Here is a 72,089-nt window from a genome sequence, read left to right on the forward strand (position 1 = left end):
ATTTTGTGCATGTTTTTTTCTGTTTACTTTTGCCTTCCTCACCCAGTTTTATATATTGATAGTGAAAGCTCATCTTGCCAATATAATTTTCAGTTTCTTGTACATCTGATTGAGTAATAGTAATTGAAAAAGAATTCAAATAACATCTTCAAATATCCATTTCATTTTTTCTCTCTCTTAACCAAGAGAATTGATATTTTTAATATTCACAGTATATGAACCTTTGAAAAATGTACAGCTAACACAATAACCAAAATTAAGAGTATTTTATTCTATGGGCAGGTTCAGGGAAAAGATGGCCACAAATCTAAGCAAGGGAAATAATGGATAGGACTGCCTGAAGAACTCGTCATGGAAATGGGAGGTTCTGACTCTACTTCCTACTGTCCCATCCTTTCCTGCACAGAGGAAAGAGTTGGCAGCTAGCTGATCTGCTGTTGAGCACCATCTGCATTACTGTGTGCTAAACAATGTTCATAGAATTTACCAATGGAGTTACCCTGGGATGTCCTTACCATTAATATAACTACATCCAATCTCTAGTATTTTATCAGTGTATTCGAACCACTAAAATGAGATTTTCTTTGTGTAAGAATGGCTTTTACATTAAATTCAATTTTGGGATAAATAGAGTCATTCAAATGTTTGGAATTATGGAGTCTTGCAATCATATGTATAAACATATTACACAATATGCCTCCTATGATGTCACTCTTCAAAATTTTAAAAAGGAATGTGATTACCAGTCAGTAATAAATATTTCACTTTAAATATTTGCTTTTACCTCAGACAGGGGACCTGAATTTCACCCATTTATAAAACTGGCCTGGTTTGTCATAGTTTTTAGCTAGGGTCACCACATACAAATTTCAGTATTTTTTTTTCAAGATCACTGTAGTCTCTAATAAAAAGTTTCAGGTACATGCTGAGGTCAGACCATAGATGAGAAGGTTTAAGACCTTGAAAAATAAGGAGGGAAAACAGGGAAGGAAAATGGAATTAAAATAAGAATTAACTGTTGTTGAAGCTTCCCACCTGAAGAGAATAGGTTGTTTAAGCCTTTGCCTTGCAGGAAAGCTGGCACTAAAGATGTAGGAGCTCACAGAAAACTGAGAAATAAATTAGTTACAAACGTAAACACAAACTTTTTCTTCCCTGATGAGGCTTGCTGAAGCTAAGAATCTCCTCAATTTACCTATTTTTCCTTATTTTAGTTTCTCTCGCTTGTAGCTACTTCACAGGTGCTTTGCTCTGGGGCATGGGGAGGAGGGTGAGTGATGCAGGATTCTTTCCAGATCTCAATTAAGAATAGCATGACTGTAAATAGCATAACAAAGCAGCTCTTTCAATAATGAGATAGAAAAAGGAAGCAGGATGGGAAATCCTACATTGCTTCAGGTGTAAATGCTCTACAGAACATAGATGTTTTCATCTATTAGGACAGTTACAGATGGGGATTACATTCAAGAATATGTCATATATTTGAAGCAGTTTTGGCTGTTTCACCACCCACTTTGACAAATCCTAAGCTGTTTGGAAATTGTGTTCTTGGAAGGAGCTTTAGGGGATTCTCAGCACTCACACCTACTGGGCCAGGAAAAAAATGGGCTAGTGATTTATAGGCACAATAGAGTCTTAGAAAAAAAGTAGTTTCTTAGAAGTGCAAAAATAGTTCTTCTAAGCAGGTCACATTATCTTACCTGATACATGAAACATCTCTCATGCTAACCACATTGCAGTAGATGGTGAAACTGTATCAGTTCACACACAGTCTGATCAGGATTTTTAAAGGGTATGCTGGAGCCTGGGGAAGAAAATTGAATGATGCAGCCTGGGATGCAGCCCCATGGGTCAGACTTAAAGGGCTGAGGGAAGAGGGAATCTGTGGGGAGTTACTAGAGGAGAATGGAGCATCATCTGCTGCAGTACACCCCTGTGAATGCCTGTGGAAACGAGCTGGGACAGAAACTGGAGAAGGAGCTGAAAGCTCAACTGACACAGGGAGTGGATCCAGTGCTTAGCAATGGTAGAAGCATTTCCTTAGTGAATTAGAACAGGCCACAGACTTCATAGCAACTCAGGAAGTCAGTGAAAATTTCTGCACTAAATAGCAAAACCAAAGAAAAGGAAAAATACCTGGAGAACAGGTACATTCATGGTGTCAGGGCACTGCATTTCCAATCAGTTTAGCACTTCTTTCTTATAAATAGTACTTTGTAGACATAGCATGCCAAAGTTTCCCACATATTTGATAGTGGTATTTTGCTTTTAAGACTGTGACATATAAATCATTGATGCTTGTCTTTTCAACTGTCACGGTACCATGGAGGCAGGTGGCTCCCTGGGGCCAGGCAGTGATAGTGGGGCCTGACAGCCAGGGTCCTTCCTACCCTCCCAGCCTCCCACCTATGAGAAAGGTGACTGAGAGACACCAGAGTAGCTCAGACCTGTGCATGGAGCACCAGCCTGGGAACAGGATTAGGTAAGGGTGACCTGTGGCAAGGCAGGGCAGGGTGGTGGGGAGCTGAAGACCAGCCCTACTCTACTGTTGCTGGGGCAGGAACCGATAGCTCTTGGGGCTGATGTGGTGTCCTGGGCTGAGAAGGGGAGGGGAGAGGGGGAGCCGCAGGCACTGAGCAGGAACAGTCAAAGCTACTGATGCCTTCAGTGCCCTGGACATTATTTTTTTTTTATTATTATTCCTGATGAGGTTTAACTGTTCTCTTGCCAAAGAATTACCTTGTTAGAGATAATTATTTTTTGTGTTGCATTAAATTATATTTAAAAAAAACCCACCCACCCCAAAACCAAACTTTTAAGTTGTGTGGTGTTCTGAATTGAGCAAAAGCTAAAATTTTTTTCATTTCAAAGCTCTGCCTAACACAAAGTCTCAGTGCTATTTCTAACAGCTAACCTTGTTATTTGTACAGCTAAAAATGTAAGTTTAGAAGTTATACAAACTGAACAGTAATGCCCAATGGTATGAATCCATGCGTAAACACCTCAGATCTCTGTGAAAGAGTTCCAGGGAGAACAGCTTCACATCTCCAATGCAAACTAAGCATCACAGAGCCTGCTGGCTCTCCCTTGCTTTCCACTTGTGCTTTCTCTTTGAAAGCTTTGCACATTGAGAGCTTTGAAAGCTTCTAGTCATTGGGTGGAACATTTAGATCCAGTTTCATTGCTGTATTGCACTTCACACATTTCTCTAGCTCAAGAAGTTCATACTTCTGGTAAAGTGGGATTTCCTGTTTTCATCCCTTCTAAAAGTCCTAATTGTCAATTGTGTATTCATCTGTGGTTTGAAGTGTTTTGTCAGCCTTAATTTGGATTAGTGGTTTCATACTGTATATACTAATGGAGAATTACTTAGATATATGTAACTAGAGAAAACGTTACTGTAGTAAAACAAAACAGCAGGAGAAACTTGAAGAGACAACCAAGAATCTTTGAAGCTTGTCATTGCAAAGGGGTTTAAATATTTGGGGCTCCTTAGAAATCTGTAAAGGTGGGAAGAGATGTGCATTAAGGGAATACAGGATTGTATGGTGTTGCTTCAGCAAGAAAACAAAAACACAAAAACCACCCTAATAATCTCTATGGTTGTTGAGTTTCAGATTCAGTAGGAAATGTACATCCAGGAAATCAGAATCAATCTATATAGAATGAATTAGAATAATTATATCATAGTTAAAAATATATTCTATTAAAAGTTGCAGTAGGAAATACATTTTATTCAGTAGGTACAATCCATATAATACGATTACTCACCCTGTGTGTACCTCAGCTCTTACAATGGAAGAATCACCTCAAATTACCAAAGGCATTTTGGTCTTCAGATCCATTCTTCTCAGTCTTTCTTTTAAATCAATGAGGAAAGGAGACCACTTAGTGCTAGTGATTGGTACAAAGCTAGATATAAATATAGAAGTAGTATTAATTATCTTTTTTTTTTTTTTTTGTAGGACCTGAAGGTATTTTCCTTGACTCTCTCAACAACTTAAAAGTACAGAAGCAGTAAAATAAAATATAACTGGAAATAAAAGGTTACCCAAAATGCTAAAGATCTCCAAGTTTGTTTGAATAATACTTGACACTGCCTAGGGAGAGGCTGAGGGGAAATATGTATTTGACAATTAATACGGTGCAAAGGATGAAGAATTAGTTGAGCTTTTCAGACTCTCAGGAAACAAACTGAATTTACTTTAAATTTTAATTGGAGTTTAGTTTGGCTTATTAGGGTTTGGAAATTTCTGTCTTTCTGGGCTCATCAGATGCTAACTCACTTGATCTGACAGACTGCATGTACCTTGGATAGCAAATGACATCATGATGTGGCATATCCAAGGTGAATGTCACCACTAGATAGCAATAATTTGTGCTAATGTAATACCTCATGCAAAGCACCAGTTACTCTTCCAGCTATAAATAGTGATGCCAGACTATGGTAAGCAATTTGACTGACAAGCAAGGCCTAGCAACTGGAGCAGGAGAGCAATAGCTCAGCAAGGGCACTGAAGAAGAGTTCAGGAAAATAGTACTGTTACTACAAATCTGGTAAATTACACTGGCAAGAAACTTCTAAACTTTACCAACAAGGGTAAGGATTGCAACTCAACAACTTATTTTTCCCTGCATTCTTGCAACTCATGTGAAATACTAACTTAACCCAGGGCTAAACAGCTACCTTTGAATAGCTTAGACCTCTGCAAGATACATTTTGTCTGCTCCTCTTAGTAGCATACACAGATGGAATTTGATGCTAAAACCTTAATACAAGCCAAGGGAAGAGTGAGGTTCTTCATGTCACACTGCTGAAAGTGAAACCGTGTAAGTAGTATATGATACAAAATGTAGTGTCTCAAATTCTTCTCAGAGGTTAGGTCATCTTACTGTGGTACAAGGAGAAACTCCATCTTCTGTTAAAGTTTTCAGCAGTGTGAATGCTGACAAATATAGTTGATTATAGAGTTCTCCCACCTTTCCATCTTTCTTTCAAAATATATTCACTGTTCTATGTACCTCTGGAAAACTAATCCTTTTCTTTTTGTTCCACTTATGGAATTATAATAGCTATTGATTCTCTTTTCAAAATGTGGCAAAAAAGAATCAGTGAAGTGCTTGGAAACACAATGAATTTCATGTACTAATCAGTTTAAAGAGTCAGTTTTCTCCAGTATTCTGTATCAAAATAAACATTTTCATACACATCTTTTCCTTTATTCATACAAGTGAAGTCTTACAAACAAAATGCCTACATAACCCAAAAGCTTAAAACTGCATAGTATCATCAAAGAATTCTAACATACAGCAGTTCTGAAAACTTCATACAGAAACTGAAAATTCAGTCCATCAAATCTCTGTAAACAAGTAGAACTTTCTGTATTCTTACCAGATATCCTACATTTTCTCTACAATTTTAAATATTAAAATACATTTTAAAGATTAAAAAAAACTAGGCTATACCTGGAAGATCCATGTAATCAAATATCTGTGGTTTCAATTCAAGACTATCATGATGATAGCAATCCAGGAGGTTTCTCAATTGTGTGGAAGACAGCTTCCTCTTGCAAGTGATAGAGGAGCCGAGAAGGAGAGGCGCCATGCTTGACCTTGTGCTTACCAACACAGAGGGGCTGGTGGGGAAAGAGACGCTCCAGGGTGGCTTTGGCTGTAGTGATTATGAGATGGTGAAGTTTGAGATTCTCAGGGCAGTGAGAAGAGCGTGCAGCAAGCTCACTGTCCTGGACTTCAAGAGAGTAGACTTTGATCTCTTCAGGAACCTGGTCAGTAAGGTCCCATGGGATAAAGCCCTAGAGGCAGGGGGGCCCAAGACTGTTGGTTGATATTCAAGGATCACCTGCTTCAAGCTTAGGAGTGTTGCGATCTGTCAAGAAGGAAATGGGGTAAGAAGGCCAGGAGGCCTCCATGGATAGATAAGGATCTGCTGAGAAAACTTAGGAGGAAGTAAGAACATTACAGATGGTAAAAGCAAGGACAGGCTGCCTGTCTTTACTGTGAGGCTGGTTATGCACTGGAACAGGTTGCCCAAAGAAGTGGTAAATGCTCCATCTTTGGCAGTGTTCAAGGTCTGGTTGGACAGAGCCTTGGGCAACACGGTCTAGGGTGAGGTGTCCTTACCTATGGCAGGGGGTTTGGAACTAGATGATCTTAAGGTCCTTTCTAACCATAACCCTTCTATGATGAAATTGTAAGAGCAGTATCAGAAATGCCTGTATAAATAATGTAAACTTAATCAGGCTAGCCTGCCTGGTCTGTGCATTTCAGAATAATCAGAAGAGTCACAAGAATGAAAGTGTATCTTTTTTGTATTTAAACTAGCAATCTTACCATTGCATTCCTGTACATTTTTCTTTTCACTATTACAAAAATAAGAAAACTTGTAATGTGTGTAAATGTGAAAGCAATACTAGTTTGTTGTGACAGGTCCCTGAGTCAGCCAGAACTTTGAGGTGCATATGGCTTCATCTGTGCCTTAAAGTGAGCTCCTCAAGGGACATAAAGATGTGCCCTTAGACATATATATATATATATATATAAAGTTACTGCTATAAAATACTTTTTGGTTATTCAGATAAACTTATGCCACTGCTGTTTAATTTTCATCTCCATTTGGCTAGCAGAACCTTCAGAAAAGAAACCCAAAATGACACCACCACCACTCCATCAACTCAGTTCTGCTGAAACAGTCCCTTTAATGAAAGCTTCAGTTGATATTACAATTCTGGCCTCTTATCCTGAGCACTGCCAGTCATGCTGCGTTATGCTACAGATGCAATGCTACATTACATGTCAAATCTAATGCATGCTTCTGTTACATTTCAGAGATAAACAGCTGAATGCAGTAGTTTGGGCTCTTTTTGTTTCTTTAGTGGGCAGACTTACAGTAAGTTTGGGACTTTGTGACTTACTGAGACTTCCTGTTCAGAAAAAATGTTCGTCTTTTTCAAGCTTTTCATTGCTGTGTGATGCTGATTTTTTTTTTCTTCTAAATACATGGACAGTCTGATATAAAGAACACAGACGTAAAAGAAAAGGACATTTTTGCCTTCAACAAAGCTAATCCAGTCTTGGAACAAGTTAGTGAAAATTCTGTTATTTAAGAAAAGCTGTATCCCTTTCATTCAGCTCAGCAGCCAAAAGGCTGAGGGTAAAGTAAATCCACACCCTCATATATTGTGCACTTAACCCTAAATATATAAATAAGGGTGATTACTGAGGTCCACTTACAATGGAATTGATTCCATGCAAGTATGGCTGCTCATGGAGAAACTTTCTCAGTTACACAAATTATTGGAAGATTCATTCAGAATATTCATTATAACTGAACAAATCAACAAAAATGTAGAAAGTTAGAAAACTTTAAAATAAAAAAATGTTCCATGAATAGTTTGAACATTTAAAGATGCTTTTAATTAAGAGTCCAAATATGCAGTTGGCTCCTGTTGGCTGATTTAACATAGAAATTTAGTTTCTGTATTCCTTTTGCTGGTCTAGTTTACATTTATAGCTGGCCTCAAGCTCCCAAAGGTTTTCTGCCTTGTGGCTGTCTACCAGGTACCTTGGAGACCTGTCAAATTCCAGAGCTATATCATTTACTCCAAACCCTCATCTTCTTGCCTCTCTTGCTTTCCTTTTCCCAATCCATTGATAAACAATCCATTTTCAGTTTCATACCATAGTTTCTCTCCCACTCCATGTCTCCATTTGCCACAATATTTGCCACAACATGTCTATACAGTTAGCCAGGCAGCTAATGACTGTAAATGAATGCTGTACAGTGACAGAAAGATAGCACCTTTGAGGCGCATTTCACCAATAAGGATCTGTGCCAATAGTATCTTTAATACATTATAACTGATAGAGAGAAAAATAGAAAATGTTATAGCAGCATAATGTCTTTGTGTGTGTACACATATAATCAATAGAAGATGAAGAGAACAATGTTCCAACAGAAAAAAAAAATAAATAAAATATTGGTGGTTAATGATTAAGGTAATAATCATAAGATAATATTTATTTGTTGTATGTTGAAAAACATAGAAAAAGTCCCTTGTTATCTATTGTTACCTTCTAAATGCTCAGCTCAATTTGCTACATGTCCATTTGGAGGTGGAGTATAGACAGTAAAATCCTCATGAAGTACCACAATAAAGACCCATGAAAGCCTCTAGGCATCTGTAATATCTCTAAGAGTTAAGTGGGGAAAAAATAGGCACCCTAAAAATGAACCTTTGTAAACCTTTTTCATGTCAGGGTATTGTTCTCCTAAAGCTTTTTTACTACCATCATTCATCAGTTTTAATACAAAGTAACAAACATACCTTATGCAAGGTTTGTAAAATGTTGGTTAGAATGGACTCTCGCCATACACACAGTCCCTGGTGCATCCAAGGAGCTGCATCCAAGCTAAGAAATGCCCTGCTGGTTACATGCTCCAAAACCGTGGTCTAATGTTGCAGCCCTCAACTCTCCCAAGGCTACAGGGAGTACTGAGCCCAGTTCAGGGCTCCCTCATCCAGGATAGGTGCTAATAAACTGTAGTGAGTCCAGTGTGGGTCCACCAGGTTAGTTGGGGTCTGGAGCACCTGGCATAGAAGAAAGGGCTGAAGCAAATGGGTTTGCTTATTCTGGAGAAAAGAGGGCTGGGAGGGATCAAATGTTTGCCTTCAGCTACCTATATGGGTACATTGAGAAGACAGAGTATTGTACACTGGTAACCGTTGCAGGCTGCAGCAAAGGATATTGTGACTAAACAGAAGGAATATATTTTGGAATGAGGGTTAAGCACTGGAACAGCTTGCCCAGAGATGTGTTTGAATCTCCATCCCTGGCTATGTCTAAAAGTTGGTCAAGGGCCCAAGCAACCCGGTTTAAATTTGAGGTTAGACCTGCTGAGCAGGTGACTTCCAGTGCTCCTTTCCAACTTCCCCTCTGCTACGACTGTGTCCTCCTCCCATTCTGAGAGTGGGGGCAGCCTGAAAGATTTGACCTAAGCACATTTAACCAAGTAACTATTAGAGAAATGTACCTCCGTGCAGGTAAAAGTCACCAGCTACTGAACACCTCAGCTTCTACTAGGGAGGTATCTAAAGCTCATTACTTGGTGGGAGGCTATGGAAAATGAGCTGAAGTATGGCAAACTAAACTGAATGGCTTACTGAGAAGCTATAATGACAATTTAGGGAGCCTATCCTGCTAATGCATTCATTTCAGAGAGATGCTTGAACTTGGTATGTGTTTTCTTTGCATCAGCTGAAGCTTATAAGTCATCTCACATTTAACCCTGCAGGAAGTATATTGTAGTAATACTTTTGAAAATGACAGGCACATAAATAACTGTTATATCAGCAAGGATGTTGATCTTGAAGTTTTTTTAATAAGACTGTAAAGCAGCAAAAACAGAGCTAGAAAAATTACTTCTTCTAAATGCAAGGAGGATCACAGAATCCCATTACTATGTTTTAGTTGAAAATTGATGTAGCTGCAGATTATTTATTTGCAAAAAAAAAAAAAAACAAAACAACCTACCAGACCAAAAGAACCAACTCTGAAGAGAAAATGAAAATTACATTTCGTACTAAGTGACAGTTGAAGCACTGGCATGTATACAGTTTTACTTGGATCACATACTGTATCATTGGCAAGAGTGGTCATTGAGATATTTTTCTTTTCATTTCTCCTGTTAATAAGCATGAATCAGCTCTACAATCAAAGCAGTTAGTAGCAAACAAATAAAAACCAAAAATCTCCACAAACATATAAGCAAAATCAAGTAAAATCTCTCTTTATCATGCTTCTGTCTTCATGTTAGGATTGTAAGATGTCAGACTAAAAAATGGAAATTAATCAACGGGTTGCAAGAATGTATCTGCAAATGCCATACCCTGAGTAGCAGAGAATACACTTCTCATGTGTATAAAGTCAATAAAGCTGTATTAAAGAAAAATAAAATATTTTAAAAAGGGAGGGCTATTGTAATGGATGACTAAAAATGTGCACTTTAAAGAAAGGGAATATGAGTAAGGATATGATATGTTCTGACAATGGAACATCATTGATAGAGGCTAACCTGTGTGCCCGCCTATGTGTGTGTTTCAAGTAATTTCCATTAATATACTCTGTAAGAACAGGAGTCACTCCCAAGTTATTTCAGCTAAGAAATGTTTCCATTCACTGTGACTAATGTCATTCCCAACACACTGCTAGAGAATAAGTCAGCCACTACTCGCCTACCAGACCCTTGCCTCGGGTTAGAATAAGTATCAAATTATCTGTCTCTCTGTACTGCAGAATGAAAGATAACTTGGGCTGGAAACAAATGAGTGCAACTGAGCATACACTTGCAAAATTTTTAAACTAGTGTTTATGCATTTCCAATTCAGCAAAACCAGGGAATTATGTACTTAGCCTCTGGCTCTCTTCGGTCTTGTGACTCTTCATTGTTATGACTTTCTTTTTTAGGTTAGTAGCCACACTGTATTTTTAGAGTAGTTTTACCTTATGATCCTAAGGCAATGTTCTGGCCTGAATTGGGGCCCCCAAGAACAGGGCCTCCCTGCAACACAAATAAATGCACTACTAGTATTAGCAGTCTTCTGTAATTCCATTCTGCTTGATGAACCATAAGAACCTGTGGAACTAATTTTCACAATTTTTCTTATTCCATTAGGTTTGACTGAACCTTGTTACTTACAGTCTGTTAGCTTATAGCAGCTGAGTATATAAGACCACACCAATCTTTTTAGTCCCACAGAATTTGTAACTATATAAACATGAACATTATAATAATACACTAAGTTACAAGTTTCAGATTCATTATTCTGGTATTTAAAATTAAATCAGTGTTTTTGTTCCTACATTCTGTAACATAGTGTGTTACTGTCAGAATCAGTAGTAGTGCCAGTGTTGAATTTTTATCATCCAGGCACCACTGAATTTCAGGAATGAAGACAATAATTTATACATGTGAATGCATACACATACAAAGTAAAAGTCTGTCTCTGATGAAGTCAGTGTCAAAAGGAAATTATGCCAGGATTTTAATAAATAGCTATCAGCCCTTTCAAAGACAAAAGCATTTAAAGTTGTCAATGTTATACTTGAACTGAAGTAATATAGAGTAATTGTTGGCACAGTAGAGTGTAAATAGTGCTGGAAAATCTCTGCCACTGATACCTGCCATTTTGTACATGATACACAGTTATAGCAGCCTTTGATCATGTCGGATCTTCATATTTTTATCCTGTCATGGAAAAACAGCGATCTCAAAACAGGGTTAAATTTCTTAGAGCTGATGGTCTTAAAAACCACTGGTAGAAGGAAAAGAAGCCTCTTGGGTTTTATAGTGTAGACTTTGGACTGTGGAGTTTGAAAACGAGGCTCCATTATACTGATCACTGCACAAACAGGCAATAGTGATTGCTTTGAATAATTTGCAAACTAAGGATAAAATACAGTGATACAGAGGGAAAGGAGAATAAAACCACAGTATTCTAAAACAGTAGCGTTGAAACAAAAATGATCAGTCCATGAATTTACTTATTTACAGATGGAATATACCTACTGCTCATTTTTCCAATGTGTGCTTTCAGTTTGAAATATTAAAGTGATTTTCAGAAAATCAGAACTGTTGCTTTGTCTCTATTTCCTTTGCCATGATCACCACCAAAATCTTAACCACCGTTTGGTTTGTTGTTTTTTCCAGCATTTAAGACCAGAACTGAAACTAATGACTGTGCACAGCTTTCCATCAAATGAGAGGAAATCTTAGCATAACTAGCTAATTTTCCAAGTACTGAAATGGAGACAAGACCTTTAAAAAAAAAATTCTGACAAAGAGGGGAAAAAAAAACACAAAACAAAACAAAACAAAACAAAACTATTTTGAGTGAAAATATTCCAAAGTAATAAATAATAATTTTCAAAAATACCACTATTTTTTTATTAATTAGAACATCTGTGACTATTGCAAATTACTTTTCACTGACAGAAAAATTTTCACTGATTATGCGCTTTTTTGAGACTGAGGTATGACTTTTTTTGTATAAGCATATTTTACATAGATCTTGCTGTTATTTGAATCTGAATCCAATGTTTTGTAGTTAGATACCTATTCATTTCAGGCAAACTTTGCAGAAGTTGTATTTACACAAGCAGTGTTGACTGCTTTGAAGTAAAATGTACTTAATATCTTTCAAATTTGAATATGTTTCTCACTAAATGGCTTAGTTCTGCACCCTCTCAGTTAATACCAAAAGATTAATTTGTCTTTCATCTTGAAATACTAATGGCATTACTGACACAGAAACAAGACTGAATTCTTCCAGTAAGGTGGATGAGAGTCATTGGTATCTTCTGTCAAAGGCAAGGGACTGGTGCTTCTAAATCCATGAAAATAAATAGCTTCTCACCATGGTACTATTAATCTACTCAGGAGAGCTATCTGAGGTCCTGGGAAGTGCATCTAAAGAGCAGAATAGAAATCTGTCAAGCGTTTTGGGAACACTGTCATGTCAAAATTATCACTAAAGACTGGCTTGTGTTCTGGGTGGAACTCTTGTCACTTTGTTTACAAATGAGGGATGTTACAGTTACCTTGTATCCATCTTTTTCCATTATAATTTCAAACTTTTGTAGTCAGTTTTAGCTAATTATGTAGACAGTTGATACTGACTGAAACAATCACATGCAGGCATTTGCTTTCTAATACGGAAAGGCATGGCACTGACTTCATTCTCTCAGTTAAAAAGTTATTAAATGCTACCTGCTGTAGGATCCAAAGACTGAAGGATCCAGATTTTTTTTCTGTTGCTGAACCCCCAAATTACCATTATGAAATAAATCTCTGAAGTCTTAAAAGCTTTTATACAAAACAGAATGGCTGTATGATGCTATTGTGAGATGTGTGATGGACACATTTACTGGTAGAGGGCCTACAAAGGTGACCAGCATGGTGGTTGCAGATTAGAAAAATTAAAATATTCTGAGCATCAGCACTGAGGTTAAGTGAGGCTACATGTCTTAAAAATGCCATTTATCATTAGGCTTCTTGCTTAGATATTTACAGTTAAAGCACATGGGCTATGAAGCAGTACAGGAGATAAAGCAGGGCAGGAATCATAGAATCATAGAATAGTTAGGGTTGGAAAGGACCTAAAGATCATCTAGTTCCAATCTCCTGCTGTGGGCAGGGAAGCCTCACTAGATCATGTCACCTAAGACTGTCCAACTTGGCCTTGAACACCTGAACTTCAATGAAGTTGTTGGAAGATTCTTACTGTTCAGAAAACGTAAGCCTTTTTCTAGTGTACATTTGTCAATTTACAGAACTTCAGGTAACTGCAAAACAGAAGAACCAATATGTGCACGAATAAATACATTAACATAGTTTGTACAGAAATCGTGATTCAAAATATCCTTCATAGAGGTTTACTTGAATATCTGATTTCAGATAGACCGCAAAAAGAAAGATGCAGTGTGGTAGAGAAAAATCAAATAAAGCAAATTGAACCAAAATAGCCCTCTTGTATTTGTCAGACAAACCATTCTGAAGGTTTGGAGCTCATTTCCAAGCTGACATGCCTGCTTACAGCTGCATACACTTCTACAGGCAATTTTTTATTCTTTTTTTCAGTATTAAAGTAACATAGGAAACAAACTCTGACTACAGATGTTACAGTGAATAGCTTTTCAATTCATAGGAATATGCAGCTAATGAAAAGCCAGAAGCTGAGAATGGGATTTGTGACACAATATTCGAGGAAAAAAAAAAAAATTCATCTTGGGACTGTCCTTGCTTTTTATTACTGTAGATATCTGAATGAGCTATATTCTTCTTATGTAAACCTAAGAGTTACCACAGGATGTGCTTTTCCAGATGCTCAGAACTGATCATGTGGAAGTCAATTGCACTGTAAATGAAAAGCCTGTTTCATTTTTAATATATGGTAACTCTTTTATCTAAAGGTTTAGAACATACATTTTTTTCTAGGACTGTTCTGTTTGCATATGCAGTCTAATTGGCAGTGATAATGTGTGGATAACAACACATCATGCTTATATACTGGTTCAGGAGTTACATCTGAGGATTTAATCTGCTAATCAAGATCTATCTGCTTGCCTGAACACTATTTTCAAGTGGTTTTCTCTTTTCTGAATATTTTTTAACTATTCATGTTCTTAATTTAACACCCAACCATATATGTATAAAAAAATGTCATCATAATAGAGTAAGTTCTGCCATACCCAATTCAAGGAGTCCTTCATACTTGAACTATTTCTAACCCTAACTAATATAATTAGTGCTCATCTGACATTATTTCATAATAACTTTAATACATGCTTGCTTAACACAAATCCTGTTTGCCTCCCTACCTGTCATTCCTTCATTACAAAAAGGGACCTTCAGGAAACAGTTCCAGGCTATCTACTCTGATCCATTTTCAGTGCTTCCCTGATGCCAGGATATGATGTATCAAACAAGAAACAGCATGTGCCATTTGTGGGTTATCTCAAGTGTAGTCTATGCTAACTAGGGCTCACGTAGCTTTATGTCCAGATCATTCACTTTTGTGATTTCCATCACAAAATCACTTGCCATCAGAATCACTTTTGTGATTACCATCACAATATAGATACTTATCTTCATGCACTGTGTAGTTAAGGCAGTTATAATTCACAACTATAAATTATAATTTTAGATTCTACATATGTAAAATACCTACATACATAGAATCATAGAATCATAGAATAGGTAGGGTTCGAAAGGACCTGAAGATCATCTACTTCCAACCCCAATGCCATGGGCAGGAACACCTCACACAAAACCATATCACCCAAGGCTTCGTCCAGCATGGACTTGAACACTGACAGGGATGGAGCATTCACAGCTTCCTTGGGCAACTTATTCCAGTGCCTCACCACCCTTACAGTAAAGAACTTCCTTATCTAATCTAAACTTCCCCTGTGTATGTTTGAACCTGTTACACATTGTCTAAAAACACTATGGTCCCTAATGAAGAGTCTTTCTCCAGCATCCTTATAGGCCCCCTTCAGATACTGGAAGGCTGCTATGAGGTCTCCATGCAGCCTTCTCTTCTCCAGGCTGAACAGACCCAACTTCCTCAGCCTGTGTTCCAGTCCCTTGATCACCCTCGTGGCCCTCCTCTGGACTTGTTCCAATAGATCCATGTCCTTTTTATGTTGAGGACACCAGAACTGCACACAATACTCCAGGTGAGATCTCATGAGAGCAGAGAAGAAGGGCAGGATCACCTCCTTCAACCTGCTGGTCACGCTCCTTTTGATGCAGCCCAGGATGCGGTTGGCCTTCCGGGCTGCGAGTGCTCACTGTAGCTCATGTTCATTTTCTCATTGTCCAACACCTCCAAGTCCTTCTCTGCAGGGCTGCTCTGAATCTCTTCTCTGCCCAGCCTGTAGCTGTGCCTGGAATTGCTCTGACCCAGGTGTGGGACATTACACTTGGCATGGTTAAACTTCATGAGGTTGGCATCAGCCCACCTCAAAAGTGTGTCAAGGTGCCCCTGGATGGCATTCCTTCCCTCCAGCATATCAACCGAACCACACAGCTTGGTGTCATCGACAAACTTGCTGAGGGCACACTCAATCCAACTCTCCATGTCAGCGACGAAGATGTTAAAGAAGACTGGTCCCAACATCGCTCCCTGAGGGACACCACTTGTTCCTGGCCTCCAGCTGGACATTGAGCCATTGACCACAACTCTTTGGGTGTGGCCATCCAGCCAGTTCTTTGTCCACCTAGTGGTCCATCCATCAAATTCATGTCTCTTCAATTTGGAGACAAGGATGTCATGTGGGACAGCATCAAATGCTTTGCACAAGTCCAGGTAGATGATGTCAACTGCTCTACCCCTGTCCATCAGTTCCGTAACTCCATCATAGAAGGCCACCAAATTGGTCAGGCAAGATTTCCCCTTAGTGAAGCCATGCTGGCTGTCACCAAGCACCTTGTTGATTTTCACGTGCCTTAGCATGCCTTCCAGGAGAATTTGTTCCAAGATATTGCCAGGCACAGAGATGAGACTGATTAGTCTGTAATTCCCTGGGTCACCCATTTTCCCCTTCTTGAAAATGGGGGTTAAATTTCCCTTTTTCCAGTTGTTGGGAACTTCACCTGTCTGCCATGGATTTTCAAATATGATGGCCATTGGCTTAGCAACCTCATTTGCCAGCTCCTTCAGGACCCCCCGATGGATTTGTTCGGGTCCCATGCACTTGTGTACGTTCAGGTTCTTAGGATGTTTTCAAACCAGATGCTCTCCTACAGTGCGCCTGGGGTCTTCATTCTCACAGTCCCTGTGTTTGCCTTCCAAGACTTGGGTGGTGCGGTCAGAGCATCTGCCTGTGAAGACCAAGGTAAACAAGTCATTAAGAACCTCAGCCTTCTCTAAATCCAGGGTAGCCAGTTCTCTTGATAGCTTCTGGAGGGGGCCTATGTTGTCCCTATTCTGTCTTTTATTTACAATGTATAGTTTATGTATGGCAAGATGCCTAACTGCTGGGTGATGAAAACATGCATCTATGGATCAGTCCTTTGCATTGCACAGGATCCTGACATACAACTGAATAAAAACCCCAAGAAGATACAACTGTTTCCAGAACTCACATAGTAAGTTTAAATGTGTTGACCATACCTCTGTGCTTAAAATCAGCAAGAATAATGCTTTGTTTACTTAAAAAAATATTCAAATATTTGCTAGCAGAAAAACAGTTGATAAGTAAAATGGGCTCCACCCCTGTGAGAAAATCCTACAAACCATTTAAACACAGTCTGTGCATGTGAAAGGGCCTACAGCAATACAGCAGTACTTAAAATTGGGATGTAAAAAAATCTGAGCTAGTACAACACAAATAAGCTCAGGTATGGAAATACGGTTTACGCGTATGCCATCTGTTTCTTGATTTTGACCTATCTAGTTTAACTGCTATTTCTGTAGTGTAACAAAAATCCTACTATACAAAAATAATAAAATGTCATTTATACTCTATGTTCGATATAAAAATTTTGAGATTAAATAAAAGGCAGTATATAAATGCAACTATAATGACTTTTACGTTGTCTACAGTATTGAAGGTCTAACTAGATATGGCTAGCAATAAAATCATACACTCTCATGGTGGCTGGAACGGCATCTGGTGCCTCAAATAGTGTCAAGATGTAAGATTATATTCCTGTTTTCTCCTTCAAGTTCCTTTAAGCTCTGTCATTTTCCAGATCTGATCTGTGCTTATGGACAGTCTTCTCAGGAACTTTCCAGGACAAGATATGAGTTTCTTTATCACAGAATCATAGAATAGTTAGGGTTGGAAAAGACCTTAAGATCATCAAGTTCCAACCCCCATGCCATGGGCAGGGACACCTCGCTCTAAACCATATCACCAAAGGCCTCGTCCAGCATTGCCTTGAACACTGCCAAGGATGGAGCATTCACAATCACCCTGGGCAACTTATTCCAGTGCCTCACCACCCTAACAGGAAAGAATTTCTTCCTTATATCCAATCTAAACTTCCCCTGTGTGAGTTTGAACCCATTACCCCTTGTCCTAACACTACAGTCCCTAATGAAGGTTCCCTCCCCAGCATCCCTATAGGCCCCCTTCAGATAGTGGAAGGCTGCTATGAGGTCTCCACGCAGCCTTCTCTTCTCCAGGCTGAATCAAATCATCTTAAATTTATTTCTGGGGCAGTGCTTACGAAGGATATCAAATAAGATGGGGTGGCCTGACAAAGAGTTTTAGCTTGCCTAAGGTTAGTGAGCCCATGACAGAAAGTACAGGCTGAAGTTTTTCATCTCTGGACACTTGCAAGTTTGCCTAGACAGAACCTAGAAAATACAGTAATGAAGTAATTTAGGTGAGAAACTCATTTAGTCAGTGCTGAAAACATTTTACATTTATATAAGTCTGTACTGCTGCTATTTACATGAATCAAAAATGTGGTGACTGCCTTCAGTTCATTAAATGTCTCTCTCCAGCACTGGTATTGCTAAGAAAATACTGGTCTCTTCTACAATGAAAATCACACTATAGTAATCTTAATCTGATCATATTCTTCCCTTCCTCAGAACTAAATATTTACACTCTTCATTAAAGAGTTGTCAAAGAAGAGTAGTCTGAACAGATTTTATCCTTAGGGAATATAGCTTCTTTTGATCTTTAATGTGGTCTAAACTTGCAGCATGGCCTGCATGTAATAACGCCTGAAAACTTAGGTCTTTGCACATTAAACAACGAGACAAGGTGACTATAGAATGTTTTTTAATTTAATCCCTCATTATGTAGGGATTAAATGTTAATCCAATTTTCATTTCCAGCTCCTCATTATCAATAAAATATTTAGTTTGTATAATAATACAAAGATTAGTAGAAGCAAAGAGAGAAAATACATGTTAAAATAGTCAACCTATCTGTCAGTCTCTGTGAACTACATCATTCCAGTCCACTGACTGCAAGGTGTCCCAAGTTATTATGTGCAGCAGTGATTAGAGAAGGTTATTATGGTTAAGAGCATTGACAAAACCAGTAAAACCTGAGATAAGTTAACTCAAACTTAAAAAACGAAATAAAAAATTTTATCCTGAAAATTGCTGGAGAACTGAGACTACAAACCCTGTCAGTGATATTTATGTAGAATAAAATATAAGCTGCTCAATTCAGAATAAACTGCCTATCCTTGTACTCCTACTGCACATGCTAAGGATTTGTAGAATTCCTTCTAATTGCATTCATTTGAATTAAATATTCCAGATGTCCCTTCTTTTTCCTCGGCTTCCCTCTTATCATTTAGAAGTCATTGAGAAATGTCCCTGCAAAAAAAACCACTGTGTTAAAATAATTTGATATAAAAAAATGCAAATGTAGCCAGGAAAATAAAAGAACATTTATTAAAAATGAAGAAAGAAAAGTAAAATTCCTGCATCATTAGCAGTCTGAAAATCTGTGGCAGTTTGCCTAGATAAATGGAATCCATACCATTAGATAAAATAAGCAGTCTGTGGCATATCTGTCAACCCAGGCCTTCCACCCCTATCCTAAATTTCTTCTGCCCCTTTCTCCTCTGACTTTTTTGCTCTTCTGATTGTCTTAACTGTGAAAGCAATAACTGCATCCCATTTTCCCTCTTGTGTTCATGCCAGAATATTTCAGTCATCCCCACTGTGACCCTTTTGATCTAAAATACATTTAATTCTAACTCTCCTAGGAATCAAATGTAAAACTTTTTAGGATGAAGTATCCTCAGCTGAGATATATGAAATTGGTATTTGAGGTCTACTTTAGATTTTTCAGTTTTACTTGAAGATAGTGGTTACTATGATACAGGATTAAGATGTCTCTCCTATAGTTTCCTATTCAAAACAACAGCTGCCTCAAAATATATCATCCTACCTTGTCTCAAATAAGCTATTTTTATTCCACATTTACTCCTCTATGTTTTTTGACTAATGACTAGGATTTTTGTTTGACTTCTTCCTGGTAAGAGGCACCATCTGAATCCTGTTCCCTTTAAAAGTGGCAGGAGGAATTTACTTCCTCTAAATCTATTTCAGTGTTTGAGAAATCTGAATTTATAACAAAATAATATAGATACCTCATAAGAACTACTTATTTTCCATAATTTGGTATGTCCAAACAACCATAAGGAAGGGCAATAAGAAAAGCTGATCATACACCCACATTCACTCTATAATTTTCCTGTTAGCTTCTATCATTAGCATATCTCAAAAGAAAAAAAAAAAAAAGGCTTTTAAATGCTTCTATATAAAAACAGATTTTTCTAGCAGAACTTGCAAATATTTTTTTTCTGATCATGCTTAAATATGGTTTTCTTCACTTCTTTAACTGAAATTTATTCTGTCATGTAAACAAAAAGATTTGCGCAAATTGAGCATATATGGGGTGGATGAGCAAAAAACTATTTTGTTCATTTTATGGGGATTGAACAATGTATTTTTATGTGAATTACTTTTTTAATTCTAACTTTATTGTTAAAAAGGTCTAGCTGCTTCCTTTTGGAATGCCTAAGGAGTACAGAAAAGGTTGCTTTAAGTGACTAGTTTAGGGAGGAAAAGATATATACCTAATTATTTTTCTGGTGCACACTGCTTTGCTATGCTTAACCTTTTGTGCAATCACAGGGCTAGCTCTGGAAAGTACTCACACACACGAGTGCACAGTATGATGGTTTATAGTAATGTAGCATTAGATACTGAGAGCACAATCAGGTATGAGAGACTATTTCACTTAGATCATAGAATCATAGAATAGTTAGGGTTGGAAAGGACCTTAAGATCATTTCCAAAACCCCATGCCATGGGCAGGGACACCTCGCTCTAAACCATATCACCCAAGGCCTCGTCTAGCATCACCTTGAACACTGCCAAGGATGGAGCATTCACAACCACCCTGGGCAACTTATTCCAGTGCCTCACCACCCTAACAGGAAAGAATTTCTTCCTTATATCTGATCTAAACTTCCCCTGTGTAAGTTTGAACCCATTATCCCTTGTCCTATCACTACAGTCCTTAATGAAGAGTCCCTCCCCAGCATCCCTATAGGCCCCTTCAGATAGTGGAAGGCTGCTATGAGGTCTCTGCGCAGCCTTCTCTTCTCCCAGCTGAACAGTCCCAACTTTCTCAGCCGATCTTCATTCAGGAGGTGCTCCAGTCCCCCGATCATTCTCGTGGCCCTCCTCCGGACTTCTTCCAACAGTTCCATGTCCTTTTTATGTTGAGGACACCAGAACTGCACACAATACACCAAGTGAGATCTCACGAGAGCAGAGGGGCAGGATCACCTCCTTCGACCTGCTGGTCACGCTCCTCTTGATGCAGCCCAGGATACGGTTGGCTTTCTGGGCTGCAAGTGCACACTGCCAGCTCATGTTCATTTTCTCATCGACCAGCACCCCCAGATGTTCTGCAGAAATATTTTTCTAGCAGATTGTAAGTTCATGTTGAGGAGCATGGCCAGAAGGATGTCTTTGTTGCTATTCTGTGCTTTTATTTACCACTATTTTGCTTTACAATGTTTCTACAACATATCGTTTATTTATATTTTCTTTGAAACATTAAAATATGGGACTGGTTGCCTGTAAAACAGCTCTACCATTGTGGTGATATGCCGTGATAATGAGTAGTGGGGTCAACTCCAGAAATTTAAAAAGTCTTATGGAACAAAGTTGCCTTTGCACAGCTAATGGAGAAACAAAGAAGTTGACTAGTCAGTAGCTGTTTGAGAGAAAGCAATAACTATTTGAGCTATTGAGAGAGTTGGAGTTTTTCAGCCTGGAGAAGGTGCAAGGGAGACTTTACTGTGAGCATTCAATAGCTAAAAAAATCTCATAAGAATGATTGCGAGACTTTACCAAGGTCTGTAGTGACAGGAAAAGGGACAATGAATGGTTTTAAATACAAAAGTATAGATTTAGATTTGACATAAGAAATTGAAATTTTTTACAACGGATGGTGCATCACTGGAATGATTTGCCCAGAGAAGTTGTGGATACCTCATCATTGGAAGTTTTCAGGGTCAGAATGGGGTTTGAGCAACCTCATGTAGTGAATGATGACCCTGCTCATTGAAGGGCATTGGACTAGATAACTTTTAAAGGTCCCTTCCAACCCAAACTGTCCTAGGATTCTATGAATTATGAGGCCAGTCTGCAAAAGATGTGGATTTATACCAACAACAAAACATTAAAACATATAATAAAGGCACTCAATTCTCATTTGAGTTTTGATGTATTTTAGAAGTAGTCAAGCAATCTTATTGTAGATTTTTAGAGGCTTCAGCCTCAGCACATGAATTGACAGTTATTACTGGTACAAATTAATAAGTCAACTATTAATAGTCCACTACAATGTGATTGTTAATGAAATTATGTGTTTTCATGCAATCAATCTCTCTTTGCATGGTTTGAGAAGATGCACATTATATTGTCTGTTTAGGCAACCCTGTGAACATTTCCTCTTCTATAGCATTAATCAGCACCATGTCAAATTCATATTCTCTGATCTAAGTTGCAATCTAAGAGCAATGCATAAAAACTCCAAATTGTTTGACCAAACTTGGGCATCACAGGAGTTGAGGTTTGGTTGTTCACAATGACCCAATATGTGACTGATGAAGAGAGCCCTTAAGCTCCAAGGGAGTAAAACTCAGCACGAACAAAACTCTTCTCATGTTCAAAGTGATTCCAGTCTGGTTTGTTTTATCCACAGCATGTTCTGTCACTCTTGCAACTCTGTCAATCCATATGGGAAGACAGACATAACCAAAGCAAGTAGACTTGAAGAATTTGGCTCCTCTCTAACCAGTAGAAATATCTGTTGTAGCCAAATGGAAATTATACATTTTGGTTCCTTTGAGCATGTAGTTTCAAGTGTTTCTAATTCTAGAACATGCAAGGTTCCAGTAGAAAATATTAACACATGGGTAAACCTTTTTCCATTTTCTGGTGCTTTTTTTTTTAAGTCTTTTGTGTGTTGACTCTTTTCAGAAAAAGACATTTGAAGCCTGTAGGCACATATTTATATGTGGAAGAAAGATGTCAAAAAGCAAATACTTTATTCTTCACATTACTGAAAACATGTAGGCTAAAGAAAGAATAATTTTTAGAATTTTAGTGACAGGGAGTTTTTTTTTGTTTGGGTAGTTTGGGTTTTTTTTTTGCTTTGCTTTTAACTTTCATGAGACTTACGGTTCTTCTTGGGCCTTAGTGGCTATTAGAATCAAAAGCAAGGAAGATGTATACCAGAGAAACCTGCTGACAAGAGTGCTGACTTTAACTACACCATAACTATACTAAGATAAAGACGCCACCAGAACTTAAATTTTTAAAGAGAAGAGTTTTACTGTTGATTAATGGGCTTGCACAACAAGGGCAAGTCCTGTACCTGGATCAGGGAAATCCCAAGCACAACTACAGGCTGGGAGGAGAACGGATTAAGAGCAGACCTAAGGAGAAGGACTTGGGAGTAACAGTTAATGAGAAGCTCAACATGACTCAGCAATGTGCACGTGCAGCCCAGAAGGCCAACTATATGCAGGGCTGCACCTGTTTATGAGGAAACAACACGGTGGATGGATGATGGCAGAGCGGTGGATGTAGTCTATCTTGACTTCAGCAAAGTGTTTGACACGGTCTCCCACAGCATTCTCGCAGCTAAATTGAGAAAGTGTGGTCTGGATGATTGGGTAGTGAGGTGGACTGTGAACTGGCTGAAGGAGAGAAGCCAGAGAGTTGTAGTCTATGGGGCGGGGTCTAGTTGGAGGCCTGTATCTAGTGGAGTGCCTCAAGGGTCGGTACTGGGACCAGTATTATTTAATATATTCATCAATGATTTAGATGAGGGAATTGAGTGTACTATCAGCAAGTTTGCTGATGACACTAAGCTGGGAGGAGTGGCTGACACGCCAGAAGGCTGTGCTGCCATTCAGCGAGACCTGGACAGGCTGGAGAGTTGGGCAGGGAGTAACTTGATGAAATATAACAAGGGAAAGTGTAGAGTCCTGCATCTGGGCAGGAACAACCCCAGGTTCCAGTATAGATTGGGGAACGACCTGTTAGAGAGCAGTGTAGGGGAGAGGGACCTGGGGGTCCTGGTGGACGACAGGGTGACCATGAGCCGACACTGTGCCCTTGTGGCCAAGAAGGCCAATGGCATCCTGGGGTGTATTAGAAGGGGGTTGATTAGTAGGTCGAGAGAGGTCCTCCTTCCCCTCTACTCAGCCCTGGTGAGACCTCATCTGGAATATTGTGTCCAGTTCTGGGCTCCTCAGTTTAAGAAGGACAGGGACCTGCTGGAGAGAGTCCAGCGCAGGGCAACTAAGATGATTAAGGGAGTGGAGCAGCTCCCTTATGAGGAAAGACTAAGGGAGCTGGGTCTCTATAGTTTGGAGAAGAGGAGATTGAGGGGTGACCTTATTAGTGCATATAAATATATAAAGGAGGAGTGTCACAAGGATGGAGCCAGGCTCTTCTCAGTGGCAAACAATGATAGGACAAGGGGAAATGGGTGCAAACTGGAACACAAGAGGTTCCACTTAAACTTGAGAAGAAACTCCTTCTCAGTGAGGGTGACAGAACACTGGAACAGGCTGCCCAGGGAGGTTGTGGAGTCTCCTTCTCTGGAGACATTCAAAACCCACTTGGACATGTTCCTGTGTAACCTTATCTAGGTGTTCCTCCTCCGGCAGGGGGATTGGACTAGATTATCTTTTGAGGTCCCTTCCAATCTCTAACGTACTGTGATACTGTGATACCGTGAAAAGAAGTGTATCCAACAGGCTGAGGGAGATAATTCTTCCCCTCTACTCCACTCTCATGAGACCCACAGCTGTGATATTCGGTTACTTAGTGAACTTAATTTCTTCACAATCAGTTGGTTTTACAAATTATATTTTTATTAAAGGGAGAAGAAACATGTAGATAAGGTAAGAAAGTAAGGGTAAGAAAGAACACGTAATCCCTGAAGTTTAATTGCAGTAATCTTAAAATTCTTCTTTACCTCATTGAGTCAGCTGCTGGTTCACCTGGCTGCTTTATCCTCTGGCTGTAATTTTAATTTACAATTTAAGAATATTAATCTTTCTGGGTAGAAAGACTTGATGTAAATGACAAGGATGTGGTAGTATGATTGTTCCTATTAGCTGTTTCTTGCTTTATTAGCCACTTCCCCTTCTTTACATTGCTTTTTCCATCACTAATTAGCTGTATCTCATGCCACTTCTTGATCCACTAGTTATGCCAGTGCTGCTTTTTGCTTGTTAATGACAAGTCTTTGTTTCATTAAGAGTTGCTCTTAATTCAGTTCCTTAAAGAATGAACAGAATGTTGAACATAGATTGAGCTAGGTAGCTCAAACAGCTACAGACAAGGGTAGAGGGTTGTGCTTGATGTGAAGAAGCCTAAAGATTCAATGTCCTTCCATATGGTAGGCAGTGATCTGTCTGAGAGTTCAGGTAAGCTCATCCAAGGAGAAGCTGGTGAGGGTGACAATATGGTGAGAATATGTTATAGACCACTGGTTTAGGGTGAAATATTGGGCAAAACATTATTTGAATGGCATGAGGACACATTAATAAAGCCCGACATTGGATCCATCATTTATGATCTATATTTGTACTGAAATGCTTACAAAACATTAATTTTTGTGCTTACATGATTGACAAAGCTATGTGCATTAACAAATACACTAGAGAACCAAAATAGGCTGCAGTGTTGCAGGAATTGTTACATATTGGCAATAAAGTAGCATGTAAAAAAAGAATGAAAAATCATAACGGAACAGTGCTGTTGACTGGATCATATTGTAGCAGGTCCGTGAGTTTCCAAAAGCTATCAGCAACAAGAATCTCAGAATGAAAAAAAATCCCAGCAAGCCAACAAATAAAATTAAGTATATCTGCTTATGTGAAAGAAGGAATAGAATAAGGAAACTGAAGATGCAAAAGCTTATTAACTGGAAACTTTCAATAGCAATTCCAGAAGTTCTAAAGGACTTGAATGACCAGTTCTGATTAAATCCAGGAACTGTGGCCACGTTCCTCTAGCAGCTTTGAAAAAGAATCTTGGGCTTGATACCTGATTTCGCTAGGTTTTTTGTGGTTTTGGGGGGGGTTTGGTTGTTTTTTTTTTTGTTTTTTTTTTCCATCTACCTAATATAAAACCAATCCAAATTGAAAGCGCACAGCTGAATATTTGACTGAAATATTTTTCTCAATGTAGTCAATTATAAAAAAAAAACAAACAAACATGCAATGGATTTTTCAAGGCACAGTATACATTTCAGTATCCAGTTTTCAAAACACCATTTTAGGTTTTATTTAAGCAATTTATTTGTATTGATGTTGACTTTTTATTGTCCTGATGTTCTTATAGAACATGAAGTCAATCTGTTTCTTCATTATGCCTAGAATATGGTGGGAAGCAGTGCAGATTGCATATAAAAACTTATAATGCAGTGTGATGGAAAAGGAGCAATCATATTTTTGTGTGTGTGATACTGGGCAATCCCAGGTTAAATTTCCTCAAAGACTGCTAACAGACATGATGTTAGGTAAGAAAACGGAGAGTGAGGTAAAGCCTCTGTGTACCTACCTTAAGCATTGTGTTAGGTGACACATAGTGATATTGAGGCTTCGGCATTTATGTCCAATTATCATAGACAAGCTATTTTCTGTAGAGTGATGTTTAGGTCTTTCTATTCATGTCATAAATGCAGTAAGTAAAGGAGGCAACTTCATCTACTACATAGCAAGACCTCAAGAAACCTGGTGCTAACTTGTTTGCAGGCAATCTGTTTTGGGTGCTTGTGACAGATGGAAGCTAAGTCTATCCTGAAATTTCTTTGTTCAATATAGATGCTTGGTATAAAATCTAATATATGTTGTACCTTGTAAACAGTAATTTTCTCCTACTCATTTCACAAATCATAGTTGTATAAATTTGCAGTGCAATAGAAAGCAACACACTGTACAGACTTTTTTCTTTTTCAGAACCAGTAAAAAAAGCTGAAAATAAAACTTATGTTCTGAAGCATGAGGAAGAAAAAATGCAACACATTCATTTATGTGAAGTCAACTATAAAACATATTGAAATTATTTCATACAGATGACAGTTTCATATCACATAGTTTGCTAGCCTTAACAACAACAACAACAACAAAAATCCTATTCAGCACATCTGTTTATTCAGGTTGTACATTTCCAAACTAGTGTGATTTACATTTGAATGAAGTTTCCAATTTTGTTGAGTGACATGGAATCTAATTAGATTCTGTAAGAGAGGGAGTGTCAATTATAAAAAGTAAGGGTCTGGAAAATTAGCCTAAATAAAATTTTTACTGAGTAGAACATGCAATTAAAATCAACGTCAGAGTGCTTCAATTATTGCATTTAGATTTTCATTATTTTCTCATGAAGAAATGGAAGAGTCGACAACTGGACTATTAGCTGTGTGTTACTGATGACAGTAGAATACATTCTTATTATATGGAGCAAAAGGTTGCTTCCAGTTTTAGTGGTATCTATGAAGCATCTCTTTGGAAGAGTGTATTATTACTAGAACCTGAAATAGACAGGATTTGATCAATAAAGTTAACACACGACATCTTTAATACTGTTGTGGGTTTCTGCTATAGACTGCTTGATTGGGAGGTAGAACTTCTTCATACAATTGGATGTCTGCATCCATGGAGATACTCAAAACCCAGCTGGCGATAGTCCCAGGCACCCTGTTCTAGTTGACCTTGTTTTGATGAGGGGCAGTTGAAAAAATGATCCTCAAGGGCTGTTTTCTAAGTTCAGCTATTCTATGATTGTGTAATTAAACTTAAGAATTGGGCCTGGTTTTTTATATTTTTGGTTTCCTACCAAGTCCTTTTTAATACTACCTTGTCTTTAACAGGGAATGATACTGCTTCATCCCTACAGCATATATTTTATATTGCCAGGAGACCCTGATCCCAGGATCTCCAATCCTGAAAAACTGATAACATTATATTTATACAGGAACTAGAGCAGGAAATATCTCTGAATCAGTGTCAGTAACTTCTGCCATTCAGTAACTTCTGACTAAATCTCAATTAGCACATCAGGAAATACACAGGAATGGGATGGCATGAGAGAAAAATTTATGCTGAAAAAACATAACTGTCTGTTCACCTGAGTCTGAAAAAGTCTTACATACCACCACAGAGACAAGCTCAACAAGTGCTGCTTTTATTTTGCTGAAATAGCATAAACTTCCGTTAGAGTTTTCTGTTCACCTGAGGCAACACTACTTTAGCAAACATTGTCTTCAGTCAGTCATCCAGCTTTTTACAGAGAAATTTCCAAGCAGAGAATGGAATACAGGAATTTCTTAGGTGCATTTATGCATTTTGCAATGTTCATTAGATGCTTGAAGAAGTAGAGATAATGTATAGGCATTAATGTGCAACACTATTACAGTGATAGTATTAATATACATTTTTAAGTCTTCTCCCGTTTTTATTGAATATTGCTAAAAGGATCCTATGGCAATGTCTTTACGACATTGCAAATTGAGGAACTGTATGCAGAGTTATTTCACTCCAGGTCTATACACTTTGTTACTACAAGAGTAAGAAGGATAGCAGTTGGAAGTGGCCAACTATTAGAATATATGGACCAAAGTAAATGCAACCATGTTAAAAATATGGGTATTTCTGGAAAAAAAAAAAAAGTGATTGCTTGCTGTCTTCAGATCCTCAGATCAGATTTATACCTCGCTGGAGCTGAACCTTATAAATCGCTAGTCCATATTTGCAAGGAATTAATGTAAATTCAGACTCTAGAAATCCAGGAGAGTCAAAAGGAAGAATAATTCAAATTCCCTGCCATAATGGAAAAGAGTAATTTTTCTCTATAACCACAATTACATGTAGAAAGTACGACAAACTTAAACAGCTTGATTTTTTATTTTAAGGATGTGTTCCTTTGGGGTACTGTCTTTGTTGGAAAGACAAAGAATGTGACCAGCACAACATTACATCCAACATCAGTTAAAAGAACTATCAATAAGCATTTATTTTTTTTTCACACGTAGAGAGAAGATCATGTACTGCATGACAATTTTCAAACCATGCTTCACAGTAAATTACTGTAAGGTGTTTAGATTCCATTAATATAGCACTTTCTTTGAATGTCATTAAAACAAACGTGAATGTATTTTCGTTTTCTGCCTTTGGTTACAAATAATGGCAAAACCAAACCACTGTAACATATTCCACTTTTTTATTTCTTGTCTGATAAGTCTTATCTATGCCTTTATCCACCCTTTTTTCCTGAATTTATATAATACATTACCTTAATCCTCTGTTTAGTCACCAGTTCCTGCCTTGTCCATGACTTCTCAGCATAATAAGAACCTTAAATTAATGATTTTTTTCCCTTTCTTTGATTTGCTTTCACATACATAAACAAACATGCAATACCTTTTCATCTTGTGTTCCATCCACTCTGAGTTTGTCTCAATAGGTAGTAGTCATCCATACATATATTCTGCAGTAGGCAAAGACAATGCATGGAACAAAGTGTTTTATGGTATCGGTGTATTCAGAATGGCTTACTTCATTAACTCCACTGGTGCAAAAACATGATTTAAATCAGGATAGGGAGCAGAATATGTTCTCTTGAAGTGAAACCCTAACAAATGAAAATCATCTATATGATGGTAATAAGTAACAACTGGAAAAAAAAAAATGTGTCCCTTGCCACAGAATCCAGTAGTAATGACAGTTTGAGACAATGATTTGACAGAAACTGAAGTATAGTATCAGATCAATTTCATAATTTACTGTCTTACCCTGCAGATATGGTAAGGGATGGACCAGATTAAATTCTCCAAGTGCTTTCTTTGGAATGCACCAAATGAGAAAATCACAGTTCAATCAAAGAGTTTTTCGTTTTTTCACTCCAAGTCCTTTATTTCTCCCTTTTATTCACCTGAGGCTACATGCAATATAGTTGTTAACTGTCTACCTGCCTTCACGTGGTGTGGGAATAAAAGAAAATTATCCAGCAAATCCTCTGTACATTGACTGCAATGCTACTGCTATTAGGCAAGGGCACACCCAGGGAATTATCCCTTCTGATATCTTTAGGGCTAGTATTTATCTCTCTTGCATTGCTTCTTGATCCCATTGTTATATCTTGACTTGGCTTTCACTTGCTGTTCCTGGCATACAGAAGAGGAAGAAAAAATCCATGGCCTTGAACACTTCTGCATAAAAATCTAGAATCTGTTAATGTACTTTCTGGCTGTTTTCCAAATGCATACATGTAGCTCAATATATTAACCTGCTCTTCCAGATTAAGTAGTCTTTGTCTTCTGCTGAAACAGTCTTTGGTGTCACTAATAGTAATGCACATGACTTTTCAAATATGTTAATGATTTCTGCTGTGTAGTTTCCAATAGTATTTATATATGAAAGTATGTTTTATTACTTTCCTGACTTTCTGCTTATTTTATTCCAGGTTTGTTTACTGAACATAAAGTAGTCTCATACTTTGATAAATTGTGTTGTGTTAATTTCTTGCTTTTTCTTTCATCAGAATACCTAAGGACAGTGTCTAAATTTTAACTGCATGCATTCACATGGAGGCTTCTCTCATTATTTACCTCACAGTGTATTATTCTTACCTCTCTGTCATTTCTTATGCCCTAAGAAACAATACAGGGAATTATTTTCTGTGCAGGTAGTTGGTAAGAACGGTCATGGAGGGATTGCCTTTACACAAACTAGATTTGAGTCCAGTTAGGGTTACTGTGAAAATCATTATGCAAATTGGAAGTCACTGATGCTAAGTAGGATAGAATCAATGTCACTACATATAGGTCAGTGGCACTGGTTGTAACAGGTGCTACTTTCATAACAGACTTACATGATCCTGGTTATATCTGCTAAGCTTTTGCCATATTCGAACACTCATAGACATTTTAAAGGCCCAAAAGTACTTTTTTAGTGACTGAGATGTAGGTGTGCTTCTGGACATTTGGGGGCATCAGGTGCCAGTCAATCATTGGAAAGTGTAGCATGCAACAATACTGACTACTGACCAAATGATAACTAATTTGGAATTATGTTGTGGTTTAACCCCAGCTGGCAACTAAGTACCACGCAGCCGCTTGCTCATTCCACACTCATGTGTCCACCTCCCTGCTGGGGCTGGGAGGAGAAATGGGTAAAAGGTAAAACCCATGGGTTGGGATAAGAACAGTTTAATACTTTAAATGAAATAAAATAATAATAATAACAACAACAACAATAATATTATAATAAAAGGACAATAACAAAATGGGAAAACGGAATAAAACCCAAGAATGGCAATTATAGTAGATAATATAATTGCTCGCCACCTGCTGACTGATACCCATCCCCAAGCAGCGATCTGGGCTTTCCGGGTAACTGCCCCTGGTTTACATACTGGGCATTATGTGCTGTAGTATGGAACACCCCTTTGGCTAGTTTGGGTCAGCTGTCCTGTCTCTGCTCCCTCCCAGCTTCTCATGCCTCTCCTCACTGGCCCAGCATGATAAAATTCTTTGACTAATGGCAAGTACCACTTAGCAACAACTAAAACGTCATTGTGTTAACCAATATGGTTCTCATACTAAATCCAAACCATAGCACTGCACCAGCTACTAGGAAAAATCTTAACTCTATCCCAGCCAAAACCAGGACAAATTAACAGGATAATTCTCAGGAAAGTATTTTCCATTTTTGCAGGAACAATTTTGTGCTAAGAAAGAAGAAGAGACTACATACATTTTACCTCTCGTTGTCTCCCTTCTCTCTTACCTCGGGGATTTATGTCAAAAGATAGGACATAATTACATTTAGTCATGCATGGATATAGAACGTAGCAGGAGATGGGGAATGGAGGGAAAACTCATCTGTTCTCAGTTTATGTACTTGAGGAGCAGTGTTGCAGGTTCTCCACTTTCATAAGTGAAGCTGAAAAAGGAATGTATTTTTCCCACTTAACTAAAGAAGTGGCAAGTACTGTTATATTCTTTAAAAATATGATCCAAAAGACCTTAAAGGAAGCTTTAGTAGCTCTATACAGCTAGAGGACTGAGTCAGTTCTTGCAGGATCTGAAGCTGCTCTTGCAGAAATCCTGGATCTTTTTAGCCACAAGTTTTTATGCTAGGTTATGATCTGTAGTGAAGTGTACTCTTTCTTTTGAGGGCTCTGCGCCTTATTTGAGTGATGTCACCAAGAGACTGCTGAGTATCAGCTTTGAAAGGCCATGGTGACTGGGAGAGATTTCTGGTGACTGGAAATGACAATTTGTTTCAGGGAAAAATCTATCTGTATAGAGGAATAAAAAAAAACCCCTGACTCTGAGAAGAATTGAAGAGTGGAATAGGTTGCCCAGAGAAGTGATGGAATTTTCCTTGTTGAAAATGTTCAAGACTCAGCTTGACAAGGCATTGACTAATCTAATCTCGGGCCTTCTTCTTAACAGTTGAAGCAGGTGCTCTCCAGAAGTTCCGTTCCAAAAATAGACTTGTGTGATTCCAGGATTCTAAGATGAAATGTGAAAAATTTCACTTAAACAAAGAAAACTTTGTGAGGGTGATTAAACACTGGGAAAGATGTTAATAGAGTGTATGGGATCTCCATCCTTGGGCGTGTTTGAAACTGGTTGCAACCCTGAGCAGCAGCTCTAACTGGACCTAGTTTGAGTGGGAAGTTGGAGTAGACAACTTCCAGAGGCCCCTCCAACCTAAATAATACTGTGATTGTAATGCGCTTCACATAATGATCACTTATTGTGGGACCAATTTTTCCTTCCTGACTTTCTGTAAATTATCAGGTTAAAGCCACAGCTACTGAATTTTTTTGACTTTTGCAATGCAGCTACAGCTGTGCAGATTGAGGGTATGTGACTAGAAAAGTAATGTATGTCAGAGGCAAAACTTAATTTGATATTGCCTCTTATGTTGTCCAGTCCATGCAAATGCCAGTTTGACTGCAGGAAGTAATACAAGAATTTGCAATAATAAACATTATTAAATTAAGGAGGTAAAGAAAATTGGTTTTGATCCCTCTCAGTAGAATTTTCAATTAAACTTGATATATCCTGCAGTTTGAATATAAATTGCCAAACAAAACAGAATTGCTCAATTCCTTACCAAAGTATACAAATGCAAAGTCAGTATTCTGCTATGTTTATTCATATTTGTAAGAATTATATATTCATTGTTGCCTAGAATAGGGGATTCATCATCTTACAATGAAAAGGAAAAGGGCAAAAGTCAGGTTAAAGTTGTAGGCAATAATGAAGAAATTAATAATAAAGCTTTATACTGTCATAATTTTCAGTTGCTTCCTTTGTAGTCACAGCAGATTCTTCAGGAACTGCTTGTTTATGCTTATACAACACACAATCAAATCAAAGCATTTTTATGTATTTTGTTTACAGAGTAGCTTCATAGGCTGCCAGTATCTCTTTCTCAGTTGGGGTATAGCTTGCCTCACTATTAATCCGGTCAGATCTGTTGTTATCTCAGCCCCTTCGTGCCCCACGTTGGGCGCCAAAAAGAACTGTCGTGGTTTAACCCACAGCCAGACAGCTTGTTACCCACTCCCCCCCCTTCTTGCCCTCCCCCTACCCCTGGGGGAACGGAGAGGAGAATCAAAAAGAAATGCAACTCCCACGGGTTGAGATAAGAACAGTTTAGTAACTAAGGTACAATACGAATCACCACCGCTACCACCAACGACAACAATGATAAGAGAAAACAGCAAAGGAAAGGAGTACAATACCACGCGCCGAACCACCAGTCCGACCCGGCCGACCCCCTCTCCTTCCGGTCCCCCCGGTTCCCCCCTCGGCATGACGTGCTGTGGTATGGAATACCTCTTTGGTCAGTTTGGGTCAGGTGTCCTGTCTCTGCTTCCTCCCGGCCTCCCCTCCTCCCTGGCAGAGCATGAGACTCACAAAGTCCTTGGCCAAACCAAAACATCATTTTTATCAGCTTTGTTCCGAGCCCAAAAGTCAAAACACAGCACTGCACCAGCTACCAAGAAGGAGAAAAAATGACTGCTGCTGCTAAGCCCAGGACAAGCCCTAAACATTCAAATGATGTTACAAAATGTCACTTATACCTAATAATCTCATCATTAAATTATTGGAGAAAAAAAAAACTGCTTAACTAGCTTAATAGCAGCCTGTCCAACTGCACAAAGACAAGCTCAGAATTGTTTGTTTTTTTTCCATTTTTTTCCCATCCACAATGCTATATTACAGCACCCTGCAGACAGTAAAGTATCTCCTGTTGTGATAAGTTATTGATCTTGTTTTCCTCTGAGAACCCTAACAAGTCAAACTGCAACCTCCTGAAATATACACCTGGAGCAGTACTTTGCAAGGGGTATAAGTTACAAAGAAATTTGTTCTTCAGTGTTTAGCAGAAAAATTAGATAACATTAGTATAAATGTATGCAATTTTGTCTCAGAAGAGTAAAGATGTTCTGAAGCTTAGCAACCCTATTCAGCCCACTTCATCGGTGATACTACCTGCTCACCTGGCTCCTTCTGAGCATAATCCTAACCTTTTATCTTAAATTCAGAAAAATGTGGGGAAGGTAAAGAAACATGACAGTGGAAAATAATTTGATTCTTTTAAGGTGAGGACAGGAGAAGAAGGTGTCTTCTGGGAAATGGAGAGTTAGAAACTGCTGTCATCCCACTTATTCCTGTTGATTTAACATCAAAAATGTGATTTGACTGTGTATGGGAAAATGGAACCACTTCACTGGGATGCACAGAATAGATTTTGTTGTGGATCAGAAAGTGGATCTGAGATGAGCTTGTGATGGACATGGTGACTTAACCTGTTTAGTTACCTCCTGAGACAGTCATTACTTTGTTGCCAACAGAGTCATCAGTTTGTGTGGAAGGTTTCGTTTATACTCTTGGAACTGTGGCAAGTATAGGACTGATTAGATGGAAATGCATGATCTGCTTTTATCTCAGACAATAATCTCTGCCCTTTCTAGCTCTCAAGTTCAGTAGACAAAATTATGCATCTACTAAAGCTCCTTCTTAAAAGCTACTATGGCCCATCTTGATTTCCTCGGATCACAGGTAGCTGGGAGATGAGAAAATGTGATAGTGTTGTGTAAAACTGATAAAAGAAGTGAAAGGAAAATTTTCTTGTAGTATCAAGTTGCCTTTTTTATGAACTGCATAATTCTTGGAGGTAAATTATCTGAAGAAACATTCAAGGTGTATTGACTTTTAAAACAGAGTAGATTATAATTTTCAGTCTATAAGGAAAGTTTTAAAACTTAGCATAACTGAATTGTCTCTATTTAACCATTACATTAGCATTTAGACTGTAAGGTCTTTGCAAGTCCAGTGCCAATGATCAGCAAAGAAAGCAAATGCTTTGCCTAGATTTACCAGATTCCCATTTATGAGACTAAAGTTCAGATGTTCTATTATTATTATAATTAACAATAAAATATTAGTATACTTACATATTGTTTTATCATTGTAGTGCACTGAAGTAATATTTGAAGGTTACAATAAGACCTCAGAACATTATCATTTGAACAAAGGTGCAAATATGAAGCAAAAAGGACCTAACTTATCATTAATATCTAATAGTTGTCTTTTGTGACAAGATGCCAGTAATTGATGGTGCAAGCACTTGGAAAACTGGATATATAGATGTGAAAGAAAAGACTGTGAAGCAAATATACTTCACACATTCAGCTCGACAATAGCCTCAACTTGCTTCATACCTAATAGTGTTAAATGGTTTGGAGGCATTACCACAGTGGGGAATCTGGGGGAAGGATCTGAGGCAGGAAAATGTACTTGTATGGTTTGCACCAGTAAAAACTATTGGAGATGAAGGTGTTTAGGATTCTTTGACAGAGAAACTTCCTGCTGTATGTTAAGGCTAGCAGTACTGGTACACCTAAATTATGAAAGGTCTAAGGTGTAAAAACCAGAGGCAGACTCTTACCCTGATGAAGTCAGTGGTTATTCCCCTATTCAGTTCATTTGAAATCATAATTTTACTACGATGGTTTTCCATGATGCATACGCACATAGAGAACATGTGGAGTAATCTGAGTGATAAGAAAGAAAGAAAAAAAAAAAACTCTAAATAATTCAAAATCTTGATTTTAAGTGAACTATGTCCTTTTAAGAAGAAAGTGTAAAACAGTTCTGCCAAGGTACTGTTGTCATGAGAAGGAAGTTCAGAGGTTACAGTAAGCACATCCTGGTCATGCCATCTTGCTAGCTTGGCCTTAAAAAACAGATGATATTCTTCATATAAGTGTGAAAGGATAGCCAGGGTCACAGAATGCAGGCCTAATTTATAGAAGCCACCTGCCTTTTGAAATTATGGTAGTTTTATATCCCAAGGAGTTGTGACATTAATCTAGCAGACATGCATTTTTATGAAAAGAAATATTTGCTCTTGGGCTTATCAGCAACTGTAAAAATGTAGCTTGTTATGAAAAAAAAATCTTGATTAAGGACTAATTCATGGCTACAGAGTCTTTCCATTTTTTATACTGCTCGAAGTATTCCATGTCACTGTTCATGGAAACTCATTGTCACTGATAAAGCAGAAGCACACTAACATTTCTGGACTCTGCTTTAATAATCTCTGGTTAAATTTTAAGATTGAATTGGAATGCAATAGACTTAATAGTCTAATTAAACTTGGTGCAGTCTGTATTTACCTGTACTTTCATTAAGGTTAGATTTCTCTAATTCAGTAAGTCACTGGTATAATGTCAAAGATGGCAGTACATCAGTTTTCAGTTATTCCCTCCATCATTATTGAATATTTTTCCAGGGGAGAGAGTATTAACTTAATCATTATACTACATGAAACCTTTTATAAACTGTCACAAAATCAGACAAACAGAACATTTCTGGTGCTGGACCAGCTGGTCATCTTTGACAGCTAGCCACAAGGAAACACTTCTAGATTTGGAGCTGTTTTCAGCACACCCTGGCTATTGTTCTCAAGTAAAAAGAGCATAGGACTGGTGGCCCCTACAACTATGAAAAGCCAGTAACTTGTGGAATGCAAAATCAATGTGATCTTAAATGAAAAGCACTTTATTTGGGAAAAATAGAATACTGAAAACATAAACAGCTGCAAGTGAGGCAGATCAGTTATGCAAATCATTTCAGTTGAAGCAGTTAATGAATAAAAATAAATAATTAGAATAATGAATAAAAAATCATGCCATTTACTGACACACATAAAAAGTGACAGAATTCTGTACTGCAATGAGTCTAGTAGGGTGGTTGTATTAAAAGTCTGCACGGTACACAGATTAATTAAGAAAATAATGGGTTTTCTTTGGGCACAAGTAGCATAGAATGTCCTAAAATCAAGGGTTGATACCTAGTCACATATTTAAAGTGATTGTAAAACTCAGTGTTACAGACTATGCCAAAGATACCAGCTTGAATCCAGATTCAACATTTCCTCTTCCTTTTAGTTATGCAGCTGACTCTGGAGTCATGGTGTCCTTTTCAGGATACTGCTTACCAAGGGCTGAGGAAACAATGGCTTTATACGAAATAACATCATCTTGTTCACCACCACCCTCCACCTTTGTCAATTTTGCCAAAAAACCTTCTTGTTCCATAACTCTTTCCAAGTATCCATGCATATTGTCATGGTTCCATGTCTTCTGGTTCCGTTTTGCACAGTGTATCTTGACTGCTTAACTGTGGATCAGGGTTCTACTTCCAAGCTAAATTTCATCCCCTGGGAAAAATCTGGCATTCTTGTAACCTCCTACCAAGGAATATGTTTTCTAAATAGCTAAACCTGTTGGTTTATAGTCAGAATCCTTTTCTTCTCTACTTTGTCTTTGCTATCCATGAAAAAGCTAGTTGCACAGCTAATGAAAGTCAAAGTATTAAATAGAGAAGTAGCAGAGTTTTCCCTAGTTTAGTCCATTTGTCTTAGATTTTTCATTTCAAACAGCACATTATTGTGGGATGACATCACAATGGAAGTGCCATATCATGTAAAAGAAACTGTTAGTAGAGTTCAGGTTAGGGCAGAGATCTGAATACCAAGCAGCACCTTTCTGAGAGTTTAATTTTTGCTTGAATTGGTATCTCACCTTTCAAACTGTGTGTGTGTGTTGATGACCTTTACTAATAGAATTAATAATAAATCAGCAGCAAGACACAAAATGATTAGCCTTTTAAAACTTGGTGGTATTGCTGTTAGTGTGAAAGATGACATCTTCCACTAGAGCAGGTTGTTTAAAGCCTCATCCAATCTGGCCTTGAACACTTCCAGGGATGGGCAGTCACAGCTTTTCTTGGGCAGCCTGTTCTAGTTCCTCACCACCCTCACAAATCAACTAATATTTATATTCCTGTTCAGAAGAAAGAGAACATAATGAGACTCCTCTGGATAGGAGGTAGATATTGCCAACAGTACGAAAGTAAGCCAAAACTCAAGGGACTTGCGCTTAATGCCCACAGAATTGTAGCTGTGCCTGTGGAAATACACATATAAACCAGTGCTCTTATACCTCAATAAAGCACTTAAACAAATGACCCAATCCAGAGGCTGATGCTCATGGTGCATTTTTTATTTTTTCTATAATTTCTGCTGTCTTGAAAATTTACTGTCCAGTATCTCGTTTTATTCATTATTAATTGAAATATCACACTTTAAGTAAAATCTGCATCATTATGATGCAAAAACATTCAATTTTTTCAGCGAAATCAACTATGGAGATGTTTCAGTTTTATTGCAGGGAAGTTGTAAAGATTCCTTTCATAATTTTCAAGTAAAATGTATACAGAACATCAATAATCTCTATATGCATGAAGGCAAACTATAAAATTGCTGGTAAGTAACAAATACAAAAGTACATTTTTATTTTACACTCTTTTTTTGAGCAACTTCACTAAAATTAAATGTAAGTTTTTATGAAATAAACATTGAGCTAATATTAACACACACAAAAGACAAGCAATTTTGTGATTTATTATAAACTGACTGTATAATGACACTCTACAAGCACATTCTGAAAGACATTCATGAGAAAAAAGCAAATTGCATCAAAGCTTCATGGTCACTATTTGAAGTTTTTACTTACCTAGGGATAAAATAACCCAAACAAACAAAAAACCAAACAAGATAATGTGCCTATTATAAAACAAATATTGATCTTTTCCCCACAAAACTATTGTTCCTGAATAATAAATCTTAATCTGACTGTGACATACTCTAATCGTCCTGTAGGCATTCTGTAAGATGACCTGTGATTTGGGGATTTAGACATCATTAAGTGCCATTATTCTACACCGTGATTCATATTTTCCTGCCAGGAACAAACTTTCTCACTTTCTCTGACAATAACATTTCTAGTTAGCTTCTCCCATTTTTTCCCTGTATGCTTGTCATAATCCCAAAAATATACATTGCAACATAAAACTGTATTCTGGAGAGTAATTGCATAGCAGGATAGTGATTATCTGTACTACAGATATAAAAATCTAAATTAGGTTTTTGTCTACTGGAGGTTTATTTTTAAAAGTGAGTGAATATTTCCAGAACATTTTTTTTCCCTAAAGATATCATAAACCTCACAAAAAGAAATAAAAGAATAAAAATAGTTTCAGAGAGAAGACAAATTTCCTATTCCTATAGAAGCTGGTGGACAAGTACTCCAGAGGTGGTATTTCTATGTCTTTTAAATGCTCTTGTTACTTTCTAGGAAGCCGAGACATGAATCTGAGATGAGAAGGGACTAGAACATTTATTTCCCACTCCCATGTAAGTCAGAGCTGTAGTCAATAGGCTGCCCTGTTTCACTGGGTCTGTTACTGAATGCATTCAGTTCTGCACAGAGCAGGTCTCGAAGCTGGCAGTGTGTGCTTACAGCCCAGAAAGCCAACCGTATTCTGGGCTATATCAATAGGAGTGTGACCAGCAGGTCGAAGGAGGTGATCCTGCACCTCTGCTCTCGTGAGACCTCACTTGGAGTATTGTGTACACTTCTGGTGTCCTCAACATAAAAAGGACATGAAACTGTTGGAACAAGTCCAGAGGAGGGCCATGAGAATGATCAGGGGACTGGAGCATCCCCCAAATGAAGGTCGGCTGAGAAAGTTGGGGCTGTTCAGCCTGGAGAAGAGAAGGCTGCGTGGAGACCTCATAGAGGCCTTCCAGTATCTGAAGGGGGCCTATAAGGATGCTGGGGATGGAATCTTCATTAGGGACTTCATTAGTGATAGGACAAGGGGTAATGGGTTCAAACTTAAACTGGGGAAGTTTAGATTGGATATAAGGAGGAAATTCTTTCCTGTCAGGGTGGTGAGGCGCTGGAATAGGTTGCCCAGGGAGGTTGCCCAGGGAGGTTGTGAATGCTCCATCCCTGTCAGTGTTCAAGGCCAGGTTGGACGAGACCTTGGGTGACATGATTTAGTGTGAGGTGTCCCCTCCCACGGCAGGGTGATTGGAACTAGATGATCTTGAGGTCCTTTCCCACCCTAACTATTCTATGATTCTATGATTCTATGTGCCTGTGAGGGTTCACATATAAGCACAATGAACCCAGACAAAGAAACAGACTCTCTGAGGATGTCGAAGTCCTGGTCTATGAATCTGAGGCATTAATTGGCAGACTGCTGCTGAGGTATTTAAGTCAGTGAAATAGAGATATTCTGAGGCATGTGCAGGAACAAAAGTTTTGGCAGTTAAATTATATTTATCTTGTATTTCATTTAAAAGTATGTGATCATATTTAGTGGTTTGGGTACACTTCAGAAAAAGGAGGTACGGGATTCAAACATAATTAAATACATCCAGGATTACTTCATCACCTGTGATCTCAGCATGTATAAATTCACCTGAGAAATCTTTAGTTGACTAATTTGGTCAACTATAAATTGAAAATAGGGCACCATGGACTCAATCTTGCAAATCTAGGAATCTAGGCAGGTTTCTTCAGCACAGGCTGAAATCTCAGTGCCCAAACCCCATCCCTTTCCTATTTATTAAGCAAAAAAATTAAAGCTGGGCTTTTCTTTCCTGTGCTACAAGCTTATCTCCAACTCCCCAGTAATTAATTTTGTTTTAATGCCATTGCCTGAGCACATAGAGGTGTTGACTAGGATGTTTGACAGAGTGATCTCCCTGTTAACCTGTTCACATCCAGAAATTGCCCACGTGGAACATGTGCAAGGAGTGTGAAAGTGTGATTTACTTGTGCATTCCAATTACACATGTGGAAGAACCATCCATTAGCTCTCTATATTGTCATAAATTGTTTTCTACGTGCTAGTGTCTTTGAAGTTTAAGCTAGTGTTACACCTTGGGAGACGTGGACAGACAAGAATTGTTTCCACACTTTTAAGCAGAGAATGACATTATTTATAACCTTGAGACACATGTAAGTAAAAATTGAGGTAGGAATCTTCATTTAAATATGGAGGTACTATTCTGCAGTGTCCCACTATAGGAAGCTGTTAGTCCTGACTACCTAAAAGGAAACACACTACACTAGAAGATCCATGAAGAATTAAGCAGATAATGGGCCTGTACCTTTTTCAATTTCTGTGTGCCTTGTCTTGCTACTGCCATTGTTCTGAGACTGTGTATCAATGGCAACCATTAAATTCCTTTGAAACAGCACATCTCCAAGTCTTTCACTTCAAGTAACTTGAAAATTTAATCTGCTTCAGCAGATCAATCTATTGCAGCATTGGTGCTGAGGCCAGTATGTGCTTGAAATCCTTGAAATGTCTCTAAGGCTCTGCCTCCATTTCCATTGTCTGTCTTTATGCGTTTTTTTCTTAGCTGAGTTCATCAAGCTGCATACTTGGCTAGGAACTGAAACTAACTAATATTACTAACCTAGCTCAACATGAATTTCAGTCTTGCTGTTAATATTTAACTCTTCATGGTGCAACAAGTCAGGGGTTTTAGTTTTGCAAGGGCTTCTTGCTTTTTGGGTGATGAATTAATTTTGAGTTTTATGCTATACAGCTTATCTCTAATAAACTATGCTTTGTGATATACCATCAGTACGAAGGAATTATTAAACTCAGGGCTTTTTACCTGTTAAAAAAAAAAAAGAAAAAATACATCGAAGAAAGACTACTTACTGATGGGAGGTCACTTAGCAAAAAGTAAAGATGATTTGAATGGAATAGCTTTGAAGTAGGTGGCAAAGACTCAACAAGATCCTATGGGGTAAAAACAGTTTCACCACTGTCCTGGGTTCAGCAGTCGCAGTAATTTTTTCTCCTTCTTAGTAATTGGTGCAGTGCTGTGGTTTGACTTTTAGCCTGGGAACAGCGCTGATAACACCTATGTTTTTAATTGTTGCTAAATAATGTTTAGTCTGACCAAGGACTTTCTGAGTCTCATGCTCTGCCAGGGAGGAGGGGAAGCCAGGAGGAAGCAGAGACAGGACACCTGACCCAAACTAGCCAAAGAGGTATTCCATACCACAGCACATCATACCCGGGATGTAACTGGGAGTTACCCGGAAGGGCACTCACTGCTCGGTCAGGCTCGGTTGGCAGATAGTATCGTATTCTCTTCCCTTGTTATTTCCGTTATCATTATTATTATTGGTGGTAGCAGCAGTGATTTGTGTTATGCCCTAGTTACTGGACTGTTCTTATCTCAACCCATGGGAGTTACATTATTTCGATTCTCCTCCAGCAAGACTGTGTGGCCGACAGAGTTTAAACTACGACAACCAGAGAACATAAGAGACTTTCACTTATTCCACTTACATCTGCTTCAATGCTTCCAGTTCATAAATAATAATAACGTAGGTGCTCTAAAAGGTAACCATACCTGTTTGTGAATTTTCTTTCACACAGAAAAGAAAAAAGAAAACAACCAAACCCACAAACAAAACAAACCCTCCACTCTACAACAGAAAAGATTCCAAAACACAGTGGTATCCAGAACGCTTGGAACTAGAAGAAATTATAATCTCTTTTTGAGAGCATATCACTGAATATATGGGTGGTAACTGTAATGAATGCGTGAATAATATGTGATTTTTGAAAACTTTTTTATTTTGTTGCAAATGTAATGATTCTATTTGATATTATTCACTGTTTGGAATGAAGTATTTAAGACAACACTGTGCTTGGAATTTTTTCATGGAAGACTTTAAACAAATGAATGACTATTTGAAACAAATACTTATCAGTAAATTTGATTGTAACCCAAAATTAAGAAATTATCCTGGATTTAAGAGATATATTTGAAGCATAGCTTTTAAATTTTTAAAGAGAGTTACATGTTTGCATTTCATGAGGAATAGTGCCAAGATACCCTTTTAATCTGTTTTTATTACCGTAGTAACAATAATACTTTTGTTAAAAAGAAAAATGCTGAAAACTTCTGTAAAGGCTTGAATGGCCTGACTCCTTAGAGATAGTTTCTATGTTGAATCCCCCTCTCTAAAAAATGCTTTGTGGTGCCTCTCTGAAACATTTTCAGCAGGTTTGTGCTGCCAGCATTGTTTTAAATAAATAGATTTTTAAATTAATAGATTTTATTCAATTGTGTATTAAATAAGTATCGCTATAACACAAACTATGTTGCATCAGATTGGAGTGTAGTACACATAAAGTACCTAACAGAAAACTGGAAAATAAACAAAAAGAAAAATAAATCAACTGTTGGTGTTTGTGTGATAGAGCTAAAGTTGGCCTCAGCTTTGAGGCTAGATAATCTGGTCAGATTGCTTCCCGCAATCAAGTATAATGAAAATTAGGATTCATAATTTCTTACACAGAGAAAATGGCTATGTTACACAAATAAAAATAGAATGGATTTATAAACAAGTCTCCCCTGCCTACTGTATTCTTACAGTAAATGCTTGCTAGTGCATTTAGCCTTGTAGTTTGTAGCAAAATGTTCCCAATGTCCCCTGTTTCTAAGAAAGTGTGGTTTTCAGTCAGTGCTGAGATGCATTACTGTTCCCTGCTCCTCTCAGTAATGCCTCCCTTCTGCTTGACGTGCTGCTTCTTTCTGTTTCTCTCATTGCTCTCTTCTTTCTTCTACATCCTGCAATGTCTAGAGGTTTTTCTCCTTCTGTATTTCCTCAGTTGTTCCCAAGCAAAGCTGAAGTATCTGCCTCTCCAGAGAGTTCCCCCAAGCCACAATTTTACTGCAAAGAACAACACGCAGCTGAAAACTGCTCAAAAGAGCTGAAACCAGCTGAAAACTGCTGAAAACAGCTCAACCTTACAAAATTTCAGACTCCTATACATCTGACCAGAGGCATATGTTTCCGCAGCTTAGATGTCACTATTTACAAAAGAAACCAGTCACAAACACAGCTCTGCTCCAACAAGGACAAGAAAGAATCCTCCAGATCGATTTGCTGAAATTCTACCCATCGACTCTTACTGCCTGTAAGCTTTTCCTTACACCATCCGTCCTTGTATGTTATTCATGCTGCACCTGATTCAGTTCTTCAGTTCCTGAGCTGAGCATGTGATTTTAAATAATTATGTTCCTGAAGAATTGTCAGCTACTTTAGTAGAGGAGTCTTCTTTAGATATCACACAGAAAATCTAGCAAAGTTATCTCCCAGTGCTCTTAATTCAAATTAATTCATTATACCTCAGGAAGAAACATCAAGTTTCTTAAAAATTCAACTTTTACCTCAATCATGTACAATTTGTGTGTGTAAAAGTTAAACCACTTAACAATTGTGGCATCAAAGCTTTTGGGAGACATAAAGTCAGGCTAAAACATCAACTATAGGAGAACAAATGTCAGTCTCTTAACCATATTTTATACCCTATCACAATTTCACTAAGACTTAGGCAGAAATTCTGGTCAATGAATTGCATTGCTTTTAAATCATTTAGGTAAAACTGCAAATTACAGAAATTTGGATTGGAAGGGACCTTTAAAGGCAATCTAGTCCACCTTCCCTGCAATAAGCAGGGCCATCTTCAATTAGATCAGGTTGCTCAGAGCCCTTTTCAACCTGGTATTCATACCCATTGAAGTTTTAGTTTACTTAAGATTAGTAAAAGGAGCAAATTGTGCATTTTAATCATTCAGCCCAGGCAATCACCAGTGTAAGGTGCTATGCAAGCTAAGAGCATCATCTGTAAAATAAAAAGTGAAAAAAGTTCTCAGTATTAGATGACAGTTTATAAAATTAGCTCCTGCTCAGTGCTTGATCCTGTACCCCAATCCATGGAACAAGTTACATTGCAATCAGGGAGACTTCAATCATTAATCATTTTGTTTGACTTCTGTTTTTCTTTATTTTTTGTTAACTTTTCTGTTTCAGTTTTTTTGTGATGCTATTGATCCCTATAAACACTGTACTGTAACAAAAGAGATTGTACTTTAATCCAAAACATTTTTCCAGAAATCAGAATCAGCTTTTTCTATGCATTTGGAAGTGTTGCTTGCATTAAAAAAAAAAAAAAATAAAAAAATTACGGGGGGTTGGGTGTGGATTTTCATAGAAAATAAGAAGAATCATCCTCCTATAAATTATTCCAGAAAGAAGCAGTGACATTGAAGTGAACAACAAAGAAGTCTTCATATTTTATTTTATTTTTTGTTTTTAAGAAATACTGAGGGACAATTTTTAAATCATCACTATTAGTTGTTACAAGAAAAAAAAAAAAAAAGGAGAAAACAACACCAACCCTCTTTAGTCACAGTTAAAACAGGGCACTACTGTGGAAACAGTGAGAGTAAAATCTGTTTATGGCAGGATAGGTAGGCATACTCTGAAGAGCCTAGTTACATTTAAATGTGGAGAACTTTTATTCCAGGTAGTCCACAGGAAGCAATAATGTTCTTTTCTTGGGGAGGAGTGAAAGGACTGTGATAGCAAGAAAATCAGTGATAGCAAGCTTTTGTTACTGAGGATATGGCTATAGTATGCATTGTACTCTTTAGGCTACAAGGCAAGTCAAAGATTGTATTTATTAATGTGTTGGCTTTTCTCCGCTGCCTGGCCAATTTCCAGAGGTTCATATTCTACTTCATGGTATTACGTGACATCAGCTACCCCATTTTAAATTGGTGGTATTAATTTACTGTAAATCTGTACTCTAGCTCATCTAATGATAGTCTGAAACACTTCTGGAGGAATACAGCTGTGGCTAGGCGTGTTACAACAGGAAAAATAGAGGCTCAGCCAAAAACAGAGACAAAGAACTTTTAGCATGGAACACAAGTATGGACTGATTACATCTCAGGTAATGTAAATATTCTCCAGGAATATTTTACTTTTGAAAAAAAGAAAAAAAGCAGATTAAAGTCAAATGAAAATTTCACAAAATCATTTTCATAGCATAAAACCATCTTAGTTAAAATAAAAGAAAAAAAGGATGGTCTCATAACTATATATTAAAGACAAAACATTATTCAAAATTCATTTTAGAACAAGTTTTATCTCAGTTTCATATATAAAAGACTGATGGTTTGAGATTCTAAATCTAAGTAAACCATTGTCCTGTGTTCAGCAGCAGCAGTCATTCTTAATCCTTAGCAGCTGGTGCAGTGCTGTGTTTTTGACTTTCAGCCTGCGAAGGGTGCTGTTAACACCGATGTTTTTAGTTACTGCTCAAATGTTTGGTTTGGCCAAGGACTGTCTGAGCCTCATGCTCTGCCAGGGAGCAGGGGAAGCTGGGAGGAAGCAGAGACAGGACACCTGACCCAAACTGACCACAGAGGTATTCCATACTACAGCACATCATGCCCAGGATGTAACTGAGAGTTACGCGGAAGGGCTAGGGCACTGCAGGGTTGGACAAGGTATCGGTCGGTGCTTGGTCTGGTGGGGTGTGGCGAGTTATTGGTCGGCGGGTGGTGAGGTGTTGTATTCTCTTCCCTTGTTATTTCTCTTATCATTATTATTATTGGTGGTAGCAGCAGTGATTTGTGTTATACCTTAGTTACTGGACTGTTCTTATCTCAACCCGTGGGAGCTGCATTCTGTTCAATTCTCCTCTCCGTCCCTCCGGGAGTAGGGAGAGGTAAAGAAGGGGCAAGTGAGTGAATGAGCTGCCTGACTGGTTTTAAACCACAACAACTATTTTATTTTTTTTGTCTTGAAGAATATCTGTTAGGTGCTAACACCAGAGAAAGACAGAATTTGTTCTCTCTAGCATTCTGAAAAGGCTTCATTTTGGGTAGTCCAGAATAATACATAAAAGACTACTTTGTGGACCGTTTTAGTAAAGTAAAATAGTGATGATGCTTTCAGATTAAAATGGGCTACATGAGGTACATAGGCGTGTCATTTTTTCCATTAAACATAGAGGAACGCAATATCAGATGAAAGGGTATCAGGCTGAAAGAGCTGATATTAACCATAGCATGTAAATATAAACAGATACATCATAGAATCATGGACTAATATGGTTTGGAAAGGACCTTAAGATCATATAGTTCCAATCCCCCTGCCATGGCAGGAACATCTTCCACTAGACCATGAGAAGTATCACACAGCCAACTCTGTGTAAATTCTCTGAATCATTGGCACATCAGTGAAATAATGTAAACAATTGCTTGAGATAGTAAAACATCCATTACTACAATATCTCAAAGCCATTTCTCCGTTACAGTCTATGAACACATGCAAAACCCCATGACGTGCTGAAACATTTCCCCTTCTGGGTAGCTGAGCTAAGATGAGTTACAGCAGTTCAGGCAGGCTGAACTAGTGAGAAGAACAGGTAAACCTGAAACCTATAGTCCATACATGGTACAACACACATTTTTGTAGTACCCTATCTTGATTTGTTATTCTTTATAAAGAGTTTGTGTTGAATTCCAGTTTAATATCATCCCCTCTACAGTGATTTTAGTATATTACTTTTAGAGCATTTTCCTCAGATTTAGTTTCCATTTCTGTGCCATGACAGTTTGGTGGGATTTTTAAGGGAAAATTTCTTGCCTTGGCAGTGAATCAGTCTGTTCAGAAAGATAAGCTATGAGTCTGCATTTGAGGCTACATATGAAAGGGGATAATCACAAGGAGGAGCCTGCAATTCAAAGTAAGAATGTCGAGCAGATGATCAAGGTGCAGAGAAGAAGTCCTCCAAAATTAAAAAAGGCAACTCTCCTCAGGAGCACAGGGGAATTGGCAGAATTTCATGCAAGGGAGGAAGCAAATTATGACCTGCCTGGAAAAAACATAGTGAGAACTGTGCATATTTCTTTTGCATCTAATACAGTTCCTTTGAGATTCTTTACTTTAAGAGCCATGGGATTCCAGTTTCTATTCAAAGTGGTCTTTTCCAAATTTAAAGCTTTCTTGGTCTTCTTTGGGAGCTCATTCTAATAAGAAAGTTAAGGCATATCCACTTCAAAGTTCTAGACAACTTGGGTCCTGCCACTAGCAGGTGGATTGCTTTCATTCAAATGAAATAGAGTGTGTTCAGTGGAATACTTGAATAGAAGTTGTACTTGTCTATGGCTAGCTTTGATTGTATTTCAGATACAAAATGCAGATTCTGGCATTGATATCTGTTAACTTTGTTGCTATTCATTTCAGGGTAACACTTATCACTGGCAGCTAATTCCATTGATCTGTATCAAAATGACTGTATCAAAATGTCATGATATATTTGGATAATGTTCCACCTCCAAGCTCTTATGCATTTGGTGATAAAGAAAAACATTTTGGTGTCTGTCTAGGTCTGGTAAATGGCTGTGAGAGAGAAAACAACAGAATGGAAGGCAAAACAGTGAGTGTGAGGTGGCCCATGAATGTCACCATGAATACAAGCATGGGACAATTAATGGAGACTATCAGTGTCCATTGTTTGGTCTGATTTACATCCCAATACTGCTATGAAACTGCTATGACACCAGTCACTAATGTTGGAACACTGAAAAGACCACTCACACTGCAGTGAAGAATTTGTTTCTTTTCTTGAAATGCATCATTGTTGCAACTTTATTGAGTTTTCAGATCTTTATGACTATAAAATGAATCAAATGCCTCTAAGCCTTTTTATGTCCCTTTCTGTTACATATTTTGAGTCTTTATAGAGTGATAGGTATTAAATATGTCAATAAAAAGAAACAAAAATAATCATTAGAATTTGAGACACAAAGCGGTAGATGTACTGCACACCACAGCTGGGGAGAATGGCCCTACCTGGAGCCTCTGGCAGAAAGCTCCATGGAAGACTCAAGGCTTTTGGAGTCGGAGATATAAAGGATCTGAGGCAAGCTATACCCCAACTGGGAAAGAGATACTGGCAGCCTATAAAGGGATTTGAGCTGCTTCGGAAGTGATTGGCACCGAAGCACAGCTCCTCCTGGCACCTCAGTTGCCCGTGCTAGGCTGGATGTTCAAAGGCAGGGTCTCCTCTATGCATCATGCAACTGGTGCTACATGGAGTAAACGGGCTGCACTAATTACACAACAAGCTCAAATAGGAAATCCCAGTCATCCAGGCATTCTAGAAGTCATCATGGACTGGCCAGAGGGCAAAGATTTTGGAATGTCGCCAGAGGAGGAGGTGATGCATGCTGAAGAGGCCCCACCATATAATCAACTGTCAGAAAGTGAAAAGCAGTATGCCTTGTTTACTGATGGGTCCTGCCGTATTGTGGGAAAACATTGGAGATGGAAGGCAGCTGTATAGAATCCTTGATGACAAGTTGCAGAAACTACTGCAGGAGAGGGTGAATCGAGTCAGTTTGCCGAGGTGAAAGTCATCCAGGTGGCCCTGGACATTGCTGAATGAGAAAAGTGGCCAGTACTTTATCTCTATACTGACTCATGGATGGTGGCAAATGCCCTGTGGGTATAGTTGCAGCAATGGAAGTAGAGCAACTGGCAATGTAGAGGTAAACCCATCTGGGCTGCTGCACTGTGGAAAGATATTGCTGCCCGGGTGCAGAACCTGGTGGTGAAGGTATGTCATGTAGATGCCCATGTACCCAAGAGTCGGGCCACTGAGGAACACCAGAACAACCAAAGAGTAGATAAAGCTGCTAACATTGAAGTGGCTCAGATGGACTTAGATTGGCAACATAAAGGTGAATTATTTTTGTCCCGGTGGGCCCATGACACTTCAGGCCATCAGGGCAGAGATGCAACATATAAATGGACCTGTAATCGAGGACTTAACATGGGCACTAGTGCCCAGGTTATTCATGAGTGCGAAACATGTGATGCAATTAAACAAGCCAAACAGTTAAAGCCTCTTTGTTATGGAGGACCATGGCTGAAGTATAAATACAAGGAGGCCTGGCAGATTGACTATATCACACTGCCACCAACCCACTAAGGCCCACGCCATGTGCTTACCATGGTGGAAGCAACCACCGGATGGCTGGAAACGCCACTGGATGCTGTGCCTCACGCCACTGCCCGAACACTATCCTGGGCCTTGAGAAACACATCTTGTGGCGACACAGCACCCCAGAGACAATTGAGTCAGACAATGGGACTCATTTCCGTAATAACCTTACAGACATTTGGGCCAAAGAGCATGGCAAGGAATGGGTATATCACATCCCCTACCATGCACCAGCCTCTGGGAAAATCGAAAGGTACAATGGGCTGTTATAAACTACACTGAGAGCAGTGGGTGGGGGAACTTTCAAGCACTGGGATACACACCAAAGGCCACCTGGTTGGTCAACACCAGAGGATCTGCCAACAGGGCTGGCCCAGCCCAATCAGAACTTTTACATATTGTAGAGGGAGAAAAAGTTCCTGTGGTGCATATGAAGAATTTGCTGGGGAAGACAGTCTGGGTTATTCCTGCTTCAAGTAAAGGCAAACCCACTAGGGGGATTGCTTTTGCTCAGGGACCTGGGTATACTTGGTGGGTAATGTGGGAAGATGGCGAAGTCCGATGGATACCTCAAGGGGATTTAATTTTAGGGGAAAACAGCCAATGAACTTAATTGTATGCTGTTGCCTGCTGTGTAATACTTTAATAGCCCATCAACCAGATGTCTTCAGGTCACCAGCAACTAGCCCTGACTTCCCTTCAACCATCATCCCAACAGAGAATGAACTTTGAGAGAACCAGACGAGTTTTGCAGTAAGGGAACTATCAGCATCAGCAGGCAACAATCCAATACTGCACACAGCCTCTCCTGCTCTGAAAGACTGTTACAAGAGATGGAGCCTGACATCATGGACCAGATGGACTCAGCAGCTTTATAGGGACTGGTCCATGCACTAAGATAGGAGTGCACTGAGATAAGAGTGATGGTATATTGAAAATGTGGGATATGAGCATGACGTGAATGGTATGGAATAAGGGGTGGATTATGTCCTGGGTTTAGCAGTAGCAGTCATTTTTCTCCTTCTTGGTAGCTGATGCAGTGCTGTGTTTTGACTTTCGGTCTCGGAACAGAGCTGATAACGATGTTTTGGTTTGGCCAAGGACTTTGTGAGCCTCATGCTCTGCCAGGGAGGAGGGGAAGCCGGGAAGAAGCAGAGACAGGACACCTGACCCAAACTGACCAAAGAAGTATTCCATACCACAGCACGTCATGCTCAGGATGTAACTGGGAGTTACCCGGAAGGATGGAGGGCTTCTGGGTCAGACTCGTTTTTCGGTGGGTGGTATTGTATTCTCTTCCCTTGTTATTTTATCATTGGTGGTAGTGGTGGTGATTTGTGTTGCACATTGGTTGCTGGACTGCTCTTATCTCAACCCGTGGGAGTTGCATTCTTTTGAGTCTCCTCCCCATCCCTCTGGGAGCGGGGAAGGGGGGAGTCCCCAAGGGGTGGGACGCAGGCCTCAACTGCTTCCAGCCCGACACCACTCACTGGGAGTGAGTGCACAAGTTGTCTGGCTGGGTTTAAACCATGACACATGTGAACAACTAATGAGTAACTAATTTTAATGTTTTTTTCCCCAAAGTTCTTATTTTGTGCAAAAGAAGTGACTTGCATTCATTAAAAGTCAAACAAGAAATCCCAAGTTAAAAAGAAATTTATTTTGCTAGGGCTTTGAGTTTATAATCTGTTTAAATGAAATCTTACGGCATATTGATTTAAAGCCAAAGCTTGTGGCTAGGGGAAGGGTAAGCAGACAGAAATTTGCCTACTTTCTGTGGATAACTATGAAGAAAAAATATTTTTTTTTCTTGCAAGATAAGACTGACCTACAGTAAGGAATGATGAGCTCATATAATAAGAAACAGAAAATGCATTCGCTTTAATAACAATAATTTTGAAATGTTAAAATTGTTTAAAAACACCGTATTTGATTCCAAAGGGGAAAATTCAAATCTAACTTTTTTTAGATCTCACATTTACTTTGTAGCTCAAAGCATAGCTCTGGTCAGTGATAGACATGGTGCCATCTCTTAGAACCACATAAGTCTCTTGTGTTTACTTCATTCCATTCATACCTTGAATGGAGTAAGTATCAGTCACTTTAAAATGTAGCCAGTGAAATTCTGTTTTTTATTATAGAAGAAATGCTAGAATAAGACTGGTAAAAAAGGAAGAAAGCAACCTGCTGAACCTCTGGAATGCCAAAACTTTACAAGTTAAGAAGAAAAAGGTTTAGAATGAAATGCAACGACATACTGATGGTGAGATTTCTATTTAATATAGAGATGCAAATTAGAAGGAGCAAAGGGACATCACAGAGGTCCCTGGGCATATGTATTTTGCAAGGAGAATCCAGAGAACTGGAAGTTGAAGGAAAGTTTCACAGTTTCTGCATGCCTTAAAAAGCAGAAAGCTTAGAAGACTACTCTAATACTAAGTGTACTGATATATATATGTAAATATACATTCATATATGTGTGGTTATTTTGTACCTTCTAGTTTGCACCTCTTTATTTCCACATTATATATGTGGAACGTTACATATGTTTAAATATATAAAGATAATTTGTTTAGAAAAACTCCATGCATATAAGAAACCATATAAATTGGTAAATAGTTCAAATATTTGTATACCATACTTAAATATTTCTTCTTTTCTGGTATCTGTGTCAAATAGAAACAGAAAACATGTATTTGTGTCCTCTGATTGCTCATTGTGAATATAGAAAAGGTCACAGATTTCTATCCTAACGCACTAAGATTTTTTTATTATTTCACTTCATACCAGGATGGCAGCAGCATTACAAAAAAAAAAAAAAAAAATCCAAACATTTGTTTTCACATTGGTGTCATCGCCTTTGAAGCCTGTAGAAAAAGTATAAAAGTTTTCTTGAGTATCACAGTTCTCAAACTATTTTCTAGACGTGTGCTGGTAAATGCTTATGCTTCTTTCTGATTAATTTTTCTTTCTTCATACATTCTGCCTTTTATTTGAGATGGTGAACTTGACAATCAGGGTGCATCTTAATCACTGTCAGGGTGCACCAGGAGCTGGATGCCTTCTAGGGGACACGGAGTTAGGTGCTCAGAGTGATCCTAGGGAACCAAGTACCCTCACTGGCAAGAACTGTCCCTCAGTTTCTGAGGACAATAGACAGAGCCGTGTGCTGCAATGGGGTTTGTCAATAGCCCCAGCCATGGCAAGTGAGCAGCAGATGAAGACAGGGATAAAGACGTGGCTTAGGCCAGGGTCCAAGGTGTATCTAAGGGAAAGGGACAAAGATGGGGCTGAGCACAGGCTCTCCTAACTGCATCACTGGGCAGGGACAGAAAGCTCAGACTGAACTGAAATGGGGCTCCTCGGTCCATGTGCAGGGGTCAGAGGAGGCCTCAGGAGATACTGGGCAGGGACAGCAAGGACTTGTAGTGCCATCATAGCCCTAACCGTCTCAAAATGATGGGCTCATCTCTTCATTTGTTTAAAACATGGTTTATGGGACTTCCCACATCCACCGCTCCAGGGTGGAGTAAGTTTGCCATTCCTACCCCAAAATTAGGCAGCATTTGCTCGGAAAAGGCCATCGTGATTGGTCAGCCACTGGCAGGGATGGTATGGAGCAATTGCAGTTAAGTTTTAATTACAGTTAAGTTCCTCTGTTGTTCTTCCTTTCCCTCTTTTTACCTGGACTCTTGTCTTGAGTGTCAGAACACCAGACAGCTGTGAAGAGAAGTTTATTTAGTTTTTCATGGTAAGTGTATCACCACTGAAAACCACAGCCTGTAGATTGCAGCAGAAGTCTGTGAAGAAGTCTGAGCAGAAGAAGTCTGTGAATATGTAAAATAAATGAGGGATGAATTGACCATGAAGACAAACTCTACAGAGAATCTTGCAATGAACTTTTGCTTTATGGATTTAAACCTTTTTTGTCTAAGGAGAATACAAGTCTACAGAAGAAGACACATTGACATGACAGTATAAATTGAACTGTGCGTCATCTACTTTAGAAGCAGATTAAGCTAAATTGTAAATAAATATACTTGTCCTTGAGAAAGCATGTTCACATTGGGAATTTTATTGCAAAGATAAAATCACTGATTGTATATTGCACATGTCATTGTTCAGGCTATAGTTCAAGTAATTATATTAATCAATAACCTCATATATGAAAACCCTTCATGTAGCACAGTTTAAGACAGAAAATAAGCAGAACAAAAACAAAAAGCCAAAATATAGCAGAAATAAATTTGCAGTGATATAGCATATTTGTTGCATGAAATCTTCTATGTTTTGACCTGAGTTTGCTTTGCAAATTAAAAGAGACAGCACACTGAGAAACTGGTATGTTGGCTCAGAACTGTATTGTTGTGAGACTTGGTCAGCTTGGAATGTGGGTAGAATGAAATATCAGGTCACAAATATAAGCCTGTGTGAATATATACACTCAGTTGCATAAGTATTATGAACTCCAGAACACAGAACTGGACAGAATGCCACATAACCCTTTAGAGAAGCTTCCATGGAAATTATTCCTGCACTCCTATTTTAAAGCACAAATTTCTCCTTCATTCATATTAGTCCCAGTGTATCAATGAAAATACAAAGGTGATAAACCCCTAGTCTACTTGCTAGCATATTACCTCTTTTCTGAAGTGTTTAGCATCTGTATGGGTTTTATAGAATATTCGGTATTTACACTAAAAAGTAAAATTACCATGGTGTGGAAATTGTGATTAAAATGAAGGCGTCCCTGTTTCTCCCCCAGTACTCCATGTATATTCTGAATCCCACAGGATTTCTTTTTTTTTTTTTTCATTTGTGAGATTCCTCACTGCTGCTACACACACTACTGCAAAATGAATATAAGCTTATACCTTCCAAATGCCATCTATGGTGCAGGATGATGGTCAAACAACTGAAGTAATGTTTCAAAGAGAAAATTGTGGATATCTATAAAAAAAAAAACAAAACCAAAACAACCCAAAACACAAGTGGCAGAAAAGGACAGAAAGCTTTATGTTTGTCCACAGCCTATTTTGTCACAAAAAATGAAAACTCTGAGATTATGTTTCAAAGTCTACATCATTACATAAAATTGGAGACTCTGATTTTACAAATGTTATAAATGTTATAGATGAATTTTGATACATGCACATACTGAGGGGTAGGGACAGCACATAGAAAACGAAGCAAAGATTTTTATTTATTTTCTTATTTGAGCTAAACTTCAGAGGACTTTGTAGGGTAGTGTCAGTGTAAGTCAGCCGTAATTGATGGAATGGAGTACTTTGGCATAAAATTGCTGCAAAATCATGATGGAGCTCAAGGTGTTTACAGACCATTAATTTTTAAGAAAACAAACATCTCCCGAGTGTGAAATCTTTACGTGAAAGCTGTCTGAAATTTTGCCAAATATTTGATTCAATTTGTTTAACATGCATTTTTTAAAAAGATACACCTACAGGACTCAAGTGGCTCTGACATATTCTGCACAAGCGAGCTGCGCTTCCTCTGTGGGGGTGGCAGGCTGACACTGATACAGCTCGGAAAAGACTGGTCCTTTCAGAATTGTAAGTGCTTCAGAACCTCCACCTTCCTCACCACAAACACACATGTACCAGACAACAGCATTTTATCCTCTCTGTGCTATTTGCAGACTGTAGAAAGAATTCATTATTTTACCAAAATGACTCAGAGTTACACCCCATATGGTTGGGATCACTATATAAATAGAAAACCTGAGTGGGCCTTCTGTCTACATGAACTTAATAAAACGTGCTGCATTCACCTTGATTATTTTCACAATAGAAGTAAACCAGGGTAAGTTTCATGAAAAGTTTTTGAAGCCTGCCAAGCTTCTAATGAAACTTACATCTTTATACCTCTGAGGAATCTATGTTTTTCAGTCTTAACACAAGTGCATAAAGTCTACAGCTTTTGGGGATCATTCTTAGTTTTTCCTTTGAGATTCTCTTTGTCCACAGACACTTATGCACTCTTCTGCTGGGACTTGAATTTACCTGTAAAAACGTATTTTATAGGTGTTCTGCATCTTGGATCATTTCCTACAGTTATTGCAAGTGGCAGACTAAAGAGACTGCTATTGAAGCTATGAGCTGCATGATCTTACATAGCAAGTAGAAAAGTATTACAGATATAAAGAAGAAAATTTTCAATATTTAGCCTTTTGAAAGATCATTCTTAGTGCAATTTTTTTATTGCAAAGGTTCTTACAGAGCCTTTTTCAACACTGATCATAGCTACCATGAAAAACACTCGTTGTCCTTAATTAAATAGAATTCAACATTTAGTTTACTGTCTAAATAGACATAATAGGGAAGAAAAGATGAAAATACACAGAATTAAAATAAAACAAGGTAAAAAATATGCATAATAATAGGTCTCAGAACTGCTGAGGTCACAATAATGTCCTATCAACTACCGTATCAATACAGGTTTAATATAATGCACATTAATAACTTTCTACACTGACTCATACTTATTTTTCTATTTACCTGAGCATTCTTTTTAGTTTCCTAATTAGTTCAAAGAGCAAAGATGACCTTCTGCATTTACACAAATAAAAACCAAATATTTTTTAAGTCAACCAAAACACCTGCATTTCATAAAATAAGAGCACATTTAAAGCTGTGCTTCAAAGGATGATTCTTTTTATCAAGGAGATGCTTATTCCTTCTTCTTCTAAACTGTCACTGGAAACCCAGGTCTCATAAACACTTCTGAATTATATTTTCAGATCATGCGCATGTGTTAGTAGAAACAGTATAGCTGAAGGTGATTGATAAGATGTAGTGCCTAGGGACACAGTTTAGTGGTGAACTTGGCAATGTTAGGTTTACAGTTTGACTCAGTGATCTTAAAGGTCTTTTCCAACCAAAATGATTCTGTGATTCTATGAAAATGGCCCTGTGTCTTTTAAAGGCTTATTGCTACACAACAGGCTCAGCCAACTTTCTTAAAATATTTCAGAATATTATTTTCTAGGGAAATATATTTTTCAAAACAACTTTGTCTAAAAAGATGGATAGTGCTTAGCTTATTGAAGGGTCAAGTTTTATACAGCTAGTGAATGGCTGTAAATTAGGGCAACAGAAAATCTGGACCAGCATTTAAACTGTGGCAGACAGCATGCTGTTGCTATTGTCCCAAAGGCTTTTGAAAAAAACCCTATGTAAATAGCCCTATGCTTCTAGTAAAGTGTCAAATATCAGTTGTTGCTTCCATATGTCTGAAGATCAGTTGACACCCTTGCTGCAGTACAGTATTAGCCTTTGACATTATCTTCTTTTGCTATATTTTTTTGAGCAACAGATGTCCCAGCTAATAGTCTTTAAGTCCATCATTTAAACTGGAAACAAAGGCTGGCTGTGACAAGCCCAGACGCTTGTGAAGATGGCTCCATTTAGTCAACAACTTAGTGTTGCATCTGTTTCAATTTGCTTGTTAAAACAGAAGGGAGTACCAGCCCCATACATACTGGGCTAAGAAAGAATGCTTTTGTTCTGGAAGTCATCCAAACGCTTACTGCAATGCATCACACAACTGGATATAGATTTTTATACCAGCTGTCAATGTAGGTGAGAATTAAGCAATTCTTAGATTGCCATTTCCTTCTGGTTTTCTGGGCTACTGAGTTTTTAATAGTTGATAGTTCTATTGCAGAAATTTTCTGGATCTTTCCTCACGCTTCTTTTTTTATGTTTTCTGGGTACACATTCTGCTTAAATGATCTTATTTTTAAATTATTGCTAAACTAATTCCCCTTATAATCTGATGAAACAAAATGAATCATCTAGGAATATTAATTTTGAAAAGTATTTTGAAAAGTATTTTTCTATCATGCTAAACACAATATGAAACTTTAAATGTATGTTTAGATATTGTGTGAAGTCTGTAGATTGCATAGGAGAGAATATAGCTTGAGCTGTGAACTGAAAACAGGTGGCAGGTATTTGTGTGCATATGTGTATGATGTGGCGGAGGGCAGATGTCCAAACCTAAACATCTGAACTCTCAAGCAGAAGCCTGCTGCTTGCTGTCTGCAACAAGTACGGGTTTGCTGTAAATTTTGACGGTGACTGGCTTAACAAAAGTGGTACATCCTGAATCCTACACTTGAATGGACATGAGTCAGAAACAGCAAATAGGAAACTGATTAGGCATTGCTCTTCTGCACTGAGACTTTTGGTTGGAAAGAGAGCTGCCTTTTCTTCAGGCTTAACATGCCCAACTCTCTCAGCTTGTCCTCATAGGGGCTCCAGCTCCCTGATAATCTTGATTTTCTCTGGACCTACTTGGGTTTCCCTCAGGCCAACTGCACGACCTTGTGTTTCTCCTCGTTGAACTTCATGATATTCAGTGAGCCCCCTCATGAACTCTAAAGGTCCCCCTGGATGAAATCCCTTTCCTCAAGGATACGAAGCATACCACTCAGCTTGGTATCATCGGCAAATTCAGTGAGGGTACACTTCATTAATGAAAACATAGTGATTCATCTAGGAAGGAGAGCTCATTAAAATGAAAAATGTCTCTCAAATTTTATCATTTCAACATGTAATGGGAATAGCTCTTAAATTAAAATCCTTTACTTGTAAATAAGAATGAGTTTTGGGCTGCAATTTTTTGCATTTTCTGAAATTCTTTTTACCCATAGTAGTTAAGTATTTTATAACAGGTGAAACTGCCTTAAAAAACTTGTTTCAGGTTTTTGTCCGCACATTTGAAAGCATTTGAATGGAGTAATTTTTATTGTCTCACCTGTAAGAATATGACATAAAGCTTTTCTGAGATCTTTCCAGTGGCCACAGATTAAGCCTGTAGTCTACTCATTTTATGATTACTGAAAAGGTCCTGTAAATAAATCCTTTATAACGTATTCAAGGATATAAAATTCCAGTAGGGCAGACTACTTAAATGGTGGTCTACCAGAAACAGGGTTATGAAGAATGCAGTCCATTAAAAAAAAATCGAGTTGACTATGTTCTTTCAGTCTTATAACTTTAGCCTTGAGGTAACTCATTTGATTGAGACTTTTAGACACTGTATAAAAATACTTGTTCTTGATATCTAAAAGGACTTTCTTTTGTGTCCCCTGAAGCTTTAGAAAATACAAGTCGATGAGTTGCATTTCAATAGATGAATCTTTTTTTCTTTCCCCCCCTCCCCCCCACACTTTTGTCATTAGTTCTAAAATAATTTTTCTGGTTTCACAGCTTTCCAGCTAGCACTAAAATTTATTAAATAAGTTTAGCAACTCTGATCAAAAGAAGTAGTTATATTAAAATAGATTAGGCAGTATCATTTGTCCTCCATATCTTGTGAGCTGTATCTTTCCTCAAACATGGCTTTTAAGTTAGAGGCTGATCCTAAAAACCTCTGAGTGCTTTCTAACACTTAATATTTAAAGGCTGAAATCTTCTTTATTGAAGGAGAGAGATAAATTTCTTAGTGACTTCCTGGGTCATTGATGACTCTTAGGCTGCAATCTAGTTGCAGTTTCGTAGGGGAGAATTTTATTGTATTGAGTGTGATGGTCAAGAGACCCGTTCTGTGCATGCCTTAAAACAACTCAAAAGATAGAAGGAACTGCCAGCTCCTTATCGCTTGGGCAAACGGCTGGGGCTGGGGGCGGGCAAAGCAGGGACTGCTCTCCAGGAAGCCAGGGGACGGTTTCCCTGTGTTGTCTGCCCTGAGGCCGCGAACATCAACTGCCCCGGCAAAAACCCGCCCAGAGGCAGAGGCACAACCCCTACGGCTGCCCGGCACCACACTACGGCTCTCAGGACACATCGGGAACTGGGGCTGGGGGTCACCAGAGACCCCTGGCACTGGCTGGAACCTTCCAGAGCAGCTCCCTGTGCGTGTGCAGGCAGGAAATGGGTCTGGGCCTGTGGGAAAGGTGCAAGAGACCTTGACCCTATAAATAGGCATCCATCCATGATTCCATGTGATCATCTAGTCTGGTCCCTGTCAGGCTTACTGAGCACAGGGACTTAAAGGACTACAACTGAAAGTATTTTCACTTGCTAACTGAGAAAACATCTTTGGATCTTAAGGGTAGTAAGCTTATTCCTCTGTTTTCTTTCCTTCTTTTTTCTTTTCTCCCTCTACTTCAGATCTTCTAGAAGAATAAGCACTTTCCAAGGTTTTTTTCCTTCTGGCACAGAGAAGTTGTTTTGCTCTTCAGCCTCATTGAGGGACTGTGGTTTTTCTTGTGAACCATGCAGAGTGCAGGAATATGCTGCCACCATAGCTGCCACCATGGCCACCAGGTGGGATGGGACATAGGGGAAGATGGAAAAATGCAGGTTTTGGCAGACACATTTGCTTAAAATCGGGATATGGGGGTTGAATGGGTGTTTGCAGCTTCTTAATACTAGGATGTGCAATTTTTTCAGTCACAGTATCTGGTCAGCTCTCTTTGAAAGCAAAAAAATCCTGCTGATTTTAACAGAAGCAATACATAAAGCCTTGAGCTACTTTATCTTGAGACACATCCAATCCCATCAAGAGACTGTTTGAAAGTTTAATAATAGTGCTGACAGGGTAATAACATTTCTTAGGAAATGTGACATCTAAAGGAAAAAGGGCTATCTTAAAGTATAATGTACATCATGTTTTGTATTATGAATATTCATGCTTTTGAGCACATTTGTGCTCAAATTTCACATTAAAAAATCCCCACATCTGTGATTCTCAGTGCATATGAGGCCACAATTTTAAAATGGAAATATTATGCCCATTGAAAATAAGTATCAAAAGCAGGTTCTTAAACTACAAACTGTAGTTACCTCTGTGCTTGAATTCCCTTTTGTTCATGCTAGAAACAAAAGAAAGTGTAATTCACTATGTGACATTGTGATAAATTTGTGGCTATGTGATCACAAGCATTATTAAGGGGTGTTTTTCCTATTTTGCTTTCTGTTGGTATATTTCAAGAGTTTTTGCTTGGTGGTTGATTCTCTGCTTTTTATCTTAGAAAGAGCAGCATTTTCTTGGTCACAAAATGTAAGACGTGATTACACTAAAAAAGAAAATACTTATTTATGGAATTATTGTTGACTATATATAACTCAGTTTGGATTTATTTTTTTTTCCTGAAACCTTGTCTTGGCCTTTTTATTTAACCCTTATAAAGGATGTGCTTCCAGTTGAGCAGTATTCAGGAATATGTGTTATACTTTGAATTTATGCCTGCCTCTTTTTTTTTTTTTTTTTTAATATACTCATTTCAAGTTCACACATCTCTGTTTAGAATAAGCTAAGGAATGATTTTTTAATATTATTTTCTCCATTGAGTGCTGCATGATGATTAAGAAATCTGCAGTATAATTTTTTTGGTACAATTTGTTTCCCAAAACCTAAGCAAGGTTTGCAAGGGTTTGGAGATAAAATTTCACCTCATCAATCACTTTGCAGTGGGTAGTTGGTATAGTCATTCAAGTATACATTAGCTGGCTACGAGGTGTGGTAATATTCAGATGTCACAGTGCAAGGGTGTACAGAAAACTGCATGTGGTAGCTGTCAGCTGACTCTGGTTCATGTCAGGTAGACTGGAAACATAGTTGCAAACAAGCTTTTCTCATCTTAGAATAACATGTTAGAGGGAGTGCTCTTCCAACAGAAAAAAACATAAGAAGCCTTCGAACTGCCTGTGTAAGATTTTCTAACATGCTTGCTTTCACTTGACCTGCTTGCAAGCTGAACTTCAGAGGGTGATCTAAGTGTCCTAATCAAAGTTCCTTGTCTTCCCTGGAGAAGATGTGGGATTTCACATAACCACACCCAACAGCTTTGATAGAGGGAGGATCGTACATAGGCTATTAACACATAGGTTAATTTTGCCTTCACTGAGCAACAGGGTGGATGAAATAATTTAGAAGTTATTTTTCCCCTTAAACTGGTGACAAGGCAAGCATGCTGGCTTGAAAAAGGAAACAGAAAGGAACAGAAACAACCTGGACTGATAAGAGAGTAATGATATGAACGGAATTAGCAATGAGAAGTGACACCATTTGACTTAAAGCTTTAAAAAAAACCCCAACAAAATAAAACAAACAAGAACCACCACCACCACCACCACCCCTCCCCCCCTCAGAAAAATGTAAAGGAGCATGAAAAGAAATGCATAAAATGGGAATCAAAAGGCATAGTTTGGCTTAAGTTTGGGACAGTAAAAGAATGTAAATTTGTAAGGCTATAGCTAATTATGAACCAGATTGACATCTATCTCCACAGCTGTCATAGGATACTGGAGTAGGAGCAGTCCTGTTCTATGTCCTACTCTAAACCACAAACCTGTTTAACATGGCTACCACAAGATATATATATGTAATTGTTCTAGGATACAGACACGAGCTAATGATCTCCTAGTGGGACAAAGAGACTTGAAATGAATTTTTTCACCAAACAAACATTTTGCTTTCTGTATCCAGTTACTAGTTTCAATCTAGACTCGTTTCCCTAGTAATAAGGAAGTTTTCAATATTTATGAAAAAACAGACCATTAGTTAAAATACACTAATTTGGAAGAAAGTACATATATTTGGAACTAAAATATTACTTAGGGATACGTATTTAGATTTTTTTCTGACCCAGGTCTCTAACTGGAATCTAAAATAACATTATTTCATTGAATTATTTACAGTCACAGATTTCACTGAGTAATTCAGGTGTTGTGGTTTAAGCCAGGCTGGCAACCCAGAACCACACAGCCGCTCGCTCTCTCCATGCAGCTGCTCTCTCACTGCCCCCCTTCCTCCCCCAGCTCCCAGAGGGATGGAGAGGAGAATTGAAAGAATGTAACTCCCAGGGGTTAAGATAAGAACAGTCCAGTAACTAAGGTGTAACACAAACCACTGCTGCTGCCACCAATAATAATAATGATAAGGGAAATAACAAGGGAAGAGAATACAACCACTCACCACCTGCCTACCAATACCCAGCCCTACCTCAGCAGAGATTTAGCCCTTCAAGGTAACTGCCCCTATTTTATATAGTGGGCATGATGTGTTGTGGTATGGAATACCCCTTTGGCTAGTTGGGTCAAGTGTCCTGTCTCTGCTTTCTCCCAGCTTCCCCTCCTCCCTGTCAGAGAATGAGACTCAGAAAGTCCTTGGTCAGAGTAAACATTACTGAGTAACAACTAAAAACGTCGGTGTTATCAGCGCTGTTCCCAGGCTGAAAGTCAAAAACATAGCATTGCACCAGGTACTAAGAAGGAGAAAAATGGCTGCTACTGCTGAACCCAGGACATCAGGTTGGAAGGGAGCTCATGACATCCCTCGTCCAATTTCCTGCTCCAAGTGGAGTCAGTTGTGGGGGTCAGACAGGATTGTTCAGGGCTTTTGTCCAGTAGGGTCTCCATCTTCAAGAATGGAGACTAACACAGTCTTTCTGGACAGCCTGCTTCATTGCCTGGCTGTCTTCAGCATGAAGGACTTCTCCTTACATGAAGTTTAAACATCCCGTTTTTCAGTGTATGATGGCTGTCTGTTGTTTTCTCATGGTCTTCTTGAATAAAGACCCTGTCTACATCTTCTCACTCTGAAAATTAGGCATGCCTCCAGTGCCCTTCTGCGTTTGCTATACAGTTTCCTTAGTCAGGCTCTGAGTTTTCTTCCCAAGCAGTCTGATGCCATCTCTGCAACTTCTTTACTTCATTGAGACTCTTTGTTAAGTTGGCTGCTACGTAATAGTAGCCTCATACCTCCTGGCCCATTCTTACTGTATTTCATGGACAAAATTTAAATATAGGTAATTTCAATCCTTTCCGTAATGCATTCCTTCAAGAGGATGTGTAAAGAGCTTTGCTTAATGAGGATTTATAATAACTCTTTTGGACTATTGGTCCATGTCTTAGTTTTCCACAGAAATTCATTATCACCAAAGTTGTTTAATTCTAAAATTGGAGTTGTAAATACACATGAGGAATGAATAGTCATTTCTGAATAATAGCTGCTGTGCATTAAGATCTGTTGTTTTAAACAAAATTAGAGGGGGATCTGAATCTAATGGATATTATTCTATAGCATCTGCAGAGTTTTGTTTGAGATCTGACAACTACCTACTTAATAGAACCCAATACTATTCTGTAGTCAGTAGCTGTTGAAACGGAGACGTTATGTTCTATCATGTGAGAAATTTGTGTACTTAAGGACAGTTTCCAAGGCAGCTTTCAGACAAAACTCATTATCCAGCAAGTCCCCAACCATGGATTTCCATGATAGAATGTAACAGTTCTGAAGAAGCTGTTATGGTCTATTGGGCCAATAATTTGCATTTTAAGTAGGGCCTAAATATGTATTTCTGTGACAGATTGGAGCTGTTATGGCTTACTGGGTCAATAATGTATTTTGTAAATACTCCCTAAATAGGCATTTGCATAATTTCTATATTTAAAAAGTCAGTAATTGAGTATCTACACAACAGATCATAATGACTCCTTTAGAACTAGTATGATCTATTTTTGTGTTGCTCAAGAAAGAGGTAAAAAAAAGAGTAAATTATAATAATAATGAATGCTACAAATAGAAAACTGTCAAAACTTAATTTATTAAAGATGTGTATTTCAGGTTCCTTTTTTTGCTATGTTTTCTTTGATTTACTACAGCATAATAACATAGATCAATTACTTTTTTTTTAATTAGATGGAAAGCATGTTGTTTGGTAGTTCAAAAGCCAAAAAAACTCTTGAAGAAAATACTTTTGTCCAACAGACCCTTTTTACTTACTACTATAGTTACCATTCAGCTTCATGATTAAATACTTAATCAAAAGTACTCTTTAAAACAGTTCCAGAAGTAAACAGTGAGGCAGTTATGCCTACATAGATCTTGCCTAACTTAACTTTCTTGAGAATTTGGCTTCTAATCCATGTTATTTTCTAAAATACCTCTAAAGTTAGAGAAGTGCGCACAGGCATCCTAGAAGGTAGTTCACGCTGTTTTGAATTAATTGTTCTCAGGGCATAGGCATAGCTTGGCCTCTCATTGACTGTAGAAGGAACCCAGCTGATACCTTAGAATAAAGAGTTACTCTTTAGCTGGCTACAGCTAGATAGATCAGATTAATCCTGTCCTTAGAGAAACCCATTAGGCAAATCTATGTCCTAGTCTTTTATGCTTTAGTTCAAGAAGCAATGAGTCAACTGGTACGTTGAATTTCAAGATTTCTTCATATACTGCTGCTTGCAAAATTCTTAGGGCCATATTGCAGGTACCATGAAAACTCTGACATACCACGTTGTATATATTAATCAAAATCCTCACATGTAATGTTATTTACCATAATATCTGCAACACCTTGAAAGTAGTTTCACTGCTTGATTGCATACAGGAAAAAAGTACCTACCTAACATTATATTCCATTCAAAGACTTGAAACCACCTTAGAAGTAATTGGTATTTAAAATTGTCATATTTTCCCTTCAAACGTTTGCAAACAATTCAGTATAAACACTGAAGATGTGAGCTCTTTTAGGTTAGTAACAATAGTGGGATTTTTGGATTTAGCTTCTGCAAGATTTTCAATTCAGGTTCAACTGAGGTATAAAATTCAAAATGAACAGCCATTTTAAGTCAGCTAAGCAGTTCAGCAATAGATTTATAGCTGATGTTTGAGCAATGCAGCTTCAAAATAAGTATTCATGGTATTAATGCTGCCCATAAAAGATAAACTCACTCTCCATGAAGAAGGTTAGCACTGGCTCTAATTAAGCCTTCAATACGAGATTAAGCAAATCTTAAATAAATTATAAATCTTGGTTTGGGTTTCTGCACAGAGGAGAACTTCACCTTCAAACCTGTGTGGAAAATTAATCCATAAAAGAACATGGTTGAATCTAGGCTATTTAAAATTACCAGTGGATATTTGTGTAATAGGTTGCAGGTTTTTTTAATCATATTTTGTTCTCTATATCACTGAAACACATTAGGACGTACTCTTCCCATCTCTGATTCCTATGCTTCAGTGGGTAAAAAGGGTGAATGCATTTCAGTAACTTCTGTTTTGCAGAACGGAAAAGTAATTACAAGTTCATGTTCTTGTATTTGTTGTACATTTCATGCATTGAAATCATTACATCATTAAACTGCTGTCCTTTAATAACAATTGTACAATGAAAAACTGCATTAGGACATGCCTGTGCCATTAAAGAAATGAAGGTCAGAGCAGCATTTTCTAGGTTTTAGCTAATTTTGTTGCTACATTGGCAGAAAGGAACCAGACAGGAATGAGACCATGTTTCACACAACTGTCCAATTAGAACTTCCCTAGAGTGAGAGTCAGTAATGAAATAAAAAGGGAGGTTAATGCTGAGCTTGGCAGAACTGTCACAGATGATAATAGATACGGGCAGCTCTGTCACTCTCAGGGAGAGATGTGATCTTCTATTCCTTCAGATTTTCTATGGGTATGTGCATTGATGCCTGTGTGCTATAATTTCCATTGACTATCTTAAATAGAATACTTGCATGCTTGAAAAGCTTGGGAGATAAAGTTTGAACTCAGATTAACAAATGGTGATGTCAATGGTATGCTAAATAAGAGATAGCTGATTGCAAATTGATCCAGTTGGAGAAGCTGCATTTGCAGATAATGCAAAACTGTGTAATTCCATACTGCTGGTATAGTTTCCTACTATACCAGCTGACCTGTGATGAAGCACTACTTCTGTTCAGCCTGGCTAAATGGTAGAAATCTATGGAATGTTATTCACGTTAAATGAAAAGTGTTGGGTGTCAAAATTAATTCTGGCATTCTGTTGGTTTTGCTTTGATTTAATATCAGTTTTAGTTTCTGAGAAATGTTAAGGGACTTTCAGCAATCTGCCCTTTAGGGGAAAGATTTATTCACTTCCACACTTGTGCAAATGAAAGTTTTAAGCAGTGTGCACATTTCTGTATCCCAGCAAGTTAATATCATGTCAACTGAAGGCCAACATGAGATGCAGACAAACTATGGAGCAAATTTAATCTTGGTAGGTAAAGAATAAATGTGTAAATTCTTTTCGGTTTGGAGAACTCCATAGAATATCCCGCTGCAGTTCTCTTCAGCAGCATTCCTGATCCTACCAAAAGCAATGGGTAAAACTCATACTGACTTCAAAAAGATCTGCCTGGAAGCTTGCCTACTGTATGTTGCAGCACTGCTGCCATTTCTCTTACAGTAAAGCTCCCCTCTTTCAAAAGAGAGAGAGGAAGAAAAAAATAAACCAGTCATACTTTTCTTAGAATAATGGTATGGTATGGCCAAAAAGTACTTGCAGAAGTGTTGTTATTTTAAACTTACAATCTGTGCTTGCATGAGTGAGATTCTCTATAGAGAATGGAACGTGAAAAGACAAGTGATACTACTAAATATACATATATTCATGCTAGCAGTACAAAGAAAAGTAATCTAAACTTCAGAACTAGTATGCTTCCTAAAATATGTAAAGGAGAGGAATTAATTCAGTGAACTCCTTCCTTTAACAAAAAGGCTCCTTTGTCACTTCTTACATGTAAGTATAACTTCTCTCAGCTCTGTATTCCTCATAGTCCCACACAGTTTTTCCAGAGATTCCTATGCTATTTTCAGCACCTGATGCTGTAAAATAATTTCTATTAATGACAGACTGCATAATCAAAATCCTTCCAACACATAAGTTCTTGGGGATTTTGAAGATGTTTTAAACATTCATTACTTGCAGATAATTGTATCAAACACAATATTATTTTGCTCGCCAATAATTAATACTGAGTCTCTGAAATCTCAACCTTTTACAGTCACGGCAACTGTTTTATGCTGCTTATCAAAGTCTTGTAATCTGCCATAAGCAAGAATGTTTCCTTTGAGCCTTTACACTATGTGGCACCAATCTTGGCAGTTCATATGCACCTAGGCAAAAAAACCCTAGATGAATAACTTATTGTGTTTCAGAGGAAGAATGGATGGGGCAGGATGTTGGGGATGGAAAGAACTGTGAATGCAATTACAAGAGACTTACTTATATTACTTGGATTACTGTAAAACATATTTAAACTTTCTTCTAGCTTACAGTTTAAAGTTGGAGCTTGTCCTCATGGCTTTTTGCCACACAGTTGAATGTATCTCCGTTTCTTCACTCTCCGAGAATAGTGAAACTCTATTCTCAGCAAATTTTTAGAAGAAGATGCCAGTTCGTAGGCACTTTTCGTCTTGTAGCAAGGGCTGTGCTCTGTAATACCATACTGTATATCAGATTTATGCTTGATCTAACTTTACTGAAGTCAGCCATATTACACAGGTATGATTTTTGGCTTCTTATTAGTGTCTAATCATAAAAAGCCTTTTCACCTGTATCCTTCATTTTGATTATTGCAGGATAGAAACTTTGTACCACATGGCTGAACTATTACAGTGACAGCATTGTTAGTAGTTATTTTCAATGAACTTTAAAAAGTCAGTCAACTGAATACTTCAGCTGTGGGTTATTCTTCCAGAGCTTATTTTCTTCAGACAACATAATTCATGACAGCTCACTCACACAAATAATGTGAGGTTCTGACTTTGCTATGTTGTGTTTAGAATGTCTTACTCCTTGCTCGGATACATTTGCAGAGGAAGGGAACTACAAACTTAAAACCATCAAATACAGGCCTTTACCTTGAAGGCATACTCAGTTTTGTATTCTGTGGAAGTAACTTCTCCACTGTTGCTAAGATAGGCTTCTCTAAAAAGTAACTAAATGGTGGCAGGAAAAGATTCTTTATTTATTGTTCCTTACTGTTTCTTTTGTAAGTACAGTCTATGAGTCACAGAAAAGCTGTAGGACTTCCAAGCCTGGAAATTTATTTAAATTCAGTCAGGAATGGGAAAAAAAAAAAAAAAGTTATATCTTTTATTCATACCGTCTCCTTTTATGACTTGTCCTTGGCAAAAAACTGCTAAAAAAGATGAACATCCGGGACACTGCTTTGAGGAAGTAGAAATATTATTCAAAGTACTGATGCATACTCTTCTCAACCAGTTCTGTATTTAATTCTAAAAATATTAACTTCAGTGGTGCTTCTTCAAATAACAAAATTCCTGTTCCTCACAAATTTAGCTAACTTGCATAACTTTAATCTGTTCTGTAATACTTGTGTCCTTTCTTAATTTACATGAGTGCCTTTAAATTACAAGTCACTAAAAAAAACTATTTTTTAATGCACAGGCTTTTTTTTTTTTTCTGATGCTTAGAAACATGGAGTGCAATTATGTCCAATGAGAAGGGATCATAATGATAATGGGCAAATCCAAATGAATTTTCAAGGTTATTCTACTGATCCTTAGACTGGTTTAGGCTAATGTTTATCAAAGCTTTTTAGGTGTATATCCTGGGCTTGGCTGGGATAAATTTTCTTCCTAGTAGTTGGTGCAGTGCTGTGTTTTGGCTTTAGTCTGAGAATAATGCTGATAACACACAAATGTTTTAGTTGTTCTGAAACAGCACTTACCTTAAGTCGCCTCATCAAGAGGAACCTCGCCTGATCAAGAGGAACCTGTGGATGAAGCACTCTATAGGCATATAGGGAAAGCCTCACACTCACAGGCCCTCGCTCTCATGGGTGACTTCAACCACCCTGACATCTGCTGGAATGACGGTATGGCCCGGCACAAGCAATCCAGGAGGTTCCTCGATTGTGTGGAAGATAATTTCCTTCCTCAAGTAATAGAGGAACCGACAAGGAGAGGTGCCATGCTTGACCTTGTGCTCACCAACAGGGAAGGGCTCGTTGGAAATGTGGCACCCCAGGACAGCCTTGGATGCAGCGATCATGAGATGGTCGAATTCGAAATCCTCAGGACACTGAATAGAGTGTGCAGCAAGCTCACTGCCCTGGAATCCAAGAGAGCAGACTTTGGCCTCTTCAGGAACCTGCGTAGTAAGTTTGCATGGGATATAGCCCTGGAGGCCAGGGGGCCCAAGACTCTTGGTTGATATTCAAGGATCACCTGCTACAAGCTCAGGAGTGTTGCACCCCAACTAGAGGGAAGTGCAGCAGGAGGGCCAGCAGACCTCCTTGGATGGATAAGGAGCTCCTGAGGAAAATTCAAATGAAAAAAAAGAGTATTATAGAAAGTGGAAGCAAGGACAGGCAGCCTGGGAAGAGTACAGGGATGTTGTCCAGGAAGCTAGGGACCAGGTTAGGAAAGCTAAGGCCCAGTTAGAATTAAACTTGGCTAGGGATATTAAGGATAACAGGAAGAGATTCTACAGTTACATAGCAAATAAAAACCAGACTAGGGAGAACGTAGGCCCCCTCAGGAAGCTCTCGGGAGAACTAGCTACACAGGGTTTGGAGAAGGCTGAGGTTCTGAATGACTCCTTTGCCTTGGTCTTCACTGGTAAAGGCTCTGACCGCACCACCCAAGTCTTGGAAGACAGACGCAGGGACTGAGAGAATGAAGACCCTAGGCCCACTGTAGGAGAGGAACTGGTTCGAGACCATCTTAAAAATCTGAATGTGCACAAGTCCATGGGTCCTGATGAAATCCATCCGCGGGTCCTGAAGGAGCTGGCAAATGAAGTTGCTAAGCCACTGGCCACCACTTTTGAAAAATCATGACAGTCAGGTGAAGTTCCCGATGACTGGAAAAAGGGAAATATAACCCCCATTTTCAAGAAGGGGAAAATGGATGACCCAGGGAATTACAGACCAGTCAGTCTCACCTCTGTGCCTGGCAAAATCTTGGAGCAGATTCTCCTGGAAGGCATGCTAAGGCACATGAAAAACAACAAGGTGCTTGGTGACAGCCAGCATGGCTTCACTAAGGGGAAATCCTGCCTGACCAATTTGGTGGCCTTCTATGATGGGGCTATGGAACTGATGGACAGGGGTAGAGCAGTTGATGTCATCTACCTGGACTTGTGCAAAGCGTTCAACACTGTCCCACACAACATCCTTGTCTTTAAATTGGAGAGACATCAATTTGACAGGTGGACCACTCAGTGGATAAAGAACTGGCTGGCTGGCCGCACGCAAAGAGTTGTGGTCAGTGGCTCAATGTCCAGCTGGAGACCAGTAACGAGTGGTGTCCCTCAGAGTTGGGACCGGTCTTGTTAACATCTTCTCGCTGACATGGACAGTGGGATTGAGTGGCCCTCAGCAAGTTTGCCATGACACCAAGCTGTGTGGTTCGGTTGATACGCTGGAGGGAAGGAATGCCATCCAGAGGGACCTTGACACGCTTGTGAGGTGGGCTGATGCCAACCTCATGAAGTTTAACCATGCCAAGTGCAAGGTCCTACACCTGGGTCAGAGCAATCCCAGGCACAGCTACAGAGAAGAGATTCAGAGCAGCCCTGCGGAGAAGGACTTGGGGGTGCTGGTCGATGAGAAAATGAACATGAGCCAGCAGTGTGCGCTTGCAGCCCAGAAAGCCAACCGTATCCTGGGCTGCATAAAAAGGAGCTTGATCCTGCCCTTCTTCTCTGCTCTCGTGAGACCTCACTTGGAGTATTGTGTGCACTTCTGGCGTCCTCAACATAAAAAGGACATGGAACTGTTGGAACAAGTCCAGAGGAGGCCACGAGGATGATCAGGGGACTGGAGCACCTCCTGTATGAAGATCGGCTGAGAAAGTTGGGGCTGTTCAGCCTGGAGAAGAGAAGGCTGCGTGGAGACCTCATAGCAGCCTTCCAGTATCTGAAGGGGGCCTATAGGGATGCCGGGGAGGGACTCTTCATTAGGGACTGTAGTGATAGGACAAGGGGTAATGGGTTAAAAGTTAAACAGGGGAAGTTTAGATTGGATATAAGGAAGAAGTTCTTTAGGGTGAGGGTGGTGAGGCACTGGAATGGGTTGCCCAGGGAAGTTGAGAATGCTGCATCCCTGGCAGTGTTCAAGGCCAGGTTGGACGAGGCCTTGGGTGACATTATTTAGTGTGAGGTGTCCCTGCCCATGGCAGGGGGGTTGGAATTGGACAATCTTAAGGTCCTTTCCAACCCTAACTATTCTATGATTCTATTCTATGATTCTAAGTCAAGGACTACTCAGTCCTTCAGCACTTTCCTATGGTCTACCAGTTAGGAGGGGCAGAAGAAGCCAGGAGGAAGCACAACCAGGACACTTGACCCAAACTAGCTAAATGGGTGTTCCAAACCATAGCACATCATGCTCTGTACATAAACTGGGGGGAGTTGGCCAGAAGCCACCAATTGCTGCTCAGGGATT

The sequence above is a fragment of the Neopsephotus bourkii genome, unplaced genomic scaffold, assembly GCF_033783945.1.
Source record: "Neopsephotus bourkii isolate Nb327-2 ecotype Australia unplaced genomic scaffold, CSIRO-AGI_Nbou_v1 NB_272, whole genome shotgun sequence".
Lineage (NCBI taxonomy): Eukaryota > Metazoa > Chordata > Aves > Psittaciformes > Psittacidae > Neopsephotus > Neopsephotus bourkii.